The 72089-nt window shown below is 35.5% G+C and overlaps 2 protein-coding genes across 2 annotated transcripts; one reads left to right on the top strand and one right to left on the bottom strand.

Moving 5' to 3' along the window:
- Positions 1 to 16545: 16545 nt before the first annotated feature.
- On the top strand, positions 16546 to 47477 carry LOC120086902 (uncharacterized aarF domain-containing protein kinase At1g71810, chloroplastic). The gene is made up of 22 exons (XM_039043714.1): positions 16546 to 16594; positions 16903 to 17435; positions 17553 to 17597; positions 18480 to 18518; positions 20046 to 20216; positions 21161 to 21313; positions 21497 to 21532; positions 24316 to 24359; positions 27905 to 27995; positions 28354 to 28395; positions 28514 to 28622; positions 30581 to 30695; positions 30787 to 30836; positions 30954 to 31032; positions 40185 to 40235; positions 40401 to 40542; positions 40659 to 40703; positions 43744 to 43848; positions 43972 to 44013; positions 44592 to 44771; positions 46336 to 46428; positions 47092 to 47477. The coding sequence occupies exons 1-22, from the start codon at positions 16561 to 16563 to the stop codon at positions 47194 to 47196; spliced, it is 2304 nt and encodes a 767-aa protein (XP_038899642.1). The 5' UTR covers positions 16546 to 16560; the 3' UTR covers positions 47197 to 47477.
- Positions 47478 to 51746: 4269 nt separating this feature from the next.
- On the bottom strand, positions 51747 to 55954 carry LOC120084413 (NAC domain-containing protein 17-like). The gene is made up of 5 exons (XM_039040187.1): positions 55612 to 55954; positions 54691 to 54968; positions 54285 to 54587; positions 52430 to 52991; positions 51747 to 52312 (listed from the first exon to the last, which is right to left on the bottom strand). The coding sequence occupies exons 1-5, from the start codon at positions 55793 to 55795 to the stop codon at positions 51942 to 51944; spliced, it is 1698 nt and encodes a 565-aa protein (XP_038896115.1). The 5' UTR covers positions 55796 to 55954; the 3' UTR covers positions 51747 to 51941.
- Between the last annotated feature and the right edge of the window lie 16135 nt (positions 55955 to 72089).

Here is a 72089-nt window from a genome sequence, read left to right as displayed (position 1 = left end):
CTTCTCTTTATGAAGAATTTTCTAAGTGTATGCATAGTGAGTTTGAAATGAGCATGATGGGAGAATTTAAATTCTTCCTTGGGCTTCAAATTAAACAACTTGAAGATGGAATCTTCATAAATCAAGAGAAGTACACAAGGGATCTACTCAAAAGGTTTAAGTTCGATAATGCAAAAGTAGCAAAGACCCCGATGAGTACCACTACAAAGCTTGATAAGGATGAAAAAGGTAAAAACGTAGATATTAAAGCTTATAGAGGTATGATCAGATCCTTGCTTTACTTAACTGCGAGTAGGCCTGATATTATGTTTAGTGTATGTATGTATGCTAGATTTCAATCATGTCCTAAAGAATCGCACTTGCATGCTGTAAAAAGAATTTTTAAATATTTTCTTGGTACCGTTGATTTAGGCTTATGGTATCCTAAAAATGCATCTTTAGATTTGATTGCATATTCTGATGCTGATTTTGTTGGTAGTCTAACTGGTAGAAAAAGTACTAGTGGAACATGTTATTTTCTAGGTAGTTCTTTAGTATCTTGGTATAGTAAAAACCAAAATTCTGTTGCATTATCTACCACTGAGGCTGAATATATTGTTGTGGCGAGTTGTTGTTCTCAAGTTATAACGTTGCGTGATTTTGGTTTAAATTTTGAACGAGTACCAATCTTTTGTGATAATACTAGTTCAATTAATTTAACTAAAAATCCCATTCAACATTCTAGAACAAAGCATATAGATATTAGACATCATTTTCTTCGAGAGTATGTGCAAAATAAGAATATTGTCATTAATTATGTTAATACTGAGAACCAGGTACCAGATATTCTTACAAAGGCATTAAATGAAGAAGCCTTTTGTAAAAATAGACTTGCACTGGGTATTATTAGAATTGCCTAATTATGTTTGATAGGGGGAGCATATTCATATTTCTATGAATTTATGTGTGATAATTTATTGATGGGGAGCATTATTTGTATGATTAAGGGGGAGAAAAATCATTTGTATATCTTTTTGTTGATAACAAAAGGGGGAGAAGTATTTTTGGTATTATGGTGGTTTGTCATCATAAAAAATGGGGAGATTATTAGCTTTAGGGCTTCAATCAAACCAAGTATTTTGTTGATAACAAACTCAGATTTTTTGTACTAAGCATTTCTGCATGTCATCAGTGTCACAAGTTTTCTTGCGCTGGAACCTAGTATAATTCCACCGCAAGTTTCTTAGAGCGATCTGAGGTTGAACATAGGGATTGCGATGATCAATGTGATAATAATGTGATATATGCGATCGAAAACAAAATAATAATGAATTTATTGAAAAGTAAAATGCGGTGACAAAATAAAATGCAGTGACAATTAAATAAATAAACAAATAAATAAATAACTGCGAGGTTGTGCAAATATCTGATGGAATGTGATGGCAAGTCTTGTGAAATGTAGCAGAAAGAGAATGGGTTGGGGGAAAGGACATCGCAAGTTCGTCAATCCTATTGAGGACGCAACTAAGGTTCCGCTTTCCCTTGGCTTACACCTCTCAGTGATCGGCCGCGTTCCCATATCTCTATGGTGAATCAAGGATGAACAATGCGAACACAAGGTTGTTTCCATCTCTGGAAATACTTCTTACTTTATTTAACACATTCTATCAACCTTCTTTTGAGAGGTGGATTAACATCTTCACTTCTGCTCTCACAAGTGAAGATGCCGTTAAGCATGTGTTAGCTAAACTTAGCTGATTTCTTCAACAAGGATTAACTTACTCGTTTAATCTTTCCCCTTTACCCTGGGGATTAGTTACACATGATGAGAGATGAACGATGAATGTATGGTGGAGAATAGAGAAATGATGTTGAATATGATAATGATATTAAAAGATAAAGATAAGCGTTTGTTACAGATAAATGAATGAAGGATTAGAAATGAACGACAATTGATGAATAGAGTGTGAGAACAAATAAGGAAAGCGTGTCAATATCTTAACACAAATTTCGATCGGAGACGATTTGCTTGCTGGCGTGTAGAAGGAGTGTGGTGGAAAACTTCCTTCTTAGGCCGGTTTCCTAGGTAGAAATGATCTATGCACAGAGCTTCTCTTCGGGAATGTGAATGAATTTCTTGGTCCCGAGACTTCCCTTTCAGACTCATCTCGTCTTTCTCCTAGATTTTCTCTAAATGTCTCTTCAGACCAGCTTTCCGTGAATTCTCGATCAATGTCTCTTCAGACCAGCCTCATTTTTTTGGAATTAATGTAGCTATTTATATACCTTGGCACCTCCTTTGTCAGTGGTCCCACTTTGAAAAGCTGCTTTTTTCTGCCATGGCTTGGTGGAAACGTTCGCTCTGCTCCACATTCAATTTGTCAGATCATACAACAGAAAAGTTGTACAATTTCAGAAATCCCCACGAATGCGTCGCTCTTTTCATCTACGATCGATCGCCACATACAGTGCAAATGCATTGATCTTTCTATCCACGATCGATCGTCGCATGCGGTGACCTGTTTCTTGCAAAACATAGACTTGGACATCTTTTTTTGCCATCACAATGGGGTCAGTGGGTGTGCGTCCGACACTTTACAACTTTTGCGTTTCTAAGCCAATTTCTATATGTTTGACGCAACTTTTTCCTTCTTTTTGCCACATATTCTAAATAAGATGGTATAAATAACTTGTATTTCTAAAAGTTATCATACCCTCAAATTTAGATATATGCTTGTCCTTAAGCATATCCTCTACTAAGGCAATTCAGCTCAAGTCCTATCCTAACTTTGTGTTAATTGGCTACTCCGAATGCTCCACCTCTACATAATTTCTCAAAATTACTAATTCTTTCTATCCTATGAACATTTCTTCAGCATGCTCTACTTTATTCTTAGCGAAGACAAACCTTTGCTCAAAGTTCTCTTCTTGTTTTGACAAGAATGTTTTTCCTATTCTTGTAAAAACAACGAAGTGCGCCTTTTATGCGGTGGCCTTGTTTGCGTCTTCCTATAGAGAGCGTTGATCATGGTTACACCCTTCGTTTTGGCTTGCTCCCACGGGTGTCGTGCGAGCATCCAACTTCGGTTGTGTACCAAGCTCAACTTCAACTCTTGATCCTTAGCCAAGTTTTCACTTTAGCTGGTCAGTGGAGTTGTCTCTTTTATTTATCTACTTATTTATTTATTGTATTGCGTCGATCCTGGTAACCTACCTTTGTTTTGGCTTGCTCCCACGGGTGTCATGCGAACATCCAACTACGAGCAGGTTCCTTTCATGACTTAACTCTTATCAGGTTAGGATTTTCCCTTACGCTGATAGTAGAGTTTTTTTTTTCATTTTTTTAAGAATGCATTTGCTTGATATGAACCCATCCGCTTGATCGCATCTGCTCAAACCTTTTCCACCCCCAAATTCAGAGAGTTGCAAGGTCCTCATTGCGTTGTTTTGGATAGAAAAGACAAAACACTTAGTCACAAATTGAAAAGAAGGTTTGAGCAGAGTCTTGTAATAGAGAAGGTAAAGTAGAACTATTGCGATGAATTGTCTAAGTGTTAGGTAGAAAATGCAATGTATAAAGAAATTGTGCTAAGGTTACACATAATACTCGTCATGGAAACGCAAATAAACAACGCAAAAGAAAAGACAGAAAATACCGCATTAAATTGGCAAAGGATGATATAAATAAAGAGGCCAAGACATAAGGAAAGAATAATTACTCAATGTATATAAAAATTGTCTAAGTACACAAAGAATTATAATGATCGCAAACACACAAAAAAATTAAGCATGTACAGGAGAATACAAAGGTATAGCTATATGTAAAAAATTTGGAATGACCGCAAAAAGAATTTTAAAATGTGAAGGAGAAGGTGGTACACCCCCAAATTTAACTTTGCGGTAGGGCCTCTCGGTGAGGAAGGCATTGCGGAGGAGCTCCTTGCGGTGCTTCTTAAAAGAACAGAGGCAGCTGCAGATGTTGAGGCACAACGGGACCATGCAAATATGCGGTCAAGAAATTTAAGTATTCGTGGTTGTGTTCGGCCATTTGTATTTGATTCAGGCGAGGGGAAAAAATGTTGCGTTGAATGTTTATCATCGCCTGACGCAGCTCTGCGTTACTCTCTTGCAACTCTATCAATGTGTGGCAGAAGAAAGATAGTTCTTGTGACAAGAAGCCCTGCATGTCTTCGAGGGAAGCAACTATAGATGCGGTGGGGGTGGCATCGTCAATGTCTCACCTGCATCGGTTTGGGGCTGAGCGGAAGAGCCTGCTCCCAAATCGTGTGGGTCATCAACATGCAGCGATGTTTGTGGGGAAACGTGGGATAGAGATGGATGGCTGATGGAAGCTGCTGGTGATGTGGGGTTGGAGTCAGGCACAAGGAGGAGGTTTGTAAAATGTTCGAGAAGAGGGGAAAGGGGCTCAATTGTTAGACTTGGTGGACGGATGACTAAGGGTAAGGGGTCTAAGGGTAAATTGGTTTGCTGATGCGATGCATTTCCTTGGATGATTTCCTTCCTTTGTCATTGTGGTGCCGTTTCTAGGGTCTAGGTGGTTGCGGTACATTCAAGTTGATGAGGGGCCGCTTTGGTGGAGGCTCGGGGCAATGCGGCGAATCCTTGAGAAGGACTTTCAGGATTTTCGTGCTGATGAGGTCGTGGACTTCTGACATGGGTTCTTCTTCAATGACTGCACCTATAGATAGGCATAGGCTAGAGACCGTCCATGGAAAGAAGTATTGGCCCCTGATGCGGCCTACATAACCTTGGATTTGCTTCGCAAAAAGCTGGCCCACATCAATTGGAATGTCGCGCACAATGCAGTATGCGGCCATGACTCTATCCTTTGAAATGGTTTTATCATGCAACATCGAGATGAGCTGTCTCTTCACCAAGTAGACCCAAAGGCGTGCTTCAGGCAGCAGATGGTTGGAGGTGGGGGTTTTAATGTCGGTCAAGGACACCGTTCATTTGGTGCCCGGTTGCGTTAGTACTCTTAACGCATCCTCCATATGTTCTTTAGCAGGATCATCAATCAATTTAGTATCCGGTGCTTCTGGGAAATTCTTCAACTGGTAGAGCTGATTGATGTCCTCCACGCTGAATGGCACTACCCTCCCGTCAACGATCACCGCATCTTTAGATGGGGTAAGACCTATAGGTTGTAAATGGGTCAAGGCCATGGATTCTCGAGTAGAGTCAAGTACTTCAATCTCAGTATGGGATCTTGTAGATTAGCCGATGGGTAAGACCATAAGTTGTAAATGGACTACAAGCAACAACGAAGTGCTGATGGCAATGTACAGACCTTCAAGGCCTCAACATGTGGCAAAGTGTTATACCTAGGTAAAGGGAGTCGACTATGAGGAGACTTTCTCGCCTGTTGCCATGTTAAAGTCGATTCGCATCCTTCTATCCATTGCAACTTATTATAATTATGAGATCGGGCATGGACGTCAAGATGGCCTTTTTGAATGGCAATCTTAAGGCGGCCATTTAACATTGGTGCCAACCCGAGGGATTCATAGCCTAAGGTCAAGAGAAAAGGTTTACAACTGAATCGGTCCATTTATAGGCTAAAACAGGCGTCTCGATCTTGGAACATACGGGGTTGATACTGCATCAAGTTCTTTGGCTTTGAACTGAAAACGTTGATGAACCTTGTGTCTACAAGAAGATCATCAACGCTTCAGTAGTCTTCTTAGTGTTGTATGTAGATGATATACTACTCATTGGGAATGATGTAGGTTTTTACTGACTGTAGTTAAGAATCTGGCTAGTGAACCCAATTCCAAATGAAATATTTGGGAGAGGCTCAATTTTGTTTTAGGTATACAGATCTTTCGGGGATCGTAAGAACAAAGTGCTAGCATTGTCTCAGACATCGTACATTGACAAGATGTTGGCTCAAGTTACTCGATGACAGATTCCAAAGGGGCCCCTACTGTCTTCAAGTAATGGAGTCACTTTGTCTTCAAGGACATGGTGTCCTAAGAGCCTCAAGAGTTGAGGAGATGAGACGGGTCCATATGCTATCTGTCGTTGGCGTTTGATGTACGTATGCTTTGGACTTCGCCAGAATTCTACTACGCTGCGTGGCATTAGTCAGTAGGTATTAGTCTAACTCAAGGCCAGGATCTCTGACCGTAATGAAGAACATCCTCAAAGTATCTTCGGAGAACGAGGGACTTATATACTTGTGGTATGGTTATAGAGAATTTTGATCTTTACTGGATACATGGATTCTGACTTTACAGACTGATAAGGAACTCTTGCAAGTCCACATCAGGTCAATCTTTATCTTAACGGAGGAATTGTAGTATGGCCGAAGCACTAAGCAGCGGAGATGCATCGCCGACTCCACTATGGGAGGCAAGTATTGTAGTGGCTTGTGAAGCTGTAAGGAGGCCGTCTGGTCAAGGAAGTTCTTGACAGAACTGGAAGTTGTTCCAGATATGTTTAAGGCCATTTACCCTATATTGCGATAAATAGTGGGACAGTGGCGAACCCAAGGAGCCGAGAGATCACCAGCGTTGGAAAACACATAGAGCGAAAGTCATTTGATCCGTGAGATAGGCATCGATGGGGCGTGATCGTCACAAAGATCGCTTCGGAGCACAATGGTTGTTGACCCCGTTTAATGAAGCCTTTCACGACTACAGGTTTGAAGGGTCACCCTACGGAGGCTGGTTCACAAGGATCGCCCGTGTTGACTAGGGCAGTGGGAGATTTTTTACTGGGCTTTTATGCCCTAATTTATTGTTTTGTACTAGTTTTATGTACATCCCACTTCGCTTTAGGACAAGTAGGAGATTGTTGGGATTGATGCCCTAAAGTCTCGTGTCTTGTAGTTTGTAAACAGTTTGTACGAACGCTTGTGTTGTATAATATATGATATTTACTTCACATCTTGTTTTTTTTGCTCAATTGCATGTTTTATTTGCTTTACCAGAAACCAATAAACATAAAATCTCTAGTTATCAGTATGTAACTTAAGCATATATGTGGTGACATATAAGTGGATCATGTCTTGAGTGATAACCAAAATGGTCTGTAGTATATAGATATAGGAGGGAAACCTTATCCTGGTAATGCTACGGATGCAACCCGCTTTATAGAATGGTCACAACTGTTGTGACTTGTCACAGATGGTCTGATCTTGATCATTCGTGTAGTGGACATACGACTGGGGGCTCCTATACAAAGAGTTTGTATAAGAATTGACCACGGAGTGTTAACGTCTCGTTATATAACACCATTCATGACAGAGACTTCACTTCACTAGGATGACCATAGGTAACATGATCTCAATCCTGAGTGAGTTGGGAACTCCTGCCATTGAGGGCGGTCCTTTGATTTATGTGGGTGCGAATGGCCAGGTCGCCGATTCAAACCTACCATTTTAGGGATTCGTTAGATTTGGGAGCTGGGAACTCAGCTACACAAGATGGAATTCACTTCTTCCCCGAGGCAAGGGTAAGTAGATAGATAGCTCCCTCAAGGGCTGATTCCGGGGCTTATGTGGTGCCACACACCTTCTCTTGGGCCGAGAGGTGTTCACACATAATTGGACCTAGTTGTATTGTTCATTAGAGGAATCAGTGGTACTTAAAGAGTGAGATGTAACTACAGGGGCAAAATGGTAATTTGGCCCAGCTGTACTTACGAGCATTTGTGAAGGGTCATCGTACTCATGATTGGTTATATCCGATGGACACAGAAATATATTTGTGGTAAGAAGAGTTCAGCTGTTGGTCTTTAGTGGAATGCCTGACAGTAACGGATGGTAGATCTCGTGGCTAAATAGCTTAGTTAGCTATTCACGAACCGTTGGAGCTTCGAGCCACAGGTCCATTAGGTCCCCTGGGTAGCTTGGATAAAGTCAAAAATCAATGTTTGGGTTAGTTTGAAATGTTTAAATTAACAAGAGGGTGTTCGATTATATATGATATAATTGAACTGATTGATTATATATGATATAATTGACTAAATGTATGAGATACATTATTTTGGAGGAAATTAGATATAAATATGATTTATATCAAGCAGAGGAGAAATTACTATAGCATATATGTGATATCAAACTATAGGGTAAAAATATAATATGATTATATTCATTAGTTATTAAATTGGTTAATTATATGATAATTGACCTAAAACTTCTCTCGGATGTGCGTTAGTGGGAGAATACAAAGTCGGTTATTGTAACCGAAGAATAAAATGAAAATTTGTTTCATTTTGAAAGAAGTTTGAAAAAGATTACAATCGGTGTGAAAACGTTACGATCGCATAACTTGAGAGCCTATACGATAGTCGCTCATTCCTAAACGATCGCACACCAGCGCCTAAACGATCACACAGTCGTCCCTAAATGATCGCTTAACTTTTCTAAACGATCGCAAAGTGTGCCACATTTTCTAAATGATCGTCCACCATTTACTAAATGATCGCTTAGTAAAACCTACACGATCGTGTAGCTTCTTCTAAACGATAAGCACATAGCTCTACGATAGCTCATTTTCTCTCTCATTTGCTTATCGTCTACACGATTTGTTCTTTCTCCAACCTCTACCAAATTCACCAATGACCACACTTTAGATTCTCACTCCGAGAATACCAAGGCCTCATTTTTTGTGGTGTCGTCCCTGCTACTGTTCACTTGTTCGTGACTGTTTGTGTTGCTGCCGTTCGTGTAGACAATCGTGTTGTTGCAACTGACTTGTTTGCTGGGCGATATAGTGCGGGTGGAGGTTTGTCCGCTGCATCTGAGTTCAAAGCTTGAAGAGGGTCTTTAAGTGGTATGAGAACTCTTTCCCTTGTATTGTTAGTATACAAAGCATACTGTTAATTAGTGTAAATTGCATAACTGTCTGTTAGAATGTATGTGTTGTATTTCGGTCACGATGAAATCTGAAAGTTCCAAAAGTGCTCACGGATACTCTTCGTTAAAAGTTCCTTCATACCTTAATCCTGAGTGAGTTGTGAACTCCTGCCTATGACAGCGGTCCTTTGATTTGCATGGGTAAGAGTTGCCAGATCGCCAATAAGCCTACCATTTTGGGGATTCATCTGATTGGGGAGTTAGGAACTCAGCTACATAAGATGGAATTCACTCCTTCCCCGAAGCAGGGGTAAGTAGATAAATTGCTCTCTTAAGGGTTGATTTAAGGGTCTGAACAATGTAGCGCCACACCCTCTTCTCGCCCGAGAAGGGTTTAGTCATAGTAGGACTATGACCTATTGTTCATTAGAGGGATCAGTGGTACTTAAGGAGTTAGATGTAACTACAGGGGCAAAATGGTAATTTGGCCCAATTGTATTTACAACAATTTGTGAAGGGTTATAATACGGTTGATTGGTTATATCTAATGGACACATAAATATATCTATAGTGCGAAGAGTGCAGTTGTCGGTCTTTGGTGGAGTGCCCGACAGTTAACGGATGGTGGATAATGTGATTAAAGAGTTTAGTCAATTATTCACATACCGTGGAGCTTCAAGCTATAGGTCCATAAGGTCCCCTTGATAGCTCAATGGATTCAAGTTCAGAATTAGTTTTCTGGTTAGTTTGAAATGTCAAATCAACAAGATGAAATTTGATTATATGTGATATAATTAAATTAATTCAATTATATATGACATAATTGATATCACTATTTGATACATTATTGTTTGATTGGAGGAACTAGTATTTGAATATGATTCAAATATGATTTCTATAAATGAGATTCATAATTATTAAATTTAATATAAATATGATTTCTATTAAATGCCATAAATTAGAAAAAGAACTATGGTTTATATATTGTATATGGTGCAATATTAAAACTATAGGTTATAAATATCATATGATATGTTAATTATTGTATTTATTTATAATTTATTAATTATTTGATAATTATTTCTCAATAACCTGTTGAGAATGTCCTAGAACTCGCAGTGTGTGTTAAGCATTCTATTTATCAATAAAATATTATTGAGTAACGTATTCAATAAAGTTGTTGATTTTGCATTCTATTATGAAAATCCAATAAACATATCCATAGCTATAGTCTGAATACTTTAACTTTATGTGGTGACATAGATGAAATTGACTAATAAGTATATAGATGAAATTGGGTATCTCATCCTGGTAACACTATTAGATGCTGCCCATTTTGTAGGTAATACAAATGATGTGATCCACATATCATTTATGTAGAGATATGTGAGTGAGGGCATCCTATGCAATGAGTTTGCATATAGACTGGACTACAAAAATAGTCACTTTTCTTTATAACGACCGTTTACTGTTAAAACTGACTATTTCATTATTAAGTAACTTAGGTTAACTCGATCTTAATCCTGAGCTAGCTATGAACTCCTGTTTGTTCAAGATTATCCTTTGATCTACATAGGTGAAAGTAGTCCAACAGTACTGCTCAATAAGCCTTCCATTTTGGGGATAAGATCGGATGAATAGTTGGGCACATAGCCTTGCACGATGGATTCCTCGATAACCCGATTAGGGTTAGCAGATAGGTTGTTCTCTTAAGTACTGATTCTAGGTCTTGAACAATCGGGTCCCTGCCTTGTATGATTTGAGAAAGGATTTGATTCATAGGTATTATGAATTAAAATTGTTTATTAGAGGGTCAGTAGGAACTTAAAGGACAAGATGTATTCACAGGGGTAAACGGTGATCTTGACCCAGCTGTGATTACGAACGACCTGTGAAGGATCGACTTACTGATTATAGTTATATCAAGTGAATATAATATATCTACAGTGAGGGGAATTCAACTATGGACCTTAGTGGAGTGACCCATTAATTAACGAATGGGGTTAATTCAGTATAATGAGTTTAGCTAATTAATCTCAGATCATTGAAACCCATGATCTGTAGGTCCTCAAGGTTCCCCTACTAGCTCGTAAATAGATTAGCTTTAGAGTAGCATGATAAGTTAATTTGAAACGTTCAAATTAGAATAAAACGGAATAGGAAGAATTTATATTTAATATGATTTAATAATGGAAGGTGGATTTGTGTAAAAATTAATTTAATATTTGATATTAAATTAATTGAATTATTTAAATAATTATTTATTAATTTATGAAATTAATTTTACAAAATTAATGAATTAAGCATAATTACACTAATACTCTCAAGACTTAATGATTATAATTCTCAAGATAAATAAGCTACATTCACAAGTTCTTTAACATAATAGTCCTAAAATTAGTTTTAATTATAAATGTTTTACGAATTTTATAGGATCAAACCATAAAGAATAATAAGGAATAACTAGGATCGCAGTCAAGGTAAGTAATTTATCTCACCCTCTCTTTAAGTGTTTTATGGTAGTGTACCTTTATTATGTTGCATAATTATGTCATTGTTATGTTGCATTACATGTTTAAAACGCGTTTCTCGACAAGGGACCCTATGCATTATGTTTGTTCACGATGATAAAATAAGATTAAAATTTAATTAGATAAAGGTTATTCTTCTAGGGCTAGAAGGGCATGTATGGTTGCACCCCTCTAGACCCAATTCTATATCAAGTTTATGCTAGGGACTAACAGGGTATGTATGGTTGCACCCATCTAGTCCAATCTTACGTTTATCCTAATGGTTGATGTTGGATGCGACTTTGACCCTACTAACTGTATGACCCGCTAATCATCAGATAGGTTAGTTTCCGCTTAAGTCCTCATCTTCCTACCAGGGCGGAGAAATTTACGTTGGAAGCATAACCGACCACCACATGTTATTATATGTTTTCGATCCCAATCATATGTTTTCATGACATGTTGCATGTGATTGTGCATTTGGTCACTACCTTATGTGAGTACTACTTACTGGGTATATTATATACTCATCCTATTTTACAGACTTTGTAGGTAAGGACATAATGTAGGTGGCAAAACTGGACGTCACTCAAAGGGCCAAACATTAAACTCACTATTATGGGCATATATGCATTTTGTATCACTACGCTAATGTTTTATGGATCTTGGTGTTTTGTAAAATAAACTTTTTATACAGTTTTCTATCTAATTAATAAAATTTTAGATATGTTCTTTTGAAATTTTTACCAAAACTCATCTCATGATAGAAAAGTCTAAGTATGCATGTCGTAGCGGTCAAACTATAATATGTAAGGATATGGTTGTTACATGTAACATCGTTGACTAGTTAGGTTCCTATTTCAATGGGATGCCTTAGACAACTTAATCTTAATCTTGAGTATATTATGAACTTTTGTTCACAAGAGATTGTCTTTTAATTTGTATAGGTGAGGGTGGCCAGATTGTCGACCCAATAAGCTTACCATTTTGGGGACAAGACTAAGCAGGGAGCTGGGAACACAATAATACAAGATGGAATTCACTCATTCCTATCTTAAGGGTAAGCAGGAGTGTTCCCTTAAGTGGTGTCTCCGGGACTTGAATAAAGAGCCCTACCCTCTTATTGGCCTAAGAGGAGTTTCTGTTTATTGGTTAGACCATAAACAGGTTGTTTATTAGAGAAACACTGATACTTAAGGAGCTAGAGGTAACCCAAGGGTAAAACGGTAATTTGACCTCGTTGGAGTTATGGACACTCGTGAAGGACTAACTTGCTAGTATTGGTCTATATCTGTGGACACATAAATATATCTGCAGTGAAAAGAGTGCAGCTGTGGGTCTTTAGTGGAGTGTACCCACAATTAACGAATATTGATAACTTGGTTAACGAGTTTAACCAATTAATCTCATATAGTTGGAGCTTCTGATCTATAAGTCCATCGGGTCCACTCGTTAGCTCACTAGAGGATACTTAAAAGGGATCATTTGAATTGTTCAAATTAATTTGAGGAAACTATATATTAATGAGATTAATATATAATTAATTATACATATGAACTATAATTAAATTGGAGAGCAATATTTGAATAAGATTCAAATTAATTAATTCAAGTGAATTAGATTCACAAAGAATTAATTAATAAAGAGGTTTTGTACATATACATGGGATGTATATGATAATCAAATGTATACATTAAACTAAGTTTAATGTATAAGTAGTTATTTGATTATTGTGCAAATTAAAATTAAATAAATGTTATTTCATTGTGCAAATTAAATAAGTGTTATTTAATTGGACTAATTGATTAAATAAGAATTATTTAATTAAATTGACTAATTAATTAATTAATTAATTAAATGTTATTTAATTAATTATAGAAAAGAAAAACATATTGGGAAAGGTAATTGACCCTTCTCTATATAAAAATCTCTCGTTAGCCTTTTGGGAATGCATTGAATACACAATTTTCATTGTAGAGAAACTTTGACAATCACATAACTCCCTAGTGTTATTGTGCATAATTTTCTCTAAGCCTCTCTACTCTCCAAAACCTTATTCTTCTCTCTCCCCCAATAGTTGGATATCATCTATCCCTCTATTGGAATCCCAAAGAATAACGAGGTAACTCTCGTGGTAGTGTTCAAGATCGCTTAAGGAGTTGTTCATGATTAAGATCGTTTGGAGATCCGTTCGTTGGAACCTTGGAGAGGATTGTTCGTGGCACTTGAGAAATCTACAAAGGTAAGAACCATTATAATCCTTTTCCCAATAGCATGCTAGTTTACGTGTTTATTCATTCCGTTTAGTATAATGATTTTGTAAAAATCGAATTGTGGGATGCAAGACATTCTAACATAACCCTTCCACTGCTTGATTTGATCCCTTCACCTGCACCCATGGTTTGTGATTTCTTGTCATTCGCAAATTTTTTCTAGGTATTAGGATTGGCTTGGGAGCCTTATTCCCTTGATCTGACGCTTGTACATTTTTCTTTTGGGGAGCTTGTTCACCGATGTAGTCAAGTAATCTCTCCACTGAGGCCAGAGCGGAAGCAAGATCCTGAAATTTATGCTCGTATAATTTAGTTCTCGTCCATGGCTTTGGTCTTTCGACAAAGTAGAACACTTTATCCTTCTCGGACATGTCCCTAATGTCTAACATGATAGCCGAGAATTGTTTCATGTAGTCCTTGATTGTCCCCGTCTGTTTAAGTTCTCGTAGTTTCCTTCTTGCAATAAACTCCACATTCTCGGGGAAGAACTGAGCCCTTAGTTCTTTCTTAAGATCTTCCCATTTTTCGCTGGTGCACAGACTATTCTGAATATCATTCACTTTGGACCTCCACACAACTTTGCATCATCAACAAAATGCATAGAGGTCAGCGTCACCTTTGTTTCTTCGACGACGGTTCCACATGCTTTGAAATACTACTCCATGTCAAACACGAAATTCTTAAGTTCTTTAGCATCATAGTTCCTATTGAAAGCTTTGAGCTCCGAGATCTTGAACTTGCTTGATACAATGCATGTCTGGTTAAAGGCCTGGTTCCCCATTGCCCGCATTGTCAAATTCACTTGGCGTCTTCATTTCTGTCATCTCAGCTTTGATGACATCTATTGTTGCTCTAAACTTGTCAGTTAGGTCATTGAATAACTTTAGTATGTCCTTTTGCGAACTATCAAGCTCTTTGACACGCTCCTTCATGTGTGCGATAGAGCTCATGGAGCTATCTAGGGGTGGCAAAATTCCTCACAGTCAAGTCCTTGCGAGTCCTTGACCCGATCGGGGCAGAGAATCCCCAGTTTGACCAAGGATGAGGGTCAAACTGGGGATTTAAATCGGGTCCTCGATCGGGGATATATATATGTGTGTATGTATGTATGTATATATTTACAATTTCAATATAAATATTAAATTTAGTTAATTTTAAATAATAAACATGATAAAATAATAAAATAAAAATCGAAAATTTTTTCCCTTGGGGACCTGAATCCCCCAAACGTGGATTCCCTGACCCTAACCCCGACTCCTCAAAATGGGGAATAGGGTGGGGACGGGGATTAAAAATCCTCAGAGGGACGGGGATGGGGAGTGCATCCCGGCCTCGGCCCGACCCTATTGCTATCCCTAGAGCTATCCCCACATTCAAAACTACTAGGCCATATAGTTTTGTGTTCCAACGAATCAACTCTCAGCGTCAATTCTTTTATTGGTAGCCCATCTACTTGAGCATTAAGTGCCTCAATTCCTTCGTCCTTTTCCTCTAACCCATCAAGGTGGGTTTGGAAGTATTTCACTTCATCTAGCAATTCCCCTCAGATATATAAATTGCTCTTCAATCTCAATAAGTCACTCAGACTGCAACTTCATAAAACTTTTCATTGTGGACATGATTGCGATCTTTACTAGCCAAGGGGCTAACTAAGCTCTGGTACCACGTGTCACAATCGTGATCTTTTGAATACAGTACGAGTGATTGTGTGGCACTTACTCTAATTCAACGAGCAAGTCAGCCGTGTAAAAACTGAAAGTCGCGGACAACGTCGCTATATGATGTAGCCTTTGTTCACATTTTGAGAGAAAAGGATTTTATAAAATGTGAGAAAGAAAAAGCATTAAAAACATCATTAAAGAATGCATTGAAGTCTGACAGTTGCAAGAAAACTTTGATTGCAAAGAGTACATCAATACATTGGTCGGGGAGTTGATTAGTGAGTTTCCCCTATAGTACATTTTACACAATTTCTAATATTCCTAGCTTACATATCAAAAGTGGCAAGTAGTCACTCGCATGTAAAACAACATGAAATAAAAAACAACTTGTTAAGCTAATTTCAAGACTCAAAGATAGGATGGTTGAGGATGGTTTGAATATGCGACATGGGCTAACATTACTCTGGACAAGCATGCCTAAGACACATGGCGCACAACCTAGGCAAGGGTGGCGCGACACATGAAGGATGTGGCGTTGGGCGCACACACATGCTAGGCGGACGCACAGGCATCCCAGGCGTGCGCCAAGAAACCAAGTGGTGGCACACACGCGAGGCAGCACAAACGAAAGGTGCTGACCGACGCTCACCCTGGCGAGCACAAATGGGCATGTGCACTTGGTGCACCCGAGACCATGAAGGTTTGTAAGACTCCTCAAATGTGTAATGACCATGTGTTGGACGTGCAACTACTTGATGGGATAATGGATTCATACATTCTAGGCTAGTGGTGTCCTAAAGATAGTAAGTGGGAGTGTGGGAGCTAAAAAGGGAAAGTAATGGACATGTCCCCTTCCTAAAAGGAAGGAAATGTGAGGACATGTGGAGTGGTCCTAAAATCAAGGGTAGTGGGCGGTTAGACCCACTTGAGTCACTCCCCCACTACCTCCATGTTTTTAGGCTCCCTTTCCACATATAAATAAGCCTTGGAATGCCAAGACTTGAACATAAGCAAAAACGCTTAGTTCATTTTAGCATTTGAGAGCAAGAGTGAATTCTTTCCATTTGTAAATTCTTTAAGAGTTGGTCTTGCGAGTAAATGTTCCTTGTATTGTGGTTTTTATAACCTTGAGTGAATAAAAGTGTTGTTTCCACAAAGTGCTTCTCTTCCTTCCTTTCTTCCAATTGTGAGCTAGCAAACACAACCCATTTTAGAGTGTGTTCGACTTGATAGTAACCTTTTGAGCAAACAGTGGGCCGATTAGTAGGCTGGTCAAGTGAGACTTAGTGCCATAGGGGGAAATTTTGAATTATATGCAACAACCGCGCTTCCAACCCCGTGACACTCGTATGGTACCCGTTTCGTTTTTGGTTTTTAGTTTTTGAAAATAAAGAAGTAACTTTTTAAACTTGTTTTTATTTTTGGCGTTTAACTAAGAACTTAACTATTGTATTTAAGAAAGATATAAATTATTGTAAAAAAAAAATATAAAAAATAAATTTAATTCTCAAAAACTAAAAATAAAAAACGAAATGATTTACTGACAAGAGTTAATTAATTATCCCATGGAGTAGGAGGCTAGAAAATAGGCAAATGGGGCAATCGACCAAAAATCATTAACATGCCTTTTTTTGTTTAATTATTTTTGTGTGAAGGAATGAAGATAAAAGGAAGAGCAGAAAAACGACACGTGGACCACAATATAGCCGTTAGGCCTCTGCATTGCCTTCTTCGTAGTAAGAAAAAAACCAAAGCATTCGCTTCGAATTCTCTCACCGATTTCCAAATTTCGAACAAAATGTTACTCCTTTCTTCTCCGCCTTCATCATCATCATCCTCACTTTCCGCCATTGTTGAATCCAAACACCATCCTCTGTTTCATCTTCACTCCTCTCCTCCTTTTCCTACCGCTCTCTCGCCTCGTTGGATCTTCCACTTCCGCCGATGTGCCATCAATGGAACCACCGCCGTCGATTCCTTCACAGAGAAGTCCGGTTACCTTTTCGATCTAACCGCATACGAGGCCGAGTCCTTGGCTGAATACAGCGTCTCGAAGATTGCCGCCATTTATCGGAGGAAGCCGCTACTTGTTCTTCGGAGACTTCTTCAGGTCGGTTCCACTTTTGGCCGATGGTTCGGTCTACGGCTCATCGATGATTTGAGGGAAAGGTCCGACCTCATGTTCGAGGTGAGACCGTGATTTTCCTTTTTCGCTGGAAGTCATTACTTATTATTAGGTCGTCTGTTATTTCAATCCACGTATCTGTATGAGTTTTGGTTTGTAATTCCGATGACTTCGTTGCAGGTCAGAGCTGCTAAACTTAGGAAAATGTTGGTGGAGCTCGGTCCGGTATATTCGTGTCACTTTCCCTGATTTATACTGCTTAATAGAAATATCATATTCAGAGTACGGTGGAAATTTTAATTTTCGAGATTTCGATACCCTCGAAATTTCGGTAGGGGAATTTCGTTTTCTCCCTCATTTCAAATAAAATTTCTAGAAATCTTGAAATTACACACACAATTGTATAGTTTCACATGTCAACGTCGTTTCAAAGATGAAGTTTTGTCAATGTGCTACTTTTTATAGTTTCCAACTTTTCTCAATTTTCAGCTTTATTTTCAATCCAAAACTTTCGTTTCCAAACAAATTGATTTTGAAAAAAATCACAAAAAAGGACCTATATTTATTTTTAACCTCGTTAAAAAAATTTCAATTAGATTTTCACATCATTTCGTCTCAAAATTGAATTGATGTGAGTTTTGTTTCTTTTACAATCCAAACTTTCATTTTCACATCATTTTACCTTAAAATATTCCTAAACTTTATATTATTTTGTTATTATTTTTGTATTTATTTTTTAAATTTATGTTCTTGTATTGATATTTACACAAACATATACAATGTACATCTAAATATTGTTTTACTTTATAGAAATGTTGATTAAAAATGGTTAATTATAGTCTAATTAATCCACAATCAAAGTTGCTTTAACTAATTAGAACAACTTGCATCAACTTCCATAAATTTTCATAAAGTTGTCCGAAATTCCCATCGACATCGATATTTCCATAAAATCGAGACTTCTGTATTTCATTTTCTATTGACATTGATATTTCAAACCTTGGTTATGTAAGCTTGAATTATTTCATATCTACCTTATTGGAATCTTTTCACCATAACTCTTGTCTATTTGTATCGTGGCTTTATTTGATTATGATTGTCTTGCAGGCATACATCAAAATTGCTCAGGCTGTCTCATCTCGAGCTGTAAGTTTGTTAATTTGTTTCTTCAAAGCCGCTTAGAAATTGTATGATGTCATATTTGAGATTTTATTTTACTTTGATAAGAATTGTTCAACCTCTTGTAGTTCTCTACTTGGAAATGCTTTCTGATAATCACTCTAGGGAGGGAGGTACCTTGGACCTTTGATTGAAAGGTGAAATGGGTAGTTGGTATTGAATTTGTATGGTCATCAGTACTTGCTTTGGATATTGGTAGAACCTTTTAATCACTTAAAAGACTGTTTAAGTTGCAAGTTTACGGTATCTATACATAGTTTTCAGATTCAAATTTATTTGACAAGGAAAACTTTTATACCATTATTAGCTTAGTTAGCTTTACCATTGAAAGTTGGTTAGATAGATCGTAACCATATAATGTGGCCATTAAACTATTTTGTTCTTCAAAGTGTCAAATAATCGATCTAAATTTTAATATTGTTATAGGCCTGAGGTTTGATATCAATGAGAGCCAGATATGGAGGGAGAAAACTTAATTTTTATTTTATTTTATTTTTTTAATATCCGTAAGTGTTTGGGCCAACTTATGCACACCTTGATTAATCTCATGGAACAACCTGCTTGACCTACAACATTTGGATATCAAGAAAACTCATAGGATATTAAATCCTAAGGGTAGATGGCCAATATTGATTGACCTTAGCCTTTTATCAAACCCAAGCCTTTTATTTATCACTAGGTCAACATGGTTAAAAATTTAAAGATCTTTTCTTTCTTTCTTTAGGGGGGGGGGGGGGGTTTTATCTTTGTCCCATTCCGATTCTAGTGAATTTTGATTTTCAAAATTTGGACCCTTTTCTGCTAGTTCAAAGTTTAGATGCAGACATGAGTAATTCGGTTGAAGATTTGAGATTTTGGATTCTCTATGCTGTGGAAGAGTATTTTCAAATATATTCTATTTTAAATTTTTGGAAGCTCTTGTAATCTTTTTTTTTTTTTTTTTTTTTAATTTCTGGAAGACTTAATACTTGTGATCTATTTTCTTTTTCTACAAGAATATTGCATTCTTTCATTCTTGGTATATGTTTATTCCTTCACCTTGATGTTGCAAGAGAATGTATAAGCTCATAAGAAATTTGATATTCTTTGGGTTCATCTTGGAGATGTTGGTTCCGCTATACCTTGGGGTATTTGTGATGTAAAATCTTGTATGAATGAGTTCAGAAATTTTCTATTTAATTGCTTTCAGGATCCTTATCAGTAGATCAAAATTTCAAGTTCTATTTTGATCATTCTTCTCTGGAAAGATTGAAAGAGTTTCTTTTCCACTTGACCATTCTTCTTGTGTTTTTTTATCTCTTTATAAATAAGTTATTCTTTAAGAAAAAAAAAAAGCAGAAAAATGGCACATCAGTGGAGTGAACTGAGTGAATAAACATAATATGTATAGAACTTATTTTCAAATAGCTTCATTTTTCTTCATTGATTTATATCTAAAGTCTGATTGAGATATTTTATGTGGTTTGGTGAGATTTTATTTAATGTACTTTGCAGGATTTGATACCACCTTCTTATTTGGATGAACTCTCACTTTTACAAGACCAAATAGCTCCGTTCTCATCTAAACTTGCTTTTGATATGATAGAACAAGAACTAAATATACCTTTGGATGAGCTTTTCTCTGAGATATCTCCTGAGCCGACTGCTGCAGCATCTCTTGGGCAGGTTTTTATCTTTCATTGTGGGTGTGTTGTTTTTAGGTGTAATACATTAATGATCTAGGAAAGTGATAGTTCAATGTGATCATAAAAATAGTGCACAACATCTGTCAAAGTTTCAATTTCATTTTTTATTCTCTTTGCAAAATTTTCTACAATCAACTAAACAAAATGTTAGCATGATAGTTAACAAGAAAGAAAAAATATGGTTCATCAAATGACTTGCTATTCTCTGTCTCCCTCATGAAAGCCACTAACAAAGAGTCATTAAGGGATTGAGTGTTCTCTGAAGGGAAGATTACTGTACTGATGCCTTTTTAAGTTTCTTGTTGCTGGTTCATCAAAAGCTTCTTTTATCAGGTTTTTAGTTCGTGCAAAGTCGAAGTGTTTTCATTTTGCTCTTTTCTGGGCTTGGTTGGTGGTCATTTTTTGGGTTTCTTTGGTAGTTTTTGTAGTAATATTGTTTTTTCAGTTTTTGAAGGAGGTATGTCTGTCGAAGTTGTTAGAAAACGTATCTCTATTTGCTTGTATTTGTTCTTTTTCTCTTCTTTTGGGAGTTTGTATCTTTTAGACTTTTATTTCTTTTCATTACATCAACGAGAAGTTTCTTGTTAAAAAAAAAAAAAATGCAAATATAGACAGCTAAAACAAAGGGACATTGAACAGATTAGTAACTTAAAATTTTTAACTGCGATGTGTTAGTCTTGCAAGTTTAAGTTCAAATATCATAGGTTTGCTTTCAATACATTTTTATTAAAAATGAAAAAGGAAAACTTAACAGAAGGCAAAGAAACACGGAGGACTACAAAGAAGTACCACCTAAAGGCTGAAGATAAAAAATATTGTTACTTTGGCCTCTGCAAAATAATTACTCATAAATTGCTTTGTCTTAATACAAGTACTTTCCCCTTGTCTAGACAAGTTAATTGGGTTTTCTTCTCTAAAATATAGGTTTATCAAGCAAGGCTTCGTCGTAATGGACAAGTAGTTGCTGTCAAAGTCCAAAGGCCGGGAGTTCAGGCTGCTATAGCTCTGGATATCTTGATCTTGCGGTATTTAGCTGCTGTTTTTCGCAAGGTTGCCAAATTAAATACTGATCTCCAGGTATGGTAACCTATAAACATCGGTGTAAAAGAGCACAACAAGTGAACTAACACTTTTGGTTCTTCGACTGCATATGTAAATGACCGACTCCCTCAATTTCGTTGAGGTCTAAGTGAGTTTTTGCAAAGGGTTCAACCCACAATCGCAGCACATATAATTTATCTAACTACTTTTAATATGCAGGCGGTTGTTGATGAATGGGCAACAAGTCTTTTCAAGGTATGTATTCTGTTTCAAATCTTGAACACAAGCTAATTTAAAATTAATTTTAATCATACTTCTTCTAGAGAAATAGGGTTTCTATAATAGTGCCAAGAGATGAGGGATAGGTAACGTGGATAATCAGCTTTATCTTTAAAGATAAGGGAGTTCACTTTATCATTAAAGAAGATGAGTGGCGCAATACCAAAAGACTAATTCTTGAATGAAAATGATTCTCTCTCTAAATGGGAGAGAAGGATCTTATTTATAGAGGAAATTAGTTACAAGATGTTTAACTAACTGACATAACAACTAACAATTATCTAAAATTAGCAATTAACTAACTCCTATCCTTTTTAACTAGTTATTTACAAAAGGGCCCTTTCGGCCTTACACCAATCGACCCCTCCCAAAATCAAACTCGTCCTCGAGTGAGGTAAGAAGCTAAATGAAAGTCTTTCGGAGCATAATATGGCTTCACATCAGCAATATTGAAGACTGGATTAATATGCAGGTCACAAGGCAACTCAATGAGGTAACTTATTCAATAGGGACACTCATTAGAGAAGTGCCCCACTTGACCACACCTCAAACATTTTCCCAATGTAGGCCAGTTATAAGGATTTTGAACTTTCTGCTTGTAAAGAGATCTGATTCCTTCTCATCAACCTCTTCTTGCTTTTCTTTATCCTTTTCCTTGGATGAAATTGGTGGAGTAGATGGTCCAAGGTATTGTTTTCTACTTACAGAAGCATCCCAAGGAGTTTTTCTTGAAGTTTTCTTGGAGCATAAATCATTCAACTCATCTATTGTTTCAGCATAACAAATTGCATCATCCATAACAAATTGCATCATCCAAAAAATGAAAGTGTTGTAACTTTATCTTCTTTTTGATGTCCACACGTAAGTCGCCAATGAATCTTGTAATTAGATGTTGTTCATTCTCCACCAAATTTGTTCTTGCCCCCAATCGGTTGAATTCTTCCACATAATCTGCCAATTGTCGAGGCCCTTGTCTATAGTTTTGGTATTGATTGTAAAGGGTCTGCTCATAATTGGTAGGAAGGAACCTCTGTTTCATCAACTGCTTCATTTTTTCCCCTGTTTGAATTGGCCTCTTGGCTTACTATTGCCGATTGATCTCCAATTGATCCCACCAAGTGGAAGCTTCCCCTTTCAACTTGAAGGCTACCAAATGTACCTTTTTGTGATCTGGTGTATTCATATAATCGAAAAAAATTCTCGGTGTTCTCAATCCAATCAAGGAATGTATCGATGTCACGCTTCCCATTAAAAGTTGGCTAGTCAATCTTCATTTTGTAATCATATGAGTCACCTCTATCTCCATACCTCTCTTCTCGTCGCTGGAGAATATAACTCTTCTTCTTGATCATACTCCCTCGAAGAATCCCAATGTTGGAATTCTTGTTGCCATTCTTGCCTATTCAAAACGGCTTATTGGATCTTCATGGAGCTGCCTGTGCAATCTTGGAGCTCTTTCTCGATAAATTTCTTGCTGAAATTGGAAATTTTTTGGCTGTCCAAGCACCACCTCTTCTTCACCATTCTTGCACGAATGGTTGAGCGTTCTCCCAATTTTGAGGTGCTGCTGCCAGCCTCTCAACCCTACGAGTGAAGGTTTCCATACTTTCTCAAACGCTAGTCACTGTTCCATGAATTCTCTCCAAAGAGTTCTCAACGGACGGCAAGCGTCGTGTTGTAGTTCTTGGAGAGAAGGTGGGGGTTTCTTCCACCTCTTGATCTTGCCACAGGTTGTCTCCTCCTCTTGGGTGGGCAACCCTTCATCCTGCCATTAGCTCGGATTCTTAGAGTGCTCTAATACCAATTTTGGTGCAATACCAAAAGACTAATTTTAGAATGAAAATGATTCTCTTTCTAAATGGGAGAGAAGGATCTTATTTACAGAGGAAATTAGTTACAAGATGTTTAACTAATTATCATAACAACTAAAAATTAGCTAACAATTAGCAATTAACTAACTCCTATCCTTTTTAACTAGTTATTTACAAAAGGGCCCTTTCGGCCTTACACCAATGAGGGACCACAAAATTAGTATAGTACAATTGCAACAGTTCTTATGAAATTAAGAGTTTTCTCTTAAACGAAGTCGTCCTCCCTGCTTTGATGTGAGGGAAGAGATATCCTTTTAGGAGGAACTCCATAGACTTATCCTTCACAAGTAACAAGAAGAAATACTTATAGCTTAGCTTTAAAGATCTCTTCTCTCAACCATGTCACGAGCAAGGATGAAAATATCCATCAACATGTTGATATATCCATACATCAAAAGGTTCATATTGATATTAAATGTCTATAGATATCTCTAACATCTTTTATAAATATTCGAAAACATAAAATATGTCATCTATGTCCAATATGAATAGGAATGGAATACCAATAACAATATCCATAGCTTAGTTTGGGAGTAAAAATAACTTAAATATTAATCTAAATAAATTTTATAAATTTCATGACTTAAAATAATATCTGTTGATATCGATATTTTATCGATATATCTGTAAAATTAAAATCTTGATATCAATATTGACATCGATATTTTAGTCCTTGGTCACGAGGCAGATATAATTCTTTGAAACCTTGTGATTGTATTTTTGGGTGAATACCCACCAACAAAAGGAGATTTGTCCTATTCAAACTAGTTATGCCTTATCCAGTCATCATAAATTGCTAGTTTTTAGATTTTCAGTTTGAAGTTTTTTGGATGACTGTTCTCAAGTTAAGATTGGATACAGGTAAATCGTAAATCACATTGAATGCAGGAGATGGATTACAGGAGAGAAGCAAAAAATGGTCGTAAGTTCAGGTACGAGCAACTTCATTATCACCAGATTTTTGTTTATTTTGGGGAAGAGCAATGTTTTAAAGAACTTTTGGCGACCTTGAGACTTTTTCTCATAGAGAAGAGAGGTGTAGCCTTGAGGTGGTATGAGGCATGAGCTTCATTTCAAATAGAAATAGAAATCATGAGAATGTAAAACCTTGCCACAGCCTAATATTGTAGCATTTAGAATGGTTAAACTACATCAATTATTACTATTATTTTTTGAGCTAAAAACAATACCCAAAAATTAGGGAAATAGAGAAAGAATACAGAAAAAAAATTAAAAACAAAGGGAAAACCTAGGAAAAAACTTGAAAAAAATAATACACAAGAAAATACAGCAAATATTTAAAATCAGAATTGCAAACCAATTGCAAACCATACATAAAATTTGGAAACTTGAAAAATATCTCTTAGTAATATGTGTTGAAAAATTGTAGAACTGTAAAATATTAGAAAAAATTTCAGGTAGCAATGACACCACAGAAAAAATGAAAAAAGAAAAACGAAAGAAGATAACCTGTGTGTGATAATGAACAAATAAAAGAACCAGAAAAAAAGAAGAAAAAAGAGAAGAAAACAAACTGGATGAGTGGAAGAAGAGAAAAAATAAGAAAAAAGAAAAGAGAATAGCAGACTAATAAGTATAGAATAGTAAGGTCTTCGAAATCGAAGCCTATAGTGAATATGAAAGGAAATGAGGGACCAAACTTTCCCCTCCTCTAAAAATCCTACTATTCCACTCACACCCCACAAGAGCTAGATAGACGCCTACAAATTATAAAGACGAGGAAACAGAGTAAAAATGGGTCTCTCTACTGCCCAATGATCATCCCAAAGTACGAATCCCTCCCCTTCCCCACCATACAATGGATAGGTGAACAAAAGAAGGGAGCTCTTTCGAAATAGCCTTCCACAAGTTCTGCTGAGCACCTTTAACCCTTTTGACAACCACTCAAAAGTCAAAAGGATAGGCCCATGTTTAAGGCAGCCTCGACTCAAACCGTACGCACAGATGATTTTGAAAACATTGAGGAAGAGTCTCTACTTGTTGCATCGCTGTTTTACATTTCTGATACCAAATAAAAAATAAAAACAAACTTTAAGATTTTTTTAGTTCCTCAAATTAGGGAAAATAAGTTTTAAAAAAAAAAAACTAATTTTTGTCAAATTTTGATTTCAAAATTGATGAAAACAAATAGTCATTTAAACTTTTTTGTAAAAGTAATTGAAATTGAGTTGAATTGGAATAACAATCTACTAAAATAAGATTAGTAAAATAAATAATTTTTACTTTTAGATTAGTCATATTAAAAAAATACTTAATTTACAAATTAGATTGATTCAAGGCAAATAAAATATGTATGTACGATATTCTATTTAATCTTAGTCATATACAAATTAAATATATTTTCCAATTTTTATGTAGTTATTTTAAAAAATTTACCCAATGTATTTTGTTTTAAATTAGTAATTTCTTTTACATATTTAAGTTAGTCAATTTAAAATAAGAAAAATGTAAGAAACATAATTTTATTTTTGAATATAGTCATGTTTGAACAATATGAGAATATTTTGTTTTAAACTTGACTATATTGAAATTAATTAAATCAAATATTTAGGATGATAAATTTAAACTAATCCAAAAAACTAAACATTGATAAAATACAATGAAATATTTCACAAACCCTAGATTTCTAAATTTACACTCCGTTCCCAGGCTTCCTAAACCTACACTCCATTCACAAGCTTCTTGAACCCAAACTCCTAAACTTTTGCACCCCAAGCCTAATTTTCTTAAACCTAGCTACCTAAAACCCCTACCTTAATCCCCTAGACAATGTCCCCTATGTGTCATCACCAACACTAACAATATTTATCAACATATGCAGCTAATAGGATGACACCATTCTCATATCATTTATAGAAAACAAAATATTAGATAATACCATGAACATTTACAACTAATTTGTCATCGCTAGGAAGAACTATATCATCAACATATAAAACTAATAGAATGACACCACCCTTAGATTGTTTATAAAAAGAAAGATTAATCTGGGGTGGTTTTCCTCGTTCTTTCAATCACGTGATTGAATTTTCCCAACCATCCATGTGGGCGTCAATTTTTATTACATACAAAGATTTGTGAAAATGTACATTATTTTCCATCTCTTGAGCAACAAACCTTGGTGGTTGCTTTATATACGCTTCTTGAAGATCACCCTGAAGAAAGATATTTTAATGTCAAGTTGGTACGAGAGCCAGTGATAGTAACAATTTGTAACCTGGAATTACAAAAAAGGAAAATGAAAAAGGAAAAGAAAAAAAGAACAGAAAAAGAAAAGAAAAGAAAAGACCTTTGACAAAAAGCACCATCAAGTAGAAGAACAAAGTCTTACTATCCCAAAATTCTGTGACATGTAGAAATATAGATAACTTGACGGCATCCTATTGTACCATTCATGGCAACCTACCTACCTATTACAATGTCTTGGAGTGCAAGAAGAGCGGCTCAAGATGTTTTCATAAAGGGCCTAAGATGCAAGATTATGAGCTCATAATTTTTATGGAATGAAAATATCTTTGTATTACAATAATTTATTCTTATATAAGAGAAAAGGTCAATACATCAAAGGAAAGAATCATAATAAATATGAAATAAAAGCATAAAAGATTACACCTAATTAACATATTTATGATCAACACATGCATTTAATTTTGATAATTTAATTTTATTAAATCACCGATTGACCCAAAAGCTTAATTTGATGGGTGAAGACAAATTTAATTATATATATCATCTAACACTCCCCCTCACTTGTAGGCTTTGAAATATGAAGAATACCCAACAAGTCAATTGGGGAGGAAATAACATTGTAGGGGTTTGAACACAAGACCTCTTGTGAACCAACATGCTTTAATGCCATCTTAAATTTGAGTGGAATAAATTATTTTGTATTCCAATGAATAATCATGAGATATAAAGCCTTTAAATATAGGAGAAAGGCTATATACATAAAAGGAAAGTATCCTAATAAGAATAAAATAAAATCTTAGATGATTTTACAACCCATCATCATATTTACAACCAACACTCCCCTCAAGATGGTTTAAATGATGCCATTTTAAATTTTTGTGGAATAAATTATTTTGTATTCCAATAAATAATAATGAGATATAAAGCCTTCAAAAATAGAAGAAAGACTATATACATAAAAGGAAAGTATCCTAATAAGAATAAAATAAAATCTTAAATGATTTTACAACCCATCATCATATTTACAACCTACACTCCCCCTCAAGATGGTTTAAATGTATCTTCCATTGCCAACTTGTCAATCATTTTATCAAATCGTACTTTTGGTACCCCTTTAGTCAACACTTCAGCAATTTGCTTTGTACTTTGATATGCTTTATCCTATCATGTAGAATTGGATTATGGGCTGTAGAGATAGCCATCTTGTCACAATACACTCGTATAGGACGTATTGCTAACTTGTGCTATTTTACATTTGATCGAGCAGACAGTTATACGGAAGTTTGCAAGATGTGGTTGTTCCTCAAATGTTCATGGAGCACACAACTCGTAGGGTCCTTACGATGGAATGGATAAAGGTACCATTGCTTGTCTCATACTTCGGGATATGAAACAAGTCTTGGACATATTACTTGACATATATATAAGATTGCGGCTGGCAAAATGATCCCTGGGCAGGAATTTTTTACTCCAATCTTGTCCAATTTCTTTATTTTTAACTATTATTTGTATTGTGAATTTTGATGTTTGAGGTTGACTATTTGTGATATTCTTGCAATTTGTAAGTTTAAACTTACTAAATTTTGTGAGAGGAAAATAAGAGCTGGGAGGCTATTTGCTTGGGCTAACCACGTTCTCTTTAAACAAGAACTAAAATTTTCATTTATCAGTATAATTAGGATCATTGCTCACTTATCTTTCATATTGTTTATACAGGGCGAGAAGTTGATAGAAACGAAGGATCTTTACTTGGTGGAGGTTATTCTCAAGACTAAATGAAATTCTACAACTAGACTATATGTTTCTCAAGTAATCTTCTTGTGTCTCATTTATTTTTGTAATATCTAAATATGATCTCTTTCCTAGTCCCAAACAGGTTGGGGTATACTGCTCCTTCAATCAACTTCTAGAATATGGATTCTATCATGCAGATCCTCACCCTGGAAATCTTCTTCGCACCCCTGATGGAAAACTAGCTTATTTGGGTATTATCATTAACTATATCATCTTATGCTACTTTTGGTCAGAGCGCTTGATTGTACATCTTAGGTTTTTTCCCCCATTGCTACCTGAAATTTGATATTTCTAGTTTATAAGGTGTTTTTCTAGTTTCATTTTCTTTTAACTTATCGTTGCCCAAACAAATAATATCCATCACTTTTTTTTTTTTTTTTTTTTTTTAACTTTTTTAATTTTATAACGAGAATCGAAGCTTTTCATTGGAAAAATAGAAAGAGACTAATGCTCAAAGGATTTCAATCTAACTCAAGGGAGAGAAGAAGCTTAAAAAATTACGTTAGAAAAAAAAGATATCCCAATGTGTATATTTTTTTTTGAAGAGGAAAGAATATTTTTCTCACTGATGTAATGAAAAGAGACTAATGCTCCAAAATACAAGACACTCCAATTAAGAAAGGAGACAAACACAACCAATGAAGAGTACAAACCAAATAAGATGGAAAGCCTACAACTAAGAAGCATAGAAAACTTAGAAAGAGATCTCCCATAAGAGAAGCTAAGAGACAAACTGAACCAAATTGAAATAGACCAAAAAAGTGAGACATCAAACCAAAAAAAATGATAAGATTGCATGACGCTAGACCAAAGAACTCTGAAAATGTCCATATGAGAGGAAATGAGACTCCAAGGTAAAATGGAACTTTAGAGCTCTCTGATAGACAAAAATATCACCCTGAACAAACAACAAAAGTGCTAATGACTCTAATCGGACAAGGTGAACACCATTAACAGTAACTCCTAGAGATCTAAAAAGAATTGCTCGCAATTGAAGACCACAAACCTTAACCAAAGAAGCGGATTTGTCAGGAATCAAATGAGAAGACACTAGTGATGTTGCTGTCCTATTCTCGTTACTTGAAAAAATATGAGAGACTCCAAGGTAAATGAGACTCCAAGGTAAAATGGAACTTTAGAGCTCTCTGATAGACAAAAATATCACCCTGAACAAACAACAAAAGTGCTAATGACTCTAATCGAACAAGGTGAACACCATTAACAGTAACTCCTAGAGATCTAAAAAGAATTGGTCGCAATTAAAGACCACAAACCTTAACCAAAGAAGCGGATTTTTCAGGAATCAAAGGAGAAGACACTAGTGATGTTGCTGTAATAAGCTTTGAACTTAGTTCCTATTCTCGTTACTTGAAAAAGTATGATTATAGGCTTCTGCAAATAAATCTTTTGATAGTAACTCCTAGTGCACTAGTTCTTCTATAGGAAAATCTACTTCCTCACTGCTTACACTTACAATTGTTCCTCACATCATTGAAAAGAAGATAAACCTTCTTTAGGAGAAGGGGGTTTGGATAATCCTTTAGTAAACTGAACATTTACCCAGGGAGAGAGATAATAGAATGCTTAAAAACCTTGTCAGGATCCAAAACAGGTTGCTGTTTTGAAATGAAATTCTGTTGCATTATTGAATGTGATGAAGAAATCAAAAGATTAGTATAAGACTTCTAATGCATCAGAATTACTCTATATACAATGAGGGACAAAGAGAACTTTTTTTTGAGAATAATGACAGAGAGAAGGCTTTCGCGTAAACCTTGGCTTCACCCTGTTAGTACTCACTGTAGGCTGCGGAGATGATGAATGCTTGACTTCTTCTAGAGGCTCTTATTGTGTAGAAAAATCATCAATGGGAAGAATAGGTGCAGCTACCATAGGACCACATAGTCATCTGAGTCATTCAAATTAAGGAGCAAATCATGCTCTAAGGGAACGTTTGGACAAACTTCTACTTCATTCATCTTACCATAATTCGACAAAATAAATGCTTCATCTTCTATTACCTTTTTTATCCTCTATAAATAAATGCCAAACCTTTTTATCATGTTCAACTATATATTGTTTTAAATGCTAACAATGATAGACCATGTATCTTGATGAGTTAATATTTATACACCTGCTTTACCGTCAGATTTTGGTATGATGGGTGAATTTAAACAAGAGCTTCGCGATGGATTTATTGAAGCTTGTCTCCATCTTGTAAACCGCGATTTTGATGCATTAGCCAAGGATTTTGTCACTCTTGGGTATCATGGCTTTTCTCTCTACTCATTTCCTGTTAAAGATAATTCTTTTGATACTAGACTTTTTTGGGGTGGCATTTTTCTGTCTTTACAGGCTTCTTCCACCAACGGCAGATAAACAAGCAGTCACACAGGCATTAACAGGTTTTCCGTCTTTCTCTAAAAATTTCATGTTCCAATAAATTGTTTTCTTCTTGGGTTTGATGGTAATTTTCTAAAGGGTTATCATGGGTGTTAATCTCATGTATATTTTGGATGCAGCTGTATTCCAAAATGCTGTTTCCAAAGGAGTAAGAAGTATTAGCTTCGGAGACCTTCTGGGAAACCTAGGGACCACAATGTATGATATTTCTTGAAACTTACCATCCAGATTATTGTCTCAGTTACATTATTCTTTGAAGTTCTAATCAGGGTGCAATATAAAATTTATTCATCCATAGTACAAGTGTAGGTTACAAAGTGAAGATAAGTTAGTGTATAGTGTGGTGTAAATTATTTCCAAAGTTTGGGTAGTTTTGTTTCCTTTTTCTTGGTTATTATTATGAACATGATGGAAAGCTCTCTCTTCTCTCCCCCTCCCTCACCAAACTTCTCATAATCGTCTCTCTGCCATGACCACCACCGTGCCCCCACCACCCCCCCTCCTATCCCACTAGTTCTATCCATATTGACCGAAAGTTTTTCACCCTACAATTCGATGACACTAGCAATGGCAATTTTGTGAGAATAACTGAAAAAGGCTGATCATCGGCACAGTCCCTCAACCTCTCTTGGAAAGCTCTCCATTGGCTTTCCTCCTCTTTTCACTCCCTTCGGCATGATCTCTGCAACTTCAAATTTTTTAAAAAGTTCACTAACGACGGCGCCACCCTCTGGTTAGAGAAATTACACAACAAGAATGGCTATTAATGCCGAGCTTACTCACCTTTACCACATGGGGCGCCGGACGAAGATCATCCCTCCGGAGGACCAAAAACAAGGCTGGTTTCCTTCTACTCTTTGCTATCTAATTATATGGCCGGTCGGCCCTAACCTCCCACCCAAGCTTTCAATACCACGATTGTTATGCAGCCGAGACCTACAAACCCATCAAGCCTCGTGAGATGGCTAAGCCAAACCCCCTCCCTTGAATCCCAGCCCCCTGACTGCTCCACCTTTATGAAGCCCTCCCTTGCCCTCATCTTGATTGGAATTCGATGGTGGTGGTGCAACGCCACCTTCTTCATGACTCTTGGTTGGAAATCATCTCTCTCATCTCGTTGCACGATCAATCCACTACATGATGACAAAGCTTTGCTCCATGTTTATGATCCAAGAATCTTAGGATCTCTCCTGCAACATAATGACTGGGTCTTATTTGGAAAGTTTTGGCTGAAATTCTTGGACGCCACACACTCTTTCACTTCAATGACAGCTCACCACCTCATTCAATGGATGGATTGATATTTTCGATCTCTCACCAATTCTCTGGAATGACAAAGTTTTCAAGTTCATTGGTGATCAATGTGGTGGTTTAATTTGCTCTTCAAACCAAACCGATAGAGGTATAAATCTCCGAGCTGCTCGCTTAAAAATCCGGCCGAATTCTATAGGATTCATTCCCGTGCCGCTGATATTACCTCGAGAGTTTACCGGATCGGAATTTATGGTGAATATTTGTGGGACAGTCGCGGGCCAAAGCACATCCCTTTCAGATTTCTTGTTGCCAACATTGGATGCCCAGGGCATTACTTTGCATAGATTCTCTGCCGGCCATAACCCTCCCTTTTCCGACTCCCCTTTGTCGACGACGACAAATCAGGGTAACATTAATGTGGTTACCAATGTTTTAAAAGGTTAAAGGCAGGCCTCGAGGCGTTTTTTCTTAGAGAGGCAAGGCATAGGCTTCGAAGTGGTATGAGGCATAAGCCTCATTTTAAATTAATAAGACATAATTAAATCATAAAATATATTCTATTATATATTTATAATGTTATAATACTGCTTAAAAATACCTAACATACTCAAAATTCATCATGACAAAGAAAAATATTGAAACACAAGGCAAAACCTATGAAGGAAAAAAATTTAAAACTCTTTAAAAAAAGAATAGAAAACAGTAACTATTAAGGAAAAAACTCTTTTAAGAAAATATAAAATTGAAAAAGTTCTATTAGGAAGATAAAAGAAGAGGAAAAAAAAAATCTAACCTTGGTCTTCAAGTGGTCTTTAAGTGGTTTGATTGAATTGAATTGTGTTTTACTATATTTTTTTGTAGAAGAAAATTGAAGAAAACTCTCCCAATTATGTTTAACCCAAAAAGAAAAAAAAAACTCAATTAATAATAATTTTGGTTTTAAATTAATGGGGTTTGCCGGTTCCACTTCCCAATTTGCAAGTTGGAAGGCACATGCAAAGAATAATATTTATTGTTCTCGGTGGGTGGGCCCGACCCATTTAATTTTCCTTCAAATACCTTGAGGCTTTTTTAGCCTCAAACGCCTCAATGCCATACCAAAAGGCGTACGCCTTCATTGAAAGAGGCGTACACCTCTTTTTTCTTGATGTAATTGCACACCTTGAGGCATGAGGAAGTCGCCTCGCCTCAAGGCGTGTGCTTCAACTGATTTTTGAAACATTGGTGGTTATGGATTTTTTCAACCTTCATTGAAAGAGGCGCAAGCCTCTTTTTTCTTGATGTAATCGCACGCCTTGAGGCATGAGGAAGTTGCCTCACCTCTAAGGCGTGTGCCTCAATCGATTTTTGGAACATTGGTGGTTATGGATTTTCAGCCTCTCCCCCCATTGACAAAGGAAAGTCCCCTATTAATTCCTTGCTGGTCAAGGCTAACTTGCCTAATTTACCGCAGCTGCCAATTCCTACCGACTTTCCTTTTATTGTTGCAAACCAAATCCCCAAGGAACCGTCTCCCCGTTCAACGACCTCGTTGACCTACCCCATAATTATCCCTGACCCCACCAAATCTCCTTCCCNAGCTGCCAATTCCTACCGACTTTCCTTTTATTGTTGCAAACCAAATCCCCAAGGACCGTTTCCCCCTCCAATGACCTTGTTGACCTACCGCATAATTATCCCCGACCCCACCAAATCTCCTTCCCCCTTTTTTACCCAACCCTCTCTAGTGATGGTTACCTTCAATGAAGGCTCATCTAACCTTCCCCCTCTTTTACCCAACCTTCTCTAGCGATGGATTACCTTCAATGAAGGCTCATCGAACCTTATCGAAGGCACCGAACATTTCACCACCTCGAAAAACCCAACCCACAATATTTCTGACTCGGAGGCCTATCTTACCAGCCCACTATCCCCAAAAGATGATTTTGCCCCTCACCCTTTGAATGATGCCGTGTTTGGCGATATCCCTGACGAATCCAACCATCTGATTAGCATCCTCCCCCTTGTCCCAGACGATTTGACCAGCCTTACCCAAAATCCCTTCCCTCTGATCCCACCTTCACAGCTCGGTGACCACAACAATCCATCACTATCTGCTCATTGTCCCCTTAGTTTGCGTGACTCCTCTATTCGCTCAGAATATGGCTTGTGTTTTATGGCTATTCCCTCCTTCCCTCCTCCCAAGGCTAAGAAATTCAGCACCACCACTGGTAAGTGAAACAAATATCAGCGAGAATTACAAACTTACATTTCTACATTTGTTATGATAAAACAACGGCTTTAGCCATAAGGGAGGGTGATGATGATGACCAATGAAATTCCTATCTTGGAGTGTACGTGGTTTGAATTCTTGGAAGAAACGTGCCCTTGTTAAAAGGTTGATTTAGCAATACAACCAGGCATTGTCCTCCTCTAGGAAACCACATTGCTTGTTATTGACACTCTTATGATTAAATCTATTTGGAGCTCCTCTTTTATTAGATGGACGATGCTTGATGCGATTGGTACCTCAGATGGTATTCTCATTTTATGGCGTGCTCTGGACTTTATTGTTAATGACGTTATCCAGGGACTTTACTGTTTCTATTCAAGTGAGTATGACGGATGGTTTTTCTTTCTGGCTTTCGACTGTTTATGGTCCATCAGATGGCTTGCTTCACCCTGATTTTTGGCAGGAACTTGATGATTTGGCTGGGTTGGGTGGTGATAGTTGGCTTATTGGAGGTGACTTTAACGTAACATGATGGTCATGGGAGAAATCACACGACCATATGATCCCTGTTATAGTTCTATTGTTAGAGTTTTCCATTATTGTAAATATTTTGTTATATTTTTTTTTTCCTTTTCTATGCTTTGTACACTTGTATATATTCATATCTTTGGTGAATGAATAGAATATTCTGATCTCTCTCTCAAACCTAAGTGTTTTACAATCACCAACAATATGAGACTCTTTAATCAGTATCTAATTATAAGTCGAGGGATATTCCTTGGAGTAATGGTAGTTTTACTTGGTCATGCTTCGGACCTGTTCAGTATGCTTCTCTAATGGATCGTTTCTTGATTACTAATTTTTATGTATTGCTAAGTTTGGGACTCTTAAGGTGAATCGTTTAGATCGGGTTACCTCTGATCACTTTCTCTTGGTTCTGACTGCCGACGATATTGCTTGGGGCAGCCCATTTCGTTTTGAGAGCTCTTGGCTTCAGATTCTTTCTTTTCAGCCTCTTGTTGAGTCTTGGTGGGGTAATATTTCGGTTGTTGGGTGGCCTGGTCATGGCTTGATGATGAAATTGAAAGCTCTTAGAGGGCGTTTGGGGCAAAGAGTTGAAATTGAAAGCTCTTAGAGGGCGTTTGGAGTAAAGAGTTGGTTATTATAGTCCTAGGTTATTATAGCTGGGTTATAATAATTTGTGTTTGGGGTATAGATTATTTTGGTTTGGGTTATAATAATATGTGTTTGAGGTGTAAACTCTTTTTATTTGAGAAGGAAATAGTAAAACATTGTAGCAATGAATAAAAAGATGATGAATGTAAAATAGTAAAAACTATAACAAATAGTAAATACTGTAACAAATGAGGGTTTTGAAATAGTGTTGACTGTAGGTAATTGGGGAATACAAAATAATATTTACTATAAGAAGAGGTGGTTTGTAGGAAGAGGTTGTCATTATAATCTTAGGATAATCTTTGCCCCAAACACACCCTTAAATTTTTCCTTTGAAGGTGGTATCAAACTCAACGGCAAGCAACTTCTACTTCGCCATCTCTTCGTACACAACTTTGTATGCTGGACAATTTGGTAGTAAACTTACGGGGGGTCAATTAACTGCTCAGGAGCTGCGCATCCATTGGAGGCAACGTTGTAAACTTAAATAGCTCATTGAGGAGGATGAAAATACTTGTTTTTTCCATCGGATTGTTGCTGCCCGAAAAAGAAAGAGTATGATTACGGAAATTCTCTCTAGAATCGGACAAAGTCTTTTGTCTAGTGATAGTATTTAATCTGAATTTTGTGATTTCTACTCTAAATTTTTCACTAAGAAGCCTAGTGATCGCTTCCTTCCTACTAATGCGGACTGGAGTTCTGTCTTTTTTGTCCAAGCGGCAGACCTTCAATGTTTGTTTTCGGAAGAAGAGGTTTTTACTGTTGTCTCATCTCTAGGTGCGCATAAATCTCCTGGTCTAGATGGTTTTTACTGCTAAATTCTTTAAATATTTTTGGCCGGTTTTGAAGGGTGATATTATGCATATGGTTCAATACTTTTTAACTGCTGTAGTATAATCAATGCCTCTCTTAATGGAACTCACATTTGCCTCATCCCTAATATGCTTTGACTCCAAATTAGTCTTAGATTTCAGCTTATTAACCTCATGAGTACATACAAGATCATTGCCCGTGTTCTCTCTAATCGGTCGAAACAGGTTCTTCCTTCCACTATTGCTTCAAATCAACTTGCCTTTGTGGAAAATCGACAGATATTGGATGCTTCTCTCATGGAAAACGAGTTGATTGATGATTGGTTTCATAATAGGAAAGATGGTGTGGTTATTAAGCTTGACTTGGAAAAGGCTTTTAATACTGTGGATTGGGGTTTTAAGATGTTGTTCTTTAGGTCAAAGGTTTTGGGGTTGTTTGGCATTCGTGGATTCAGGGTTGCATTTCTAGCACCAACTTTTCTATCATTATTAATGGCAGGCCTCGTGGCACGATTAAACCTTATTGTGGTATTAGACAAGGTGAGACCCCCTCTCTCCTTTTCTTTTCATCCTCGTGGTTGACTGCTTAAGTCGTCTCTTGGACCATAGTTTGACTAAGAAACTAATTGCTACACACCCCATTGGTGATTCCTTTTTTCTGAGTCATCTTCAATTTATTGATGATACCTTGCTTTTCTCTACTGCTAATCGATCGACTTCGACTCATCTGTTTGAGGTTATTCATGTCTTTGAACAAGCATCTGGTTTGTCTATTAATTTCTCTAAGAGTGAGTTGTTGGGAGTTAACCTTCCTGAGGATGATTTGGACTGGATGGTGAATTCATTTGGATGCAAAAGAGGCCATTGGCCCGTGACTTATCTTGGTCTTATATTGGGAGACAACTCCAATTCTATGAGGTTTTGGCACTCTGTTGTTGAGAGAATTCAACAGAAGCTCCATAATTGGAAGTATGCTTATATATCTAAGGGCGGAAGGCATACTCTCATCCAGGCCACCCTTTCAAGCTTGCCTACATACTCGTGCCCCTGATGTTATTAATAGATTGGAGAAATTGTTTCGTGACTTTCTTTGGGAGAGTTCCCATGGTGAAGATGGCATGCATAATGTGAATTGGGTGGGCAACCACTCAGTGTCCTAAGCTTCTGGGTGGCCTTGGTATAGGTAACTTTCAATGTCGTAATTCTGCTCTTCCGGCCAAATGGATTTGGCGGTTTTTACATGAACCTAATGCATTGTGGAGGCAACTTATTGTGGCTAAATATTACTCTTCTTCGTGTATATGGCCATCTATTACTCGTACTTCGGCCAAATCCTCGTGGGGGATTAGTTGTCAGATTGTTGATCTGGTTGCTTCTCGCACTCAATGCTCCCTTGGCACGGGTTCTACTATTTCTTTTTGGAAAGGCCATTGGCTTACTAGGTCTCCCGATATTACGGTGGCTGAGGTGTGGCTTGCAGATTCTGAGGGTTGGAACCTGCATCTTCGCCGTAATCTTTGTGATTATGAAATTCATGAATGGGCTTCGTTATCTATCTCTATTACTATCTACAGTCAGATTTCGTGCTGTGCCTGATTCGTGGAGATGGTTAATAAACCCATCTTCTTCGTTTTCCGTGAAATCTTTCATTGATGACTTAATGGTTTTTTCTGAGCCTCCTGTGAGGAGTTTATACTTTGTCATCTAGCGGGATAATTACCCTAAGAAAATGAAAATTCGGATCGGGAAAGATTGCCGTTCTGATTGTGTACATCGATGATATCATTTTATCAGGAGACGATATAACAGAGGTTGTCAGACTAAAGTAGAGAATGGCGGATGAGTTTGAGATATTTTCTTAGTATGGAGGTAGCGAGATCGAAGGACGGAATATTCGTTTCTTAACAGAAATATACTTTGGACTTGTTAAGGGAAACAGCGATGATTGGATGTAAACCCATTGATACTCCTGTTGAAGTAAATACTAAGCTGGGAGATTTTGTTGAAGGAGTTCCAGTAAATAAAGAGTGGTACAGCATCTCGTAGGGAAATTGATTTACCTGTCTCATACTAGACTAGACATATCCTATGTTGTCAGCATGGTCAGTCAGTTTATGTAGGCTGCGTACGAGAAACATATGAAGGTTGTTACTCGGATTCTAAGGTATTTGAAGTCTACTCTTCGAAAGGGCTTAATGTTCAGAAAACATGACGAGATGTATTGAAACTTATACTGACTCAGATTGGGCAGGATCCGTTACAGATAGAAAATCAACTTCAGGATATTGTACCTTGTGTAGGGTAATCTTGTTACTTGGCGAAGTAAGAAACAAGGTGGATTGCTCGAAGTAGTGTTGAGGTAGAATACAGGGTTATGAGTATGGGGATATGCGAAAAGATATGGTTGAAGAAAGTTTTGTCTAATCTTCACCGGGACAATCATGGTCCCATTAAACTCTATTGTGATAATAAGGCAGCTATTAGTATTGCCACAATCCTGTGCAACATGATAGAACCAAACATGTGGACATTGATAGACACTTTATTAAAGAGAGATTGGACAGTGGCAGTATTTGTATTCCCAACCTTCCTTTGAACTAATAGGTTGCTGATGTTCTCACCAAAAGGTTACTAAGACAGAGTTTTAACACTTGTGTTTGCAAGTTGGGTCTTAATATATTTATGCCCCAACTTGAAGAGGAGTGTTGAAATAAGGTGTATTTGCCCTAAGGGCGTAAGTCGTTTTGCCTGTTCCTACTATATTTAGGTTTCTGCCAGATCTATTTATATCTGAGTCTGTAGTGTTTTGTAGTGTGACAAAAATTAATAAAGTTCTCCTATCATGGTTTTTTCTCCTTGACCTAGGGTTTTCCACGTAAACCTGGTGTTCTTTTTCTTTCCCTTATTTTTCAATACATATTACCGGTGGAAGATTCTTTGATTTCTTTCCAGTCAAAGTTCTAATAAGAGTGCTTACTTCTACGTATAATCGAATAATATATTCTTGTTAGAAGTCAGACACGGTTGAGTAGGAAAACTAATTCATGCAATTGAACTTCGAAGGAGAAAAAAGTGGGAAAACTAATTCAGTAATTGAGTTCACTTCTTCAGGACTTATGGTGGTTGGATGCGAGCTTGTTGTCAAAGCAAAGTACTAATTGAAGATTAAATTTATCATTATTCAACATTTGTGCTTCGTAATGATTTAGCATGGTATTAGAGGTATAGGTCTTGTTTTCGAACCCCTTTTATTTCCTCTCTATTTGAAATTGACAACCATGCATTGGCTGTTTTGCAAATTTTCTAGCCCACAACTGTCCTGAAGCGAGAAACCAGCATATAGCTTGGAGAGAGAACACCAAGAGGAGGCTTTATGATGAGTTGATTCAAAATGATCTAGCTATGAAAGATACTTCCGGTGGAAGTTTCTTTGATTTCTTTCCAGTCAAAGTTCTAATAAGAGAGCTTACTTCTACGTAGAATTGAATAATATATTCTTGAAAGAAGTCAGACGTAGTTGAGTGCAGTTTCTTGAGTAAATTTTAAACGGTTAGGAGTCAGACATGGACGTTTACCATAATCTATTAGTTTATTGTTTGGTTGTGGGAGGAAGGTATTGAATTCACTACTCACTCATGAGCTCGATCTAATGAAATTAAAAAAATTAATGTTTATCATGTTGTGAAGTCCCTGGCATAGCAAGTTTTGTTTTAATAATATATCGTTGCTTCAAGCATGGCGAGTTTATTCTCTGCATTTTAACAACTTGTCAAGCTATATATTTTGTGGGGACATACTTGATAAATTATTAATTTCTGGATGCTGGACACATTCTCACCTAAAACTTTTCGGTTATTGTAGGCTTCCCATTGACATTTTTGAAAATTTTCTTGCAGGTATAAATTCAAATTCCGTATACCTTCATATTTTTCTCTCGTCATTAGGAGGTAGTCATACTTATTTTGTGAGATATATATATAATTTTCAACAGTTAAAACTATTAGCATTATGTTATCTAGTTTTTATGTACGATGTCAGTAAATAATCATTTTTCATTCACTTGGTATAACATCTAAAACCATTGGTTTAAACTCCTTCGTTGATGGATGTAGCCTTGCTGTACTGGAGGGAATTGCTGTCAGCTTTAACCCAAATTACAAAGTCTTGGGCAGTACATATCCATGGATTGCTAGAAAAGTACTGACTGACAATTCACCCAAGCTAAAGTCCTCCCTGATGTCCCTGCTTTATAAAGTGAAACATCCTTTGCTTTGTAAATTAAATCTTTACGCATTTGTGCATTAAACTCTGGTCCTTTCAAATATAAGATGAAGCATTCAGTTGGCTCATTTTATCTGTCTTCATGTTAGGATGGAGTTTTCAGGATTAACCGTTTGGAGTCTCTGATTACAGAGGTGAGATTTTCTATTTTATTGTATCTGTCAAATTATAAATTTCAACTATTTTTTATATATCTTATTTCCTTATTCGTATTTAGCTCTTAATCAATAATTATTTCCTTGTATGATATTTTCTTTTCGAGCTTGTTTTCATTGTAATTTCTATTTAGATTAGTCTTGATTGTCTTCCTCATTATTTTTCCTTTCTTGAGATAGGCATTAGAGCCTTGAGAGTTTTTTTTTTTTTTTTTTTTCCTTTCTGGTTGGCTCTTATAGTCGGATTAGGTTTATTCCTTTCTTTTCATTGTGAACATTGCCTTCACACCCATTGAACGTGTGGGTATTTTTGTTTTTTGGGTATTTCTTTTTTCTGTCATTTGTGGGCTAATTGCAGCATTATAGGGATTCGAAAATAGGATCACTTGCTCGGATACCAAGTTGAAATTTGGAAGAAAATATTAATTTATTCTTCTATATTTATGTATCAAATACAAGGCCTTCTTAAATAGAAAGAATGCCAATTACCAATAAGGAAGAAATCTCACATATAATATTACAAAAATATAAAGGAAATCCATCAAATATATTATCAAAGTTCATAGATTTGTGTTTCAGCTGTTGCCTGGTTTAGTGTTGCTGAGGGAGAAGGATCATAACATTGAGTTGCTGTTAAAGAGTATCCCCGATGATAGTTCGATCTTATGAATATCCATAGTTTGAGAAAGATGAAATTAAACGTTTAGTGGAGGAGATGTTAATAGTAGTGGGCATAATTCAGCCAAGCACTAGTGTATTCCCATGTCTACAAGGTCTTCTTAAATAGAAAGAACAATTACCAATAAGGAAGAAATCTCACATATAATATTACAAAAATATAAAGGAAATCCATCAAATATGTTATCAAAGTTCATAGATTTGTGTTTCAGCTGTTGCCTGGTTTAGTGTTGGTGAGGGAGAAGGATCATAACATTGAGTTGCTGTTAAAGAGTAGCCCCGATGATAGTTCGACCTTATGAATATCCATAGTTTGAGAAAGATGAAATTAAACGTTTAGTGGAGGAGATGTTAATAGTAGTGGGCATAATTCAGCCAAGCACTAGTGCATTCCCATGTCTAGTGTTTGTGGTAAAGGAAAAAGATGGCAACAAATGATTGTGTTGGTTATTGGGTACTGAACAAAGACAGTTCCAGATTAATCTCCTAGTCCAATGGTTGATGAACTAGAACTTTATGGGGCTGTAATTTTTTTGAAGATCAGTCTAAAGTCGGGGTATCACAAAATCTGACTAAGGGCAGGTGACTTTTCAAATCTGCTTCCAGAACTCATGAGGGGCATTTCGAATTTTTTGTGGTGATGCTCCTTCAACATTCCAAGCACATGAATGATATGGTTGTGACCTTTACTGCGTAAGTTTGTCTCAGAGGAATCAGATATTAAAAGAGAGCTATATCTTGTTGAAATTGATCAAAGATCACTTGTTGTAAGCAGATGGTGATTGTAGCTTAAGTGGTGAGATGTGACTAAGGTAGGGGATTGGGGATATGTTTGAAGCTTAATCCATATTACTAGGGAACGTTGATTCAACTGATTAATTCTAAGTTAGCTCCACAATTTGTAGGCCCATTTCATGTAATTACCCGGGCAGGACTTACTGATTATTGTTGTCTGAGAGAGAGCACGAGTGCACCCAATCTTGCATATTTCACAGTTGCAGAAAGCCATTGAGCACATGTTTCCTGTTGTGCCACTTACGCTATGGAGATGTTGATTCAAGTCCAACCAGAGGAGCTTCAAGTTGGAGGTGCTGATTTGTGGAAAAGGTGGGGATGTTTCGGATGCCACTTGGGAAGATGCTGCCCATGTTGCCAGTTCCCTGAATTTCACGGAAGACAAGATTGCTCTTTTGGGGGTTGATTAGTGATAGACCTTCTAGTACACATGTTTGTAGTACACATGATAGACTTTGATTAGTGATAGACCTTCTAGTACACATGTTTGTAGTACACATGATAGGCCTTGATTAGTGATAGACCTTCTAGTACACATGTTTGTAAGAGAAGGCACGCGAGATGATAGGCTGTCCACTCTTTGTTAAAAGGGTGGTCCCATGAGAATATAATTAAACATGGGGTGTGAATAGAGGGGAATATATAGTCTGAGAAGGAGAGGTCCAGAGGTATACTTTTTGCTTAGTCGTCAATGTCTGGGAGATGTACTTGGAAGAGAGGGAAGCTCTCTAAACCTTTGTTTGACTCGGTACTTTTATCTGATAGACCTTGATTAGTGATAGATCTAGTACACGTTTGTAAGAGAAGGCACGCGAAATGATAGGCTGTCCACTCTTTGTTAAAAGGGTGGTCCCATGAGAATGTAATTAAACGTGGGGTGTGAATAGAGGGGAATATATAGTCTGAGAAGGAGAGGTCGAGAGGTATACTTTTTGCTTAGTCGTCAGTGTCCGGGAGATTTGTACTTGGAAGAGAGGGAAGCTCTCTAAACCTTTGTTTGACTCGGTACTTTTATCAGATAAGAAAATCCCAATTGTTATCATATTATGTCTTGATAAATAACCAGTTGAGTCGAGGGATTTTGATGGTTGTGAAGTAGATTAGGGATTTGGTGGAGTCTTATATTGACTTGCTTTCATAGCTTTTTCTTATACATGATCATGGCTGCAAGCCTGTGGTACTTCTTAGAATTCTCAATAGGACTCGGAAGCATCTTTAATCAGGCACAAAAGAGCCAAATATATTGTTAATGACAAAGATTCAATAGATTTTTCTTGGTCAACAATCAGTTGATTTGTTTGTTGACCACAAGGGATTTGACGGAGCCGCCATATTGACTTGTTGCTTTGCTCCATTGCTTATCGAATTCATCAATGTCTATAATACTTGTATCATCAATCAGTCAATTCGTTTAATGTCTTGTGCATGTGAAAAATTGGTATATAATAATTTTCACTTGGTTGTATCCTCTTCTCAAGCTTCCATTCTAATGTGTGTGTTTGTGTGCGTGTATATATATATTACAATAATAATGTTCCTGTGGCAGTCACTTCGTGCTAGAATGGAGAAGTCCTCACTGAGAAAAGATGTAGAGATTCAGAGTAATAGGATTGTAGTCAAGGAAGTCCTTTCCTTTGCACTGTCTGAGAAAGTATGATCTAGTTTCTTTTTGTTTTCATTTGAGTAATATCTCCATAGAATTCCTTTATGATGAGCAACTTAATTTTTTTTCTTTTTTCTTTTTTCTTTTTAAAAAATTAAACATGTTATACAGGGGTCCTTCCTAAGAGATTTACTTCTCCAAGAAATAGCTAAGGTAAGTTTCTTTGCATATACATGCTTTCTCCTTACACCTAAGAGATTGTGAGAAAATTATGGCTAGACATAAGATGTAATCATGATTTGAATTCGATAGATAGTCTATGGTAAAAAAGAAAGTCATTTGACCACTCAAATGTTCTCATGTGTCTCCAATCTACTAATATTCTAATCATTTCATCTGAAAAATTCTAAGATTCTTTATATATTCGTCCTTTCGCACAAAAGCTGCTGCCAAATGCCAATAGTCAATCATCACGATATCTTATAGCTCATTTTATGTAACCTTGACAAGTGAAGTGATATTATGGTTAGTACACGTGTTTTCGGGTTTCTTTATTGGAGGTGTTGTAAACTTATCTAAGCAGTCCCATGGTCCAAGTGTATTTTATACTATGATTTAATTATAAATCGGGTATAGTTTTCTCTATGATGAATTCTTAGCCAAATGATGAAGAGAGAGGATTTATTTATACCTGACACATACCATCTTTCCTTTTTTCTCTTCGTGTTCCTTTTTTTTTTTTTTTTTTTTTTTCCCTTTTTGCGTGTTTGTGGTGGGTGGATCATTGCCAGGGTTTGGATGCATTGGGATTAGCAACATTGGATTCCATAAATTCTATGGCTGCTACAAGGATACCTTTTGGCTCTTCAATTTCTGTCTCTATGATGAGCAAAGAAGATGTGAACAACTTGAGAACATTGAGTCGCCTTATATACTTGCTGTCAGGATCTCAGGAAAATCTTTCCAACCAGGTTGGTAATTCTTTACTATTATTACTAACATTACTAGAAAAGTAAGAATTAGCAGACAAAACTAAGCCCTTTTATTAAAAAAAATAGAAAGACTGTTTATGCAAAACATAAATTTAATAAAAGGGAAAGACTGTTTATGCAAAACATAAATTAAGTTTACAGGGATATTGTGTGTTTGTTGAGTGAGGAGAGAGAGCCAAACGAGTATCTTAGGTCTCGTTTGATAACCATTTCGTTTTTGTTATTTGGTTTTTGAAAATTAAGCCTATTTCCTGTCATTTCTTATAATGATTTGTATCTTTCTGAAGTACAAAGGTTGAATTCTTAGCCAAATTCCAAAACCAAAAATAAAAGTCTCTTTTTTAAATTTTCAAATTTGGTTCGATTTTTTAAACCATTGGTAAAAGGTAGATAACAAAAGAAGAAATTTGGAGCTAGAAGTAATATTTATAGGTTTAATTTTTTAAAATAAAAAATAAAAAACCAACTTGTTACCAAATGGGACTTTAATTTTTTGTAATGTCTTCTTAATTCCTTTGGTTATCTCAGTGATCCTAAAGTGCAAAAAGGGGTAGACAAAGCCAAAAAGAGCCTCAAACTGAACAAAAGGAGTTTTTAAAATGATATTAAGGTTTTACTTGCAATTTTCCAAATTCATTTTTATCTCTACATTTTCCCTTTTTTTTTCTTTTTTTTTTTTATTTTTTTTTTTAAATTTAATTTTGTCTTTGGGAGTTTTAAAAAACGTCTCTACTTGTAATTATAGCAATACCAGGTCAGGTTTTTCATCCAAATCAGGAGTACTAAAAAATTTTCCATCCAAATGCAAGCCATTTATGGTTTAAAACAAAACTAGTAAAATACTTCTACGTATCTAAAGTCTTGTTTGGTAACCGTTTTGTTTTTGGTTTCTGGTTTTTGAAAATTAAGCCTATTTACTCTCAATTTCTTACCATAGTTTTCATCTTTCTTAAGTGAAAGAGTTGAATTTTGATATAGCCTAAAGGGGATAAAGGGAGAGAAATCTTCAATAATAAAATCAAAGTCTTTATCATGAATTAAAAGTTTTCAATACAAGAAGACAATCTTCTGTTTATAGAGAATTAAAAAGCAAACTAATAAGAAACTAATCCTAATCAATTAAGGATCTGACCAAGATACATTAATTTATTCTAATCCTACTACATCAAATTCTTGGCCAAACTTCAAAAACAAAAATTAGATACATTACTTTTTGAAAACATTTTTTTTTTTTTTTTTTAGTTTTCAAATTTTGGTTTGGGTTAAGCAAAAAATTTAGAGGTCTAAATCAAAGTTTATATGCTTAGTTTTCAAAGGCTAAAAATCGAATGGTCACCAAACGAAGCCTAAATTATTTTATTATCTGTTTCTTTATGACCTATAAATTCTGTCATATACTGATTCCAAAAACTCCAGCTACAAATTAGAAATTTTTAACCTATTATACTCAGTGACCTGGCATGTAATCAACCATGCATATGCATGTTCACAGATTTTTATATCAGAGCTGACGCTAACTTGTTGACCCTTTTTACCACGGTAGATAATTTTGCGGGGAGGTAATAACAATCAGCTAATGGGTTTCGATGAAGCATCTGTACGGGAAGTTTTATCTATACTTTCTGTTATTCCTGAGGTATGGATTTTGATAAACGTCCTTCCATTTAAGAAAGACAGTATATTCTGGAAAAATATCTTTTTGGGTTACATTTTTACTCTAAATTTTAACTTTAGGTTTCATTTTGGTCCCTATGTTTTAAATTATACATTTTTATCCTTAAATTTTGAGTTTAATTTCCATTTGGTCTCCAAATTTATATATTCTACATTTTTACCCTCGAGTTACTAATGTTCACTTTTGGTCCTTGGCATTAGCTTCTGGTTAAATAATTTAAAATAATTATGATGTGACTTTTTCAATTAATTTGAATAGAGACAAAAAAATTAATGAAAACTAATTTGAAAACAAATTTAATTTAAATTGCTTTAAATTGGTTAATAGAAAATGAACACAAATGACTAAAAATGTGAAGATATGGTTGTAAACTTTTGAAGCTTCTGGATCAAAAAATCTAAACCCAAAACTCAAAGGTTAAAAATGTAACATTTCATACTCTATTAGACCAAGTGGAAACTAAACTCAAAACTCAAGATAAAAGTGTAATATTTTGAAACTTAGGAGAACCAAATGAAAACCGAAATCAATCAATACTTAAGTACCTTTTCGTTTTTCTTTTTATTTGAATCGTCTATCATTTAATGTTTACCGATCTCTTTTTGATGCATTTCATAATGGTAGCTCCCCCCAGAATCACAGCAACAAATACTTAACCTACCAGTAGAGGTTGCAAGACGTTTGGTTTCCCGTGTTACTGCAAGAACCCTTAGAAGGTTGTGGAGCTGAGTAGCTATTTGAATTGGATGGGATAGAAAATGTAATCTAATATTCAAAACATATAATGTCCAAAATGTCTTCATTCATACTAAACTGGAAAATTTACCCCTTTATTTAGTTTTGGCTCATGACTTTATATATGACATGGAATTCCAGGATTAATGATACCTAAGTGCCTAGTTTATTTACTTTTACCTTTCATCACAAGTTGCTGTGATGAAATATTGATTTGGCAAGTATTTGAAATATCACATCGTGTTGGTTGGTTAATGGAGAGTATGGTTTGTGTTTATGTCGGACTGATATGGGGAAGATTTAGGAATTGAAAATCATTTTGACTGCGTTTCTCTTCACGTTTCGTCTTTGTACAAATTCAATTTCTGTTATTTTTGCTAATCTTTTTGGGAAAGTTAATAATTTTCTACAGCCTTTCTCTACTTGTCATGGTTTTAAATATCGTTTGGCGTTTTCATATATTCATGAGTTCAATTTCAACATAAGAAAGAGCGGTTTATATTTATGATGTTTGCGATGTGGAAAAATATACATTTTGAATGTATTATAATCTCTTTACGTTTCACGTTTCATCTTTGTACAAATTGAATGTGGTTGTGTTATTTTAGCGAAGGAAACTTCGTGTGAAGGTAAAGGCTTCATAACTACAGTTGCTCTCCAGGGACACTAAGGTCATCTGTAGCCAAGTCAATTCTTGTGTAACGTAAGATTTGACAATGTAGTAAAAAGAGCTTTTTGTTTTAGCATAGAATTATGTTTCTTTCTTTCTAATAGAATTGTGCATACTTCAAATCATTTTTTTTTTCCGAAAATTCAAATCATTCAAGTTTGACATGATCAATCTTGCGATCTTTCTTGTTCGAGATACGTGCACATGAAGGTAATTCGATTCTTACTTTCTTTGAGTTGGTTGATTTCAAACTGGTTTTGGAATTTTCGTGAGTTTTAGTTCTTGTTAGCTTTGTTTATTGGAGAGGTTTTTAGATACAACCCTCAATGGTTTCTTAACAATATTGGAGTTTTACACTTAAATCGGAATTATGTTTCCTTTTTTTAATCTTTAAATGAAGTGTTTCTCTTCAATTGGTTTTTGAATCTGTTGTTCATCAGTCAAGTTTCGTATTGTACCAAACAAAAGTGGTACACTTATGCACACTAGTTACTTAAAATTTTCTTTTTTTCTTTTTTTAAATATTCATAAGTGTTCATGCCAGTTTAAATGTACCTCGACTAATCTCATAAGATAATCTGTCTAACCTTATAACATTTGGATGTCAAGGAAATTTGTAAGATATGGTGGCATTTGAAAATACATGCAACAATATTATGATAGTACTTTTTTTCGTTTGGTAATGAATATGGTGGCATGTTTACACTAGTTTTAATCAATCAAAATTTAGTGCATATTTGGGAGACTTTAAAATAGTTCAAATTATTTTTGATTCAAAATTCAACATTCTCTTCTAATAATTTAAGGATGAAAATTTTGAAATTCATTTTTCATACAATTAAAATTGATTTTAAATGGTTAAATATTTTGAGAGTCATCTTAATCATTTTAAAACGGTTGACAAACATAAATTTTAGTGCCTATAATACAAAAAGTATATAAATCATTATTTCATGATGATTGATCATGTAATCTAATGATCAAGAAAAATCATTTCAACATCATGGTGATTAATTTCTTCAGTTCATGGTAATTCTAATCATCAATTTCTTCAGTTTATATTAATTCCTACTTAACACTAGTATTAATCGTAAATAAGTTTAATTTTGCACATCTGTTTACATTATTTGTTGGCAGCCAATTCTTTAGATCTATTTTTTAGGTAAATCTAGAGGTTATTTTCAAATAAAGAAAAATGAGTTAATTTACTTATAAAGATAGTAAAATGTCATTATCTATTAGTGACAGATCACGATAGACATTTATTAATGTTAGTGATAGATCTCTATCATGATCTATCAGTGATAGACAGTGATATTTTCATATACTTGAAAATATTTTTAACAATTAGAGCGAGCTAAAAGTGAAATGATGTATTTTCATATCATTATTAAAAATCACGGTTAACTATTTTTCTAATTTAGTACAAAATGCACTTTTGATCCCTTACTTTTCGAGTTATGTCTATTTGGTCCCAAAAGTTTTAAAAAATACATTTTAGTTCCTCCTCAAGTTTGCAAAATAATTCTAAATGAATCTCAACTTAACTTTAAACTAACGAAATGTTGATTAGATCATTAAGTGGTGACAGACGCTAATTGTATTTGATGATGTGTTAATTACTTTTGAATACTTTGGAAAATCATTTAAAAAAATTATTGAATTATTCATCCCTAAAACTCTCCGGTTTCTTCTACCGTCGACAAAAGAGTTTCTTCTCGTCTTATCGTCGCAGCTGGTTGTGCATTGTCGTCGTAGTGATATCTTCCGGCCTTTGCAACCAGCCATTATTGAAGTCTACTGCAACCTACCAACATTGTAGCTAAAACTGGATGCACCACCTAAACTGTAACTTTGGTGTGCGCCCAAAATTCTTTCAACTTTTTCTCATAATCCTTTTGTAGAGCTCCAACTCAATGTTGAATTCAAGCTACTGCATCAATTTACAACAAACATTTTGATTAAATCTAAAATGTCTATGGCCCTGTTCAACGGGTTTTTTGTATGGATGGCTTTTTTTGGGGGATTTAAGGAAAAATTGGTATCTTTTTTAAATTGAATGAAAAGTGGTCTTTTGCTTATGTCAACATCTTGTGAATTTACTCATTCGACCCTAAAACTCATCCACACACTGTAATTTATAAGTTTTCTTGATACTTGATACTTAATACTCGATACTTGATCCTCGATCTTCGATACTTGATCCTCAATACTTGATGCTCAATGCTTGATGCTTTACGTTATATGCTTTATGTTATATAATCTATGCTATATACTAACTACATGTTATTCAATCCTCGATATTTGATGCTTCATACTTTATGCATTACACTTTATGCTCTATCTTATACTAGCTACATGCTACTCGATCCTCGATATTCTAGGCTCTATGTTGTATGCTCTATGCTCGATTCAAAAGTTTACTTGAAAAAAGAAAAAAAAAAGATGCAAAATGAAGAAAATAGAAGAATAATGCATTAGGGTTAAAGTGGTAATTTTACACAATGATGACATAAACAGAAGGCCAAATTTAATTGCTTTTCAAAATGGTATCCATTTTTCATTTATGCCTTTTAGTTTGGGCCATCTATCCCATTTAATTCTGTTCAACCCATTCAAACATGAATTGCTCTAAATTTATTAGAAGTTAACAGCAATACCAATGGAAAAGAAGGGAAAAGTTACATTTCCTTTTCCTTGCAGTTTTTTCAAGTTCACAAAAGGAAAAACTAAACCTAGTGTATTGAATCCTGGATGAAAACGCTATCCAAGATTATGTAGTTCCAAATGAAATTATAGTTTCTCGATTTACATTTAGCAGAAAATTAAGACTTTGTTTCATTTACATTTCTTATCATGATTTGCATCCTTCTAAGTATAATGATTGAATTTTTAACAAATTTTCAAAAACAAAAATAACTTTTTGAAAGCTACTTTTTCTAGTTTTCAAATTTTGGTTTGGTTTTTTAAACTATTAGTGAAAAGTAGATAATAAAGAATAGAAATAATGTCCATAGGTTTAACTTTCAAAAACAAAAAAAAAAAAAAAAAAAAAAAAATGGTTACCAAACGAAACTTAAATAAAGATGTTTCAAAAAGAACTTAAAAGCACTCGAAAAAACCAGGTAAAAAGTGGCATTTTTCACATGTAATGTTCAAGAAGGCCTTTTTTTTTTTTTGGGGCAAGAAACACACATAAAGATGACAGATTTTCAGAGTTAGAACACTCAGTGGGCATTGATGGTTAGAAACTATTTGTTGACGACAGAAGAAATTGAGGAGTTTAGGGCTGAATGATTTAATATTTCTTTTAATTCATTGTTTTAAATGATTTACCAAGTAATTCATTAATAAAAAATTAATTATTAACAAGTCATAAATACAATTAGTATCCATGTCAACACTTAACGGTCCAATCAACATTCCATTAGTTTAAAAGTCAAGTCAGAGACCATTCCAAATCAACATTTCATTAGTTTAAAAGTGAAGTCAAAAGACCATTTCGAATCATTTTATAAATCTGAGAGACTAAAATATATCTTTTAAAACATCAGGACAAACAGACATCAACTTCAAATCTAGAGGACCAAAAATGTATTTTGCTCTTTAATTTATTATTTCTATCCATAAAAAAATAAAAACGGATCTAATAACTCCTAGCTTTATTAGGATCAAGCCAGTGCATACTAATACATCAATCTTACTGTCAATATCATTCACCAAATGTTTTATTTTTTAAACATAAAATGAACAAAACTGACAAATTATGAAAACATTTTATCCCCAATCGAAGTAGAGGAAAAGAAAATAATAATAAAAATAATAAAGCAACAAAAATGGCTACCAATGAATAAAAACTCAAAACCCAAGAATCGTTGTTAATAGTAACTTGCATTATAAACTTGTACCACCACTTAAAAAAATATACTCTTTACATCCAAAAATTACTCAAAGATATTAATATTCACATTTTACAATTTAATTTTTATCTTTTTAAAATTTTTGTCAACTTTTTTCATTTTTTTTTCATTTTCTTTTTTACAAAGTTGAAAATTGGTCATTTCCAGATTCATAAGGATATGCATCTTTGCCACAGTCTAACAGCTCCTAAAAATACCCATAAGATGGCAAATAATGCTCCTACAACAGAGAAGAGAAAGAGCCTACCCTTTCTGGTCCTGCCAGTTCTCCTACTCATAAGAGATGAAGAATCAATTGCAGAAACCGTCGTGCTTTTCATACTTATTCTCCACTTACTCAAGCTCGATATTCGATCAAATGATGGGTTAACCAGACCATTTTCTGCAGCTGATGCAGGGGTAGTAGGTATAGATTCAACAAAGGCCCAGAGAGCAGAAGAGACACGACTAGCAGAGCTGTCCTCCCCTACTTCATTTTGATTTGTTTCGGCCACAAAATTTGAAGAGTCACACAACACACCTATATATATCCATAAACTACTATATTAGCAACTATTTCATGCCATTAGATTTATAGAATTGCTTCCCAACACTGGAAAATGTATCGTTTTCCATGAGAGAAAATTCCACTATATACCTGAAGTTCGTTGCAATTCTGATAAAGCTAAGCCATTTAAGGCTGAATCAGGCTTAGGCATTTGATTGTAGATCTGGCTGGCGTTTGCACCATTGGGATTGGATTGAAACTGACCATCCATGGGGTTTGCCAGATTATTCGCATTTTCATTCTCATATAAATCTGAATAGTTTCCAAACTCAAAAGAACCCAAATCATTAAGGAACATGGCTGCATCATGGAATTGATCAAGGTCGTAGAGACCGTTTAACTCTTCAGACTGCAAGTTCCCAGATCCAGATGGTTTTTCAGTATTTGATAGATTAAATTCAGGACCACCAAGATCATCTAATTCCAGAAAATCGTCCTCAAATAGAAAACTAGTTAGTTGAGAAACTTTCGGAGCAGATTTGGCCTCATGATTCTGGAATGGATGCAGTTCAGAGATATCTGAGTTGATGAAGTCACTTTCAGGCGCAATACTTGGCTGCTGCTTGGAATTAGACACTTCAACTGATCTAGGAAGGATATGCTCTTGTGAATGTAGATCAATGGTACTCACAGGATCTTCTTGACAACCACCCTATCAAGAAATAAAAAAGAAACTAGAAGTTAATATCTCATTATATATTCCACTGGGGTGTATTACATAAAAGATGGTGGTTAAATTACAAGTTTAGTCCCTAAAATTTCAAAGTTGTGTCTAAAAACTCCGTTGAAGTGCTTATGTGGCACACAACCGAACAATGTAAAGATTATAATTGCTGCATTGGATAAAATGGATCAACAATTGGGGTGGGTTTTAGGTTAATTGTTTGCCAAACATGTTAAGAAAATCCAGTCTAGGGCAATTTTCAGAACATGCGAAGAAGGTTGAAGTAATGATTCAAATCTCAGAACGATTGAAATCCCAGAATGGTTTTATGGAAAATTGGGAGTGATGAGAAGTCAAAATTTTGGATTTCAATCGCCTATATTTTTATGAATCCCAGAATGATTGAAATTCCAGAACTGTTTTGCCTCCATTTTCCTTGAAGGGGAAAAGTGTTCCGAGGAGTGGTATCAACATCTATGAGAAAGGAAAGAAGAAGGCATTGGAAAGGAAGAAGATAAAGAAAAAAAAAACTCAATCACTCCATCTTTTTGTCTATGTGCGAACATTCTTTTTAAAGGTCTTTCTGAAATTGGTGTATATCAAGCCTAGTTTTAGAAATATTTAATAGAAACTCAGAATAATTACAAATCGCTGTTCGTGATTGTGTTCGTGCTTCTCTACTTCCTTCCTTTCTGCTTCAATTCCCTTTGTTTCCACTTTCACTTTGATTTTCCCATTTATGTTTCAGTTAATTTTGGTTCTCTAATGGTTGTCATTAAATCTCACTTTTGCTTCTCCTCAGCAGTTTAATTGATTCGCGACAAAACAAAATAGGTACTTACGTTCTCCTTCATGTTCTGAAATTTTACCCCAATCCATCCCCAATTGCCTTAACCTGTTTGGCAGAAAAGAATGCCATAAAGGCCACACTAAACCTGCCCCAGTTTTAAACCACGGCAATTATAGACTCATATAAGCTTATCCCATGTGGCAATCGTCATTCGACAAAATCTTACATGTAGTGTGTCCAATATACGCCCTTAATTAATGTAGTTTGATGGCATTAATGGTAGGGACCAATTGGACAAATAATTGAAAGTTCAAAGACCTATTAGACACTTTTTAATGTTTGGAAACCTATTAGACACAACCCTAAAAGTTAAGGGACTAAACTTATAATTTAAAACAAAACATTCTTCTTAAGAATTATTAAACATATATTAACAATTGCACTACTGTATTTTCAACAGCATATAAAAGGTAGCATTTAAAACAACTAACCAGGGATAAGGAGTTGTCACAAGGACCAGCTTTTGGAAACTCGAATAGGGCCTCATCAGAAATTTGTTTCATCCACATATCAAGATTATCCAATGAAAAATGTGTAGCTTGGCAAGTCTCTCTCTCAATGACAGTGGCATCCATATCAGGTTTCTCAGCAGGTATCTCTTGATCATCAGAGTTATTAAAATCACAGAATTCGCCATCAACCCAGTCTTCTTCTTTAAATGGTGCTCCGTATTGCTCACCATTTTTCGGACCAGGTCCACTTTTTTTGTAGACCTTATAAACAGCATAATAACTCTGAAACAAAGAATAGAAGAATTTAGCAATCAATAGATATACAAGGAAAGACTAATGGCACCGACCGAAGAGGAAAAAACTATGAATGTGAGAACATGCTAACCTGTACATTTGTACATCTGCTCAGCTCCTCCTCGTCCATAGTGTATTCATGCATCACCCAGTCGGTACGCTCACCCTTAGGGGCGCGACCTCTATAGAAAACCAATGTCTTCTTGACTCCAACATTGCGAGAATTACATGCCACAGTACGATCCTTGCCAGTAACTTTCCAATACCCATGTCTGGTTGCCCTATTTGATTTTGCCCCATTTAGGTACTTCCCATCTCTTGGACTGAAAAAAAACCATTGTCTATCACCAGTTTTCAGCTTAGAAAGCCCTGCATTGCATTCAATAGTTAGAACCTATGCGGAAAAATAAGGATTTAACTTTGCCTGAAAACGCTGAAATAAACAATAAAAAAATGACATAGCAGTATAACACATAGTTTCCACCTTCATTATAATAACCACCATATTAAAAATAAGCTCAAACTATAAACATAATCCAACAAATTATCAATTGTATCTAACTGAAACCAGTTGCAGGAATGAGAAACCAGATATAATTACCATCCCAACAAAGACTTTCATACAACATTAACAAAATTCGAAAATAGTGAACAACTCAGGCAAGAGGTCGGTTCCATTTAATCAAATCAAGAAATCACATAAAAAGATTTAAACAAACACGAACACCATATCACTTCCAGCTCCAAGATAAACAGGAAAAATCCAAACTAAAAATCAGAGATTAAAGCATCATGTCCAAACGTATCAAAGGACAAGAATCTGCGTCTGCACATAACCATAGACCAACCAATCGAATAAATTTCACAAGGAAGCACTAGAAATGCAAGATACAAATTACCCAAATGAACAAATTCCAAATTAAAGTCGATCACTCAACCAAATGGAAAAACAATCCGTCGGAAACACAACGTCAATTTAAAAACGGAATCGGAAAAGAAAAGAGGTGGATACCAGGCAATTCCTCGGGGTCCCATTTGTAGACGTCGATATCGCCGACGACGTCGAGCTTGATTTTTCGGCCACAGATCTTCCTCTTCAAATAGTAAAGTACAAGCTCCTCATCAGTGGGGTGGAAGCGGAAGCCCGGCGGCCAGGGCTTGTCGTCGTCGGCAGAGCTCCGCCGCAAGACCTCCATTGGTGATCGGAGAGGGGATTGAAGGGGATTAAAGGGTCGAAGAATCTGAGATTGGGGTTGGGAGAAGAGGGGTTTATGGGAGTGGGATTTGGTCAAGAAAGGAGAAGAGTGTAGGGGACGCAAGCAGGGTTTAGGGATGTGTGTATCTAAAAAAACCTTCTCGCTTCATTAAACTCATTTGCATTTCCACTGAATTTACACCTAATTTCCTCTCCACGAGAGTTTTCTACATTTTTACATATTACTTTTTTCTTTTTCTAATTAACTCGGAATTTTTAGGGGTCTTTTTAAATATAAAAAAATATTTAAAAATATTTACACTTTATACCAAAAATTTTTAAAAGTATAAAATAGGTGTTCATAGGTTGGGTTGGGTTGAAAGACTTTGTACCCAATTATTTGGGTTGTAAATTTTTTCAACCAAAACAACCCTTATTAAAAAATGAACTCAACCCAACCCAACCATGAAATATTTGGATTGGGTTGGTTTGATTAATCGGGTCATTTATTCAAAAAAAAAAAATTCTAAAAAGAAGAACAACGTAAATTTGTAAAAATCTTATTTAATAATTTTCATATATTGAATTAAAATTAACAATTCAATTTCAATTTATATAGTTAATATTTTCTTTCTAAAGTGCAAAGAAACTGTTGTTGAATAATAAATTATTAAAAAAATATTTGAATTAAATAAAATTAAAATCAATACATGTATAAATAATGTATTATATGTAATAAAAAAATATATTTTAAAGTTAATAATAAACTCGGGTTGATTTGAGTTATATTAAGTGAACCTATGAACCAACCCAACCCATAAAATTTTCATTTATTTGAACCCAAGTTGGGTTGGGTTGATCAGTTTTTTCGGGTCATCGAGTTTTTTGAATACCCCTAGTACAAAGCATTTTTAGAACTTTTTGCTATAAAGTGTAAATATTTTTAGGATTTTTCTAGTTAGAAGAATTTTTCATTTTTGTAAGTACTATAAAAGTACGAAAAAATTTCATATACTACAATAGTATGAAGTTTTTTATATTACCTCAATATATGGTGGGACACGTTAATGGACTTTAAAAATAGAGTGAGACTGATTGACGCGGATTTAAAAAATTTTATAAGGTGAACAAATAAACAGTACCATATTATTTCTACTTATTATGTGCCACATCAACACACTTTTAAAAATAAAATGGGACCCACTAACATTAATGTGGAGTCCACAAAATATTAATGAAGACATATTTATAGTTTGAACAAGAGAACTATGATGGGTACTACTCAAGTACTAGAAAAGTTTTCCATTTCTAGTCCAATTGTTTTATTAGGTTGTCCTAATGTCATTTATTCTCAAATGAAATCAAAATTGATATCGAGTCCAAAACAAAATATCTTTAGTCCATCAAAATTCCAAATTGTTACATTTTCATCTCCATGTTCATGAAATCTTCATCTTGGTTGGAATCAATTGAAATTTCTTCTTCTCTAAATTTGCTAATCTCCAAACAATCCTCTAAATTTGGAGGATTATCAGAGAACAAATCTTCATTTTTCACTAATTCTTGCTAGAAAATGTTTCAGGAAAAAAATCTCAATTTTATGGTTTTTTTTTTGTTATACGTTACATACATTTCAACTACATACATACTTTTTCAAATATTCTTAACACTTATCACTTGTTTCATATGTGAATTCAATTAAATAAAAATAAATTTTACAAATTTTTGCGTATTAATAATGTACTTAATGTAGACAAAATACTATTAGTATATAATCAACAATCATATAACATACTTTAACAGTCACTAGTCTTACAGTAGTTGGAAGTGGTTGTCGAAGTTGATTATCAAAGATGATTTTCATTGGAGTCTATAGTCAGAGGTGGTTGTCGGAGCTTGAAGTTGGTCGCATGAAGGTGGTATTGGAGCTGGTCGTCGGAGGTGGTTTTTGAAGCCTAGAGTTGGTCTCGCGAAGTGGTCGTCGAAGTTAATTATCGAAGATAATTTTCGCCAAAATGTGTGTTAGAGGTGGTTGTTGGAGCTTTGGTCGCATGAAGGTGGTATTGGAGTTGGTTGCTGGAGTTTATCGTTGGAGGTGGTTGTCAAAGCCTGGAGTTGGTCATTAAAGTTGCTTGCTTGAAGGTGGTCATTGAAGGTGATTTTCATCAAAGTTTGTATTCGGATGAGCCTATGAAGGTGATTGTCGAAGTTTATAGCTGGAGGTGATTGTTAGTGATGGGAATGTCCTAAAACTCGCAGTTCGTATTTACTAAACCATTCTCTTTTCGCAATAAAATTTTTATTGAGACTTCATTCAATAAAAGTGTTATTGAAATTGCATTCTATTATAAAATCCAATAAACAAAACTGATGGCTATAGTATGAATACTTGAACTTTATGTAGAGACATAAAACATGATCAAGTTTTAGTGTATAGCCAAAAAGGTTTATAAGTATATGGATGAGATTTAGTACCTCATCTTGGGGACACAATGGATGCAATCCACTTTGTATATTAATACAAACGATGTGATTCTGAAATCATTCATGTGGAGACATGCAAGTGGAGGCATCCTATATAAAAGACGTTTTGCATAAGACCGAAACACGAAATAGTCACTTTTCTTTATAACAACTGTTTACTGTTAAAACTGACTATTTCAAATCGATGGCCTAACGTAACTCGATCTTAATCTTGAGCTAACTATGAACTCCTATTTATTTGGGATTATCCTTTGATCTGCATAGGTGAGAGTGGTTCAACTTCACCGCTCAATAAGCCTCCCATTTCAGAGATAAAATCGGATAGATAGCTGGGGACATAGTCCTACAAGAAGGAATTCACTCCTACCCGTTTTAGGGTTAATAGATAGGTTGTTCTCTTAAGTACTGATTCCTGGTCTTGAACAAAGAGGTCACACCCTCTCATGACAGAGAGGGATATGGTTTATTAGTTGGACTATAAACCAATTATTCAATAGAGGATCAGTGGAGACTTAAGGAGCAAGATGTATTTACAGGGGTAAGACGGTAATTTTAACATAACTGTAAAAACGAATGAACTGTGAAGGATCGACTTACTGATTATGGTTAAATCAAGTGGACAAAAATATATTTACAGTGAGGAGAGTGCAACTATTGAGCTATAGTGGTATGTCTCGGTAGTTAATGAACATTGATTAATTCGATTTAAAGAGTTTAGCCAATTAATCTCAAATTATTGGAGCTCATGATCTATAAGTCCCTAAGATCAGCTCTACTAGCTCATAAAAGATTAAACCTTGAATTAGTATATTGAGTGAATTTGAAATGTTAAAATTAGTTTAGAGTTTGGATAATTATATTTGATATAATTAACGTTTAAACGTTACATGGATATATTTATTAAATTTTTATTACATTTAATTTAATTATATTTAAGAATTGAATTAAATTAAAATTGAAAATTTGGTTTTAGTGAATTTACCCCAAATCCATTTCTATAGTAGATTTTCCCATAATCTAACACCTAAGGCCACCAATTTAGTGCTATTTGAAATGACAAATAACTGTTTAATTAGTTTTACATGTTAAGGTTGATTAAATACTTGAAAATCAATAAGATTTGAGCATGCAATTGAAATTTTGGAAAATCTTCTGCTAAAAAAAAAAAAAAAAGTTTTCCTGTCAAGCCCTCCAAATTAATCTAAATCTCCTGTTAATTGGTGTTCCACCACTCAATCCAAGGTTGAGATTAGTAGAGAAGATACTCTTGATGGTATGAAGAAGTTGAAAATCAATTTCGTGGAAATTGCAAGAATCAAGTGGAAATCATCAAAGGTATCCAAAATAAAACCCTATTCTTTGAAAAACTTATTTTTAGCATGTTTGTCACTCAATTAATGTAATTATAATGTTTAATGGTTATGTTAGCTTTCGTTTTTTGCTTGATTACTCTAATAGTCAGAGTCTACAAAAGTGGTTGTCGAAGTTGGTCATCAGAGTTTGTTGTCGGAAGTGGTTACAGAGCTTGAAATTAGTCGTCGCAGTTGGTTGCGTGAAGGTGGTTGCTAGAGTTGGATCACCGGAATTGTCATCGGAGGTGGTTGTCAAATCTCAAAATTGGTCATTGGAGTTGGTTGTGCGAAGGTGGTCGGTAGAGTTGTCATCGGAGGTGGTTTTCGGAGCCTGAAGTTGTCAGCAAAGGAGGTAGTTTTTGAAACCCGAAGTTGGTTCCTAGAGTGTGACAGCTATACTCGCCAACAATGGCCGATAGATGAAACCATTGAAAATATTAGAAGAATGGAGAGTTGGGGTGAATTGGTATACCAACTCAACTCTACCAATATTTAAAGTTGATAAGTCAAACATTGATCGGTATATTATACCAACTCAACTCATATTGGTGAGTCAAACACCCCCTTATTAGTTTGAAAATCAGGTTTAATTTTAGAAATTAATTTTAAGATTTAGTTAGAAGGAAAAGTTAGGGTTTGTGTTATTGTTTTCTTGAGAAAAATTTCAATGTACTTGTAAATTTTCATAGATTATGAGAATGCTTACACCATGTTACATTCAGAAAGATAATCAAATACTAAGGAAAATGATGGAACAAGTGGTGGTATATCTTGCCCTAATGAGTAGGGGAAGGAAAGTATTTCACACGTTTACTGTCATGAACAACATGTAGTATGTTTATATCAACAGAGTCTATTGGGCGACATCTTCGCCCGTCAAGAAAAAGCATATTTTTTCTTGATTTCTTATTGCAAACGAAGAGACATTCGCTCTAACGTTGTATGCACATCTTATTATTAGTTCAAACTCATTATATTTTATTCTACTTAGTTTATATATTTGACGTAAAAAGTCCTCATAGGTAATTCTAACGTCGACAACCAACCTTTGCAACTAGCAGCCTCCTCCATAATCTTTCTCAATCTTCTTTCACTCACCATCAACACAAACAAATGCGTGGGACTTATTGCTATGGAAAAAACAAAAACAATAAAATCAACAATGCAAACTAAAACATAAAAAGTGAGAACGTTAAGGAGAAGGGAATCCAAGCATAAGGTATCTAAATAATTTGTGTGGACATAGAGGATTTTGTAGAACCATTTTTCATATAAACTTGTGCAAACCAAATTCTTTGTGGATATTTTTGGTGTAAATTATAAAATAGATCATGAATAAGGGAAGAAAATTAAAAGAAATAATTGTTAAGGTTATTTCAAATATAGTAAAATAAACCAAAATATTTACAAATATAGTAAAGTGTCATTATCTATTAATAGACTCTTATAGACTACTATCAATCGATCACCTATTACTAATAGACACTAATAGATGTTTATCAATGTTTATCACTGAGAGACAGTAACATTTTGTTATATTTAAAAATATTTTCAGCAGTTTTTTCATTTAAAATAATTTCTCTAAATGTTAAGGAAAATAAATCAAACGTGACATAAAAAAAAGTGTAATGTTTTACTTTAGTTCTTGGTGTTGATCCCACCTGAGAAGTACCTAGGACGTGGAATTAAACAAATGGACGAAAAAGGTGAAAAACCTTTTGTGCTATTTCCAACAATTACCAAACTTTACCCCTCTTTGGAACCTATAGATTTGTGAGAAGTTCAATTCTTTTGTCAAATAAATAAACATTTTTTTGTTGGGATTTGTACCCTAAAGATTCATAATTAATAAGTTATTTAATTATTTCATTTGTAATAAGAAAAAGAGACAGTTGCAAATAGAACAACCATATTCAAAATATTAGCATATATAGTAAGAGTTTTTTAAAAAATTACAAATATAGCAAAATCTATCAACGTTAGACTTTTAGCGTTGATAGATTCTCATAGTGATAGACCATATCATTGGTGGTCTATCACTGATAAACCTTACAAGTCTATCACTGATAAACTTTGCTATATTTGCAATTTTTTTTGAAAAAATATTGCTATACACTTGGTTATTATCCCTAAAATTACTACACATTATAGTTATCTTTAAAAAAAAACCTATTACAATAAAAATCAATGATATTAAGTGTAATATTGAACAGTATGTGGTTGACATATGGTGGATCATGTTCAAGAAATAACCTAAAAAGTTTATAATATATAGATTAGGTTGGATGCCCTATATTGATGACACTATGGATATGGCCCATTTTGTAATTGTTACAAATGACTTGTCTAAATCGATGGAAACATGTGAGTGAGGGTATCTTATATGATGAGTTTATATAAGACTAGACTGCTAAATACTTAATCTCTCTTTGAAAATTTGTTATCAAGAAGATAAACATTTCACAAGATGATCATAAGCGATTCGATCTCAATCTTGAGCGAGTTATGAACTCTAATCAGTGAGGGCTCGTTTTTTGATTTGCATCGATTCAAATGACTGATAGTCGATTCAATAAACTTATTATTTTTAGGACTTGACCAACAAGGAGCTGGGGACTTAATTTCACAAGTTAGGATTCACTTCTTCCCATATATTGTAAGTATAAGTATATGAGTAGTTCTAATGGGGCCATATCTTTTTACTAGCCTGAGAGAAACTTGATTTATCATTGGATCATAAACAAATTTGTTTATTAGAGGATCAATAATACTTAAGGTATAAGAGGTAATTATATGGTTAAAATGGATATTTGTAGGATTAAAATGGACCTTTGACCTAACTATAATTACAAACAACTAGTATAGGGCCAACTTGCTTGTAATGATTATATAATTCATGGAAACAACTTGTCCTATAGTGCATAAGAATGCAATATTAAGTCTATAGTGGAGTGATCTATAGTTAATAAATGAAAAGTAATTGATTAAAGAGTAAGTTAATTAATTTTGGATCATTAGAGCTTATATTCTCTAGATTCATGAGATCCCCTTAGCTCATACGAATAATTAAGGATAAACTTTGATGAAAGAAAAATACGAAATGTTAAAATTAATATTTAATATATTTGATATATTAAGGGGACATTTGGGACAAAGAGTTGGTTATTATAGTTGGGTTATAATAATTTGTGTTTGGGTATAGATTATTTTAATTTGGGTTATAATAGTTTGTGTTTGAGGTGTAAATTATTTTTGTTTGAGAAGGAAATAGTAAACACTATAGCATTGAATAAAAAATGATGAATGTAAAATAATAAAAACTGTAGCAAATAGTAAATATTATCGCGAATGAGGGTTTTGAAATAGTGTTGACTATAGCTAATTGGAGAATACAAAATAGTATTTATTGTAGCAAGAGGTGGTTATTATAATCTTAAAATAATTTTTGCCTCAAACACACCCTAACATACTTATTGTATTTGATTCATTAAATATATAATAGAATTTTTAATGTATTAAGATACAATAAATTAAATGATATATATCTTAAAGGAAATTAAACAAGCTCGTATCGATAATGTCAATTTTAAATAAGGAGACATTAAAAAAAAGTGTTATCAATAGCAATAATGTTACCGTTAGAGTTATTGTTATTGATACCACACCTTAAAAACCTCTAAAGACGTTGATGGCAAGCAAATAATCATTTTGATTCGTTTAGAGAAGTACGACATCGAAAAGACTAAACTGTTGGGGTTTGTGCCCTAAAGTCTCGTGTCTAGTAGTTTGTAAACAACTTTGTATAAACACTTGTGATGTATAATATAAATGATATTTACTTCACTACTTGACTTTGCACATTTAGATTTTACCACAAACCAATAAACATAAAATCCCTAGTTATCTATATGTGACTCAAGCATGTATGTGGTGACATACAAATGGATCATGTCTTGAGTGGTAACCAATATGGTCTGTATTATATGGATATAGGAGGGAAACCTTATCCTGGTAACGCTATGGATGCGACCCGCTTTGTGGAATTGTCACAAGTGTTGTGACTTGTCACAGATGGTCTGATCCTGATCATTCGTGTAGAGGACATGCGAGCGGAGGCATCCTATACAAAGAGTTTGTATAAGACCTGACCATGAAATGTTAACGTCTCGTTATATAAAAACATTCATAATTGAGACTTTACTTCACTAGGATGACCATAGGTAACATGATCTCAATCCTGAGTGAGTTGAGAACTCCTGCCATTGAGAACAGTCCTTTGATTTGCATGGGTGTGAGTGGCCAGAACACCGACTCAAACCTACCATTTTGAGGATTCGTTTAATTTGGGAGCTGGGAACTTAGCTACACAAGATGGAATTCACTCATTCCCTGAGGTAGGGCCAAGTAGATAGATAGCTCTCTTAAGGGCTAATTCCAGGGCTTGAACGATGTGGCGTCATGCACCTTCTCATAGCCCGAAAGGTGTTCACACATAGTAGGACTATGTTGTATTGTTCATTAGAGGGATCAGTGGTACTTAAGGAGGAAGATGTAATTACATGGGCAAAACGGTAAATTGGCCTGCTGATGATTGGTTATATCCAATGGACATAGAAATACATCTATGGCAAGAAGAGTTCAACTGCCGGTCTTTAGTAGAATGCCTAGCAGTTAACAGATGGTGGATATCGTGACTAAAGAGTTTAGTCAGCTATTCACGTACCATTGGAGCTTCGAGCCATAGGTCCATAAGGTCCCCTTGGTAGCTTGGATACAATTTGAGAGTCAGTTTTTGGCAAGTGGGAGTTTGATTATATATGATATAATTAAACGAGTTAATTAAATATGATATAATTAACTTTATGTATGAGATACATTAATTTGGAGGAAATTGGATATAAATGTGATTTATATCTAGTAGAGGAAAAAAGATTGTAGTTAATATTTGATATTAATTTACAAGTTATGAATGTGATAAGATGACGATTATAAAGGAAATGGGAAGGTACCTCTTCGTTTAAAATAATGGATGAGTGCATTATAAATAGCAGACGTTATATTGATCTTGGTGTGCGTGGATATTGTGAATAAGATAATGTCATCGTTTAGAAAATCAGTGCCTATACGATAGAACTGCACAATCGCTTACATATATGATATTCTAATCGATCGCATACCGATTACACCGTCGCACGCTCTTATCTAAACGATCGTTTATCTTTTTCCTAAGCAATCGTTTAGCTTTCGGTATTTACTAAACGATCGTATAGACGATCGCTTAGTTTTTCCTCACGATCGTTTTAGACAATCATTCTCCCTTCTTTCTACACGATCGTATAGACAATTGCTTACTTTTGCTACACGATCGTATACTTTACCTAAACGATCAAGCATATTGTCTATGCAATAGACGACTGCATCTCCCATTTGCTTGATCGTTGTGTACGGTCTCTCTTCCTCCTTCCCTTTACCAAATCCAAACAAAGCCCACACTTTGGGTTCTCACTCCAAGAATACTGAGGGCTCTAAGTGGTGTTGTCTTCTTCGATTCCTTTTGTCTGAGTGGTGACGGTTGGGCTTCAGATTCACTGTGAAGAAGAAATCTTCATTTGGTATGATTTCTTGATCCCTTTGCATCATGAAAGTATGTTTGAATGTATATGCGATAATTCTGTCACAATAAATTGGAAAGATCTGCTTCCGCTCGTAGGTACTCTTGAATAAGAGTTCCTTCATAAACGTCAATTATCCTAATAATGGAACTTACGAATACATTTTTGCATTTATTTAGTACATCGATAACGATAACGATAGCAAGAGCTATATCGATAACCTTATGTGTTAGCTGTTGGAAGGCCAAACTATTAGTATATGATTATCATTATCGATTTCGTTATTTTTAATTTTCAAATTGATCAACAACTGCATGCAATTGTTACCCTTTGCTTAGGGAAGTGCAATGGTTTTTAAAATCTGAATCATATGTTTAATGCCACTAGTTGTGCTCCCTCGTCTCCCTTAGACCATACTCTTCACCAAATATAAATAGAACCACCATGTTTATCGTTACTTCTAAAACACTTTCATTGTTAGAGGAAAAAAGTGGTTAAACACAACCATTGATTCTAAGGATGAGCGGTTCTTTGAATACCCAACGACTCCTTTTGCACAATAGCTCAGAACCGTCCACTCGTTCCACACCTTCTACCGACCTAAATCCTCCATTGAAGAAAAGGGTTCATCATTGAGATAGTTTAGAGCTAATTTGGATGGCCAAGTAGAATGCAAACAATCAGTAAAATAAATCAAAGCAATAAAGAATGAACACCAAGATATATAGTGGTTCGACCAGTTTGGTCTACATCCACTTTGAGAATCAGCTTGAATCAATTTTATTACGAGCAATGAGAAACTTACAATTACAGATAATTAACAATAATCACCAATCTATAATTTGATACCCACTGATATCGAGATATTTGCACACAACATCGACTCTGAAACCGAGAACAACCCACTAAAAAACAGCCCAAATCAAGAGCACTACCCGCCTCTGACCGGCGAACCACCACGCACAGACCCACAGCGAACTCACGCATAGACCGACTCGTGCTTCATCAATTGCTGATGACCAGCGAACCCAAGCCGAAACCACCGCTTATTGACCGACGAACCCACGCCGAAACCACCGCCTCACTGGACAACCGCCTCTTCTATCGCCGACTCGCTGGACATCTGTCTGCCATAGAGCTGACTTACCCACTGGTCTGCGTGCGTCTCTCTTCTTCTTCAAAACGACTGCTACTATATTGCTCTTGAAAAACCGATTGCCACACCCTTTTTTTTCTTGGAGTCTCACGATATTTTCAGCCCTAAAGAAGAATATGGGTTTAATTACAAAAATTCCATTTTCCCATAATTACCATAATGCCACTGGACCTTTAATTTCACCAAAAACCCAATAAAGCTCACTTAAATTCCTTGTTATTTTCTACAAATCTCCTTCATAACAAGAATATTTAAGTGCCAAGTTGATTCTTCAATCTCCCTATCATCCAGATTTAATATTCAACCCATCTAATAGGTATTTAAACCTATGGGCTGGAAGAATCTTGGTCAACATATCTGACAAATTCTCAACTGTATGAACCTTGACAAGTTCAACATCTTTCTGGGCCACAACTTCTCGAATAAAATGAAATTTGACATTGATATGCTTAGATCGTTCGTGATGAGATAGATTCTTCGCAAGATGAATAGCACTCTGCATTATCACAACGGACGATAGGAATGAACTCCTACGACAACAACTCACCAACTATCCTTTTCAACCATACTACCTCTTTCATAGCTTCACCCACAGAAATATACTCTAACTTAGTAGTAGACAAAGCAATAACTGACTGTAGAGCAACCTTCCAACTGACCACATTACCAAACAAACGAAAAATGTGACCTGATAGTGACCTTCTTTTGTAAAGGTTTGCAATGTAAATTGCATCCGTGAAGCCTTCTAACAAATGCTGATTTATCATAATCGCTAAAACACAATGATACACTGGCATTACCTTTCAAATATCGAAGCACTCATTTAACTGCATTTCAACGCTCCTTCCCAGGATTTGACATAAACCTTCTTATCATACTCATAGCATATCCCAAGTCAGGCCTAGTACAAATCATCAAATACATAATACTTCCAACAACATTACAATAGGGAGTATTAGACATCTCTAACTTTTCTTATTCAGTAACAAGACACTGAGATGAAGAAAGCCTAAAATGAGATGCTAAGGGTGTCAAAACTGCCTTACAACCAGACATATTATACTTCTCAAGCAATTTTTGTACATAACTCTCCTGCGAAATGGTTAACAAAACTTTTTCCCTATCTTCTTTCACATCCATGCCTAGATTCCTTTTCAGTTCACCTAAATCTTTCATCTCAAATTCACTACTCAACCGTTTCTTGAGATCACAGATTTCAGAATAATCCTTAGATACCAGGATCATGCCATCTACATACAAAAGTAGATAAATATATGTACCTTTCTGAGATAGTTTCCAATATACGCAGGCATCATATGAGCTCCTGTGAAACCCCTGCTTCAGAATAAAGGTGTCAAACCTGATATACCACTGTCTCGATAATTGCTTCAGTCCATAAATGGACTTGCGAAGACGACAAACCATGTCTACCTTTCTTTTCACCTCATAGCCCTTAGGTTGAGCCATGTAGATCACTTCTTTCAATTCTCCATGAAGAAAAGCTATGATGACGTCCATCTGTTCAACAAACATATCAAAGTGAACAACAATAGATAAAATTAATCGAATGGACGAATGCCTCACCACCAGAGAGAAAATCTCATGAAAGTCAACTCCCTTATTTTCAGTGTAGCCCTTGGCTACCAATCTAGCCTTATACCTGGCTTGATTTTATAAATCCATTTTGATTGAATGAGTTTCTGATTAGGAGGCCTTGGAACCAATGACCATGTCTGATTCTTTTGCAACGAGAACAACTCTGCTTCCATAACATCCTTCCATTGTTCCTTCGAATCAGATACAATTGCCTCCTCAAAAGTAAGAGGCACTACTTCAATACTGTCAACTGCACAAGTAAGAGCATAAGCAACTAAATCAGCATAACCATACATCGTAGAAGCCTGCCTCACCTGTTAAGGTCTGTCACGTGTAACCTGATAGTTCTGTAGGTCATTGTTACTTGAACTTTCTTCACCAAAAGCTCCTTCATCAATTAAAGTCCTCTGCAATTGAGGCTGTCTACATCAGAATTTTATGACTGATCACTGGATTTGCCTGAACTAACTGATGGTCGTGCTTTAGAGTCAATTCTAACTCTACCTCAACCTGATCAACTGTCTGTTACTCTTTGACACAAAATGGCATCTCTGCTTCATTAAAGGTCACATCTATGTTGATAATACATTTATTTCTGCCCTCTTCCAAGCACCAAAGTTTATATTCTTTAACACCCTGAGGATAGCCAATAACATACATTTCAGTGCCCTCTTATTCAGCTTCCCTTCCTTAACATGAGCATAATCTGAACATCCAAACACTCTAAGATGATCCAAACTTGGAGCTTTTCTTGTCCATATCTCCTGAGGCATTTTTAGGCCTAAAGCGGAAGACGGACTCCTATTAATGAGATAACAGTCTGTTTGGGCAGCTTCCCCCCAAAACTTTAAGAGTAATGAAGCATTTGTCAAGAGACATCTTGTATGCTCCATAATTGTTTTGTTAAACCCTTTCAGCTAAATCATTCTACTGTGGAGTGTACGCAACAGTGAAATGCCTCGTAATTCCCTCAGATTTGCAAAATTTATCAAATTTATGATTAAAAAATTCTAAACTATTGTCTGTCCTCAGATACTTTACCTTCCTGTCTGTTTGGTTCTAAACCTGCGTTTTCCATTCAAGAAATTTCTCAAAAGCTTCATTCTTCTTTTTCAGTGGATACATCCACACCTTCCTTGAAAAATCATCGATGATCGACATGAAGTATCTTGAACCTCCCATAGAAGGTACCTTTATAGAACCCCACAAATCTGAATGAACATAATCCAAAATTCCTTTGGTAAAATGCTTCCCTTTCCCAAACTTCACTTTGGTAGACTTTCCCATTATGTAATGTTCACAAAATGGGAGTTCAATATCTTTACCTCCTCCAAGCAAACCTTGTTGTGAAAGAGCATGAAGACCTCTTTTACTCACATGAGCTAGTCTGTTATGCCATAACATAGACTTATCTGTTTCTTTCCTAGATGCAACAGCAGCACTACCTGAAACTGCAGTACCCTTCAATACATAAAGATCATTCCTCAAGGTCCCCTTCAGCTTAACAAAAGAACCCTTGATAACCTTCAGAATTCCATTCTCAAATTTATAGGAATAACCTACTCTATCTAATTCGCCTAGAGAAATTAGATTTCGTTTGAATTCGGGGACATACCTTACATTAGTAAGAATTATGATCATTCCATCATGTGTTGCAATTTGACCTAACTCAATTCCTTTTACATCACAAATATCATTACCACCAAGCAAAACTGATCCCTCATCATTTTCTTGAAAGTCAATCAAGAAATCCCGATTAGGAGTCATGTGAAACGTGCACCTTGAATCCATAATCCAAGCATCCTGAATATCCCTACTGGACACCATCAAGACCTGTTGCTGAATCATACCCATCAGTGACATTTGCTGCACTAGATTCCCCTGCATGCTTGCTACTTGATGCTTCCTTGCTCTTATTCAAAGAGAAATTTTTCTTAAAGTGCCTTTCTTTATGACATAGGAAACAGTTTCAGACTTTCCCCTTTGATTTTGACCTAGATTTGGACTATTTTCCTTTTCCATTCTTTTTCTCACTTCTATCTCTGGCCATGAGTAACTCTCCATCCTTGCATTCCTTTTCAATCTCGAGGTTTCTCGTTCTCAAGGCATCCAACACTATATCCATGGACAATGAATCCCATCCATATTTAATAGTTACCTTAACTTCTCGATACGATTCAGGCAATGAATTCAGAAGAATAATTGCTTGATTTTCATCCGACATCTTCTTACCGATGTTATTGAGATCAATTATAATCTTTTGGAATTCATCCAAATTCTCTTCTAAGCCTTTACTAGAGTCCATCTTATATCCAAAAAATTTCTCTTTTAGATATAATTTATTTGGCAAGGACTTAGTCAAATAAAGACTTTCTAATTTCTTCCATAACTCTGTTGTAGTAGTGGGCCTCATCTACTAGCCTAATCACTTCCATCTGAATAGATACATGAATTATTGTCGAATAGGCCATCTCATCCATATCCCTTTTCTCAGCTTCTGTAATTATTGGCAGAAGGTCATTTTCGTCTAAGATTTTGGTTACCTTTTGTTGTACCAAAATAGCTCTAATCTTTTTCCTCCATAACCCGAAATCACCTTTCCAATCAAATTTAACAACTTCGAACCGTGTAGACACCGAAGCCATCTGTCAAAATTAATCTAAGAAAATTATCCTGAACAAAGAATATGCCAGCACACTACCACACACCCTCCTTAGATCGAATGGAGCTCTGATACCACTTGAGAGAGTTTAGAACCTAACTTAGATAGCCAAACAGAATGCAAACAATCAACAAATTATTTGAAAGCAATAAAAAACGAACACCAAGATATATAGTGGTTCGACCAGTTTGGTCTACATCCACTTTGAGGACCAGCTTGAATCAATTTTATTATGAGCAATGAGGAATTTACAATTACATATAATTAACAATAATCACCAATCTGTAATTTGATACCCACTGATATTGAGAGATCCACACACAATGTCGCCTTTGAAACCGAGAATAACCCGCTGAAAAACAACCCAAATCAAGTACACTACCTGCCTCTGACTAGCGAACCATCACGCATAAACCCGTAGCGAACTCACACATAGACCAACCCGCGCTTCGTCAATAGCTGATGACTGGTGAACCCATGCCGAAACCACCGTTTATTGACTAGCGAACCCATGCCGAAACCACTACCTCGTCGGATGACCGCCTCTTCTGTCGTCGACTCACCGGACGTCTGTCTGCCACGAAGCCGACTAACCCACTAGTCTGCGTGCATCTCTCTTCTTCTTCAAAACGGCTGCTACTATATTGCTCTTGAAAAACCGGCTGCCTCACCCCTTTTTTCTTAGAGTTTCACAATTTTTTCACCGCTAAAGAAGATGGGTTTAATTACAAAAATGCCATTTTTCCATAATTACCATAATGCCACTGGGTCTTTAATTTCACCAAAAACCCAATAAAGCCCACTTAAATTCCTTGTTATTTTCTACAATCATCAAAGATGGCAACCGAGGAGGGCTTCAATTCTCCTTTGGTTTAGTGCAAGTATACACTATCAATAAGTAATAAACTTAGGAATATTTCAAGTATCATTTTCCGCGAGACTAGATATAATTCAATTTCTTTTCTAACAATGCAAACGATGAAAATCGATAGTAACAAGTGTAACCAAAGATGAGTTTAAGTGATATGCAGAGTGAGAAAATGAAAATAGGGATTTATAGTCAAGCTTTAATAATGATTGAATATGGACAAAAAACTTCTTCTAATTGGTATTGTTCTCAAGTTCCTTTTGGAGCCTAAGTAGCCCAATCTATAACTCTATGGTTAGCTAAATCTTATATAATTTTCATGCAATTTCTAAATCCTATAGTGTACCTTTCTCTAAGGATACATAACAATCCTATCTCTAGGCTTTTCGTTTCATATAACTTTGTGAAATCAATTTTTATCTTAACCTTTTCAACATTAAGACTCCATTAGCATGTTAAATTAAGTGGTCAATTCAACTTAACAAGATTACATTAAACTCAACAAAGGAAATATAAAGATCACAACAACATTGTAATGACCCAACTTTCTAACAAACACTAATAG

This window comes from Benincasa hispida, chromosome 9 (assembly GCF_009727055.1).
Source record: "Benincasa hispida cultivar B227 chromosome 9, ASM972705v1, whole genome shotgun sequence".
NCBI lineage: Eukaryota > Viridiplantae > Streptophyta > Magnoliopsida > Cucurbitales > Cucurbitaceae > Benincasa > Benincasa hispida.
Note: the sequence above shows the minus strand (reverse complement) of the source record. Positions and strands in the feature narration are given on the sequence as shown.

Coding starts and splice junctions, on each gene's coding strand:
- LOC120086902 (XM_039043714.1), top strand. CDS start 16,561: ATGCAACAACCGCGCTTCCAACCCCGTGACACTC. Junction 18,519..20,045: donor AGGCTGTCTCATCTCGAGCT/GTAAGTTTGTTA, acceptor TGTACTTTGCAG/GATTTGATACCACCTTCTTA. Junction 21,314..21,496: donor AATTAAATACTGATCTCCAG/GTATGGTAACCT, acceptor TTTAATATGCAG/GCGGTTGTTGATGAATGGGC.
- LOC120084413 (XM_039040187.1), bottom strand. CDS start 55,795: ATGGAGGTCTTGCGGCGGAGCTCTGCCGACGACGACAAGCCCTGGCCG. Junction 54,969..55,611: donor GGACCCCGAGGAATTGCCTG/GTATCCACCTCT, acceptor AATGCAATGCAG/GGCTTTCTAAGCTGAAAACT. Junction 52,992..54,284: donor GTGACAACTCCTTATCCCTG/GTTAGTTGTTTT, acceptor ATTTCTTGATAG/GGTGGTTGTCAAGAAGATCC.